This window comes from Glycine soja, chromosome 16 (genome assembly GCF_004193775.1).
Source record: "Glycine soja cultivar W05 chromosome 16, ASM419377v2, whole genome shotgun sequence".
NCBI lineage: Eukaryota > Viridiplantae > Streptophyta > Magnoliopsida > Fabales > Fabaceae > Glycine > Glycine soja.
In genome coordinates this window covers 14,614,132-14,686,220 of record NC_041017.1, presented here as the reverse complement: position 1 = coordinate 14,686,220, position 72,089 = coordinate 14,614,132, and the positions used below count along the sequence as shown (strand labels likewise).

The 72,089-nt window shown below is 35.8% G+C and overlaps 4 protein-coding genes and 1 pseudogene across 7 annotated transcripts; 3 read left to right on the top strand and 2 right to left on the bottom strand.

The window, feature by feature from the left end:
• Positions 1-12,374: 12,374 nt before the first annotated feature.
• On the bottom strand, positions 12,375-19,047 carry LOC114389091 (annotated as a pseudogene).
• A 2,585-nt stretch (positions 19,048-21,632) lies between these two features.
• On the bottom strand, positions 21,633-22,600 carry LOC114389014 (phosphoacetylglucosamine mutase-like). 2 transcript variants are annotated; one of them, XR_003661673.1, is made up of 2 exons: positions 22,322-22,600; positions 21,633-22,222 (listed from the first exon to the last, which is right to left on the bottom strand). XR_003661673.1 is itself a non-coding variant. In XM_028349594.1 (2 exons), exons 1-2 carry the CDS (start codon positions 22,474-22,476, stop codon positions 22,110-22,112), a joined length of 246 nt encoding a protein of 81 aa, XP_028205395.1. In that variant the 5' UTR covers positions 22,477-22,600; the 3' UTR covers positions 21,633-22,109. The 2 variants fall into 2 exon arrangements, 1 of the variants encoding a protein (XP_028205395.1); XM_028349594.1 differs by having other exon boundaries at positions 21,633-22,200.
• Positions 22,601-25,193: 2,593 nt separating this feature from the next.
• On the top strand, positions 25,194-49,440 carry LOC114391030 (protein ENHANCED DISEASE RESISTANCE 2-like). 3 transcript variants are annotated; one of them, XM_028352023.1, is made up of 15 exons: positions 25,194-25,627; positions 27,366-27,461; positions 33,923-33,979; positions 34,262-34,333; positions 35,131-35,289; positions 35,520-35,752; positions 35,832-35,871; positions 36,005-36,159; positions 36,251-36,355; positions 37,695-37,739; positions 46,335-46,432; positions 47,145-47,443; positions 47,559-48,512; positions 48,699-48,904; positions 48,990-49,440. In XM_028352023.1, the coding sequence occupies exons 3-12, from the start codon at positions 33,949-33,951 to the stop codon at positions 47,149-47,151; spliced, it is 945 nt and encodes a 314-aa protein (XP_028207824.1). In that variant the 5' UTR covers positions 25,194-25,627; positions 27,366-27,461; positions 33,923-33,948; the 3' UTR covers positions 47,152-47,443; positions 47,559-48,512; positions 48,699-48,904; positions 48,990-49,440. The 3 variants fall into 3 exon arrangements, with proteins under 3 accessions (XP_028207824.1, XP_028207826.1, XP_028207827.1); XM_028352025.1 differs by lacking the exons at positions 46,335-46,432; positions 47,145-47,443; positions 47,559-48,512; positions 48,699-48,904; positions 48,990-49,440 and adding an exon at positions 45,126-45,417 and having other exon boundaries at positions 25,197-27,461; XM_028352026.1 differs by lacking the exons at positions 46,335-46,432; positions 47,145-47,443; positions 47,559-48,512; positions 48,699-48,904; positions 48,990-49,440 and adding an exon at positions 37,477-37,591 and having other exon boundaries at positions 25,197-27,461; positions 37,695-37,820.
• LOC114389791 lies at positions 30,899-31,546 on the top strand. Its single transcript, XM_028350521.1, has one exon. It carries the CDS (start codon positions 30,899-30,901, stop codon positions 31,544-31,546), a length of 648 nt encoding a protein of 215 aa, XP_028206322.1.
• A 5,593-nt stretch (positions 49,441-55,033) lies between the features above and the next one.
• Positions 55,034-57,684, top strand: LOC114391270 (60S ribosomal protein L13a-4). The gene is made up of 4 exons (XM_028352347.1): positions 55,034-55,404; positions 56,458-56,574; positions 56,700-56,787; positions 57,135-57,684. The coding sequence occupies exons 1-4, from the start codon at positions 55,133-55,135 to the stop codon at positions 57,276-57,278; spliced, it is 621 nt and encodes a 206-aa protein (XP_028208148.1). The 5' UTR covers positions 55,034-55,132; the 3' UTR covers positions 57,279-57,684.
• The last annotated feature ends 14,405 nt before the right edge of the window (positions 57,685-72,089 follow it).

Sequence of the window (72,089 nt, the reverse complement as noted above, 5' to 3'; positions counted from 1 at the left end):
ATAACTCTAGTACTTTATTGATATATGCTTTTTGAGACAAGCCTAACAATCCTTGTGATCTATTTTGGAATATTTCTATTCGTATCACATAGCTTGCCTCACCCATATCCTTCATTTCAAAGTTACTAGAAAGAAACTTTTTAGTCTCATGAAGAAGACCAAGATCATTAGTTGCATGCAATATATCATCAACATATAGGATTAGAAAAATAACCTTACTCCCATTGACCTTCAGATATATACACCGATCAACAGTATTTTCCTTAAATCCAAAGGAAACAATGGTATCATTAAACTTCAAATACCATAGGCGGGAAGCTTGCTTAAGATCGTATATTGATTTCTTTAATTTGCACACAATGTGGTTCTTTCCTTCAACTGAGAACCCCATTGGTTGATCCATATAAACATTCTCCTCTAAATCTCCATTAAGAAAGGAAGTTTTCACATCCATCTGATGTAGCTCCAAGTCATAATGGGCTACCAATGTCATGACAATCTTGAAAGAATCCTTTCATGAGACCGGTGAAAACGTCTCTTTATAATCAATGTCATTTTTCTGAGTAAATCCCTTAGCAACAAGTCTAGCCTTGTAACATTCAAGGTTACCATAAGAGTCATGTTTAGTCTTGAAGACCCACTTACAACCATCTCTTTTACAACCCTTTGGTAATTCTACAAGGTCCCAAATACCATTATGTTCCATGGAATCTATCTCTTCTTTCATGGCATTTAACCAATTCTCAGAATTATCACAGCTTACAGCTTATGAAAACGAAACCGGATCATTATCATTAATGCTTAAGTCTATTTCTGTTTCATATAGGTATACCATATAGTCATTCGAAATAGCTGGTCTCTTTTCTCTTTGAGACCACCTTAATGCTACTTCTTGCGGTTCTTCCATAATAGATTCATTATGTATCATGGGCTCATTATTGTGTTGTGCTTCTTCATTATTTTTTGTAACAATAACTAAAGGAGCAATCACCTTACTACTAGAGGCACAAGCTAAAGGGACTTGCACTCTAACTTCTTTAATTTCCACTTCTCGTGAAACTGTACTCCTATTGATTTCATCATTTTCAATGAACCTTGCATTTCTAGTTTTGACAATTCTCATACTACGATTAGGACAATAAAACATATACCCATTTGACTTTTTTGGATAACCAATGAAATATCCACTGATTGTTCTTGCGTCCAATTTTCTTTCTTGCAGATTATAAATCCTTATTTCTGTCTAGCAACCCCAAACATGCAGGTGCCTTATACTAGGTGTCCTATTTGTCCACAATTCAAAAGGTGTCTTTGGAACTACCTTACTAGGAACCCTATTCAACAAATACATGACAGTTTTCAAGGCATGCATCCACAAAGATATGGGTAAATTTGAATTGATTAACATACTCCTAACCATATCCAATAAAGTTCTATTATGCCTTTCTGATACGCCATTTTGTTGTGGTGTACCAGGCAGTGTGTATTGCGCACAAATGTCATATTTCTGAAGAAGCTTAGCAAATGAACCTGGGTGTTGCCCAGTTTCATCGTATCTTCCGTAATACTCACCAACTCTATCTGATCTAATAATTGTCACTTTTCTGTCTAATTGCATTTCTACTTCATTCAAGTAAATTTCTAAGGCATCCACTGCCTGAGATTTCTCATGCAGCAAGTAGACATAACCGTAACGTGAATAGTCATCAATAAAGGTGATAAAGTATCTTTACTTTTCGAAAGAACTAACATCAAAAGGTCCACAAATATCAGTAGGTACAATTTCAAGAAGCTGAGTGCTTCTTGTAGCTCCTTTCTTTGTATGTTTTGTTTGTTTTCCTTTGATACAATCCACACAAATATTTAGATTCGTAAAATCTAGATCAGGAAGAATTTTATTCTTTATTAATCTTTTCATCCTTTCTCTAGAAATGTGACCTAAATGTTTGATGCAATCCTACCTCGCAAGGGCATTGGATAGAAGACTCCAAATAGATTGAGCCAGAGATGCAAGAGAAGGCCCTAGGATTCTCATGAGTCATAAGGCAGATTTCGGGCCCATGGGCTAAGTGAGAGCCCACTTATCTTTGTACATATTAGATTAAGGTTTCATTGCTTTTGAGCCTTGTATTTAGGGCACCATAATGTAGGTAGGGTACCCTAGAAATGTAGGATTTTTCTGTCCTTGTATTTTAGGATGCCTAGACTAGTTTTTGTATTAGGGGTAGTTTTGTAATTTCACATGTATTAAGTGAATATTTGATGTGTGTGTTGGAAAATAAATTTAATTGAATTGGGAGAAGCCCAATCCAGTTAAATTTTAGAGGGGGGTGAGCATTTGCTTGTTACACCTCATTGCCACATCATATAATCACACTTTGTGCATGTCTTTCATGCTTTACATGCCTCATGATACCGAAGCACACTTAGTGGAGAATCATGGACTTGATCTTGGATTTGTGGGCTGAACCATAGCTAAAATTCACTGATCATAATTAGTGAAATTTTGGCTCCACAAATTCAATTTCAAATCCAAGTGAAATTTGAATAGAAATTCAAATTTTCCTCCAATTTTTTGTGACACTTAGGCTATAAATAGAGGTCATGTGTGTGCATTTTTTTCAACTTTGATCATTTGAGAATTAAACTTCAAAGTTCAGACTTCTTAAGAGACACTAAATTTCGTGCTCTTCTCTTCCTCTCCCTTCATTCATCTTCTTCTACCTTCAAGCTCTTGAAGATCTACAAGCTCCAATGGAGCTACATCAACGTTTATGCCACAATAAAGCAGATCGTTCATTCACTAAACTACATTTAGTGCCAACATTATGATGCAGAGTTAAAACGGTTTCAACATACAAACCATCTAATTTAAATTTATATAAACCATCACAAAGAACACTAGTACCAATGAGATGATTATGCTTAAATAAACTGAAACATCCATTACCAAAATTAAAAGAGTATCCAGTAACATCAAGTTTAGATAATGAAACTAAATTCCTAGATAAAATAGGTAGATAAAGAGTTTCCAATAAATCTAAATGATATCTAGTGTCGAATTTTAAACGATAAGTCCCGACTGCTTCCACTAGAGCTTTCACTCTATTCCCTATGAAGATGAACTTCTCATTTGAGCTTATGGTCTGGATTGTAAGGAATCCCTACAAAGTGTTAGAAACATGAGTCGTACATCCAGAATCAATCCTCCATATATTATGGGAAACTTCAATTAAGTTTGACTCAAAACATACAAGAGCATTAAGCTCACCTTTCTTTTTAAACCAACACTTACGCTTTGGGCAATCCTTCTGGAAATGTCCAGATTTTTAACAAAAATAACAATTATTGCTCTTTGATGCCTTCTTTTGGATTTGCACAAGACTGTCATTGATATTTAATGGCCCTTTGCCTTTATCATGCTTCTTCACAAATCTTTTTCCAGCTCCTTGATTCCCTTGGTGGCTTACATAGTGGATTGAGTGACTTCCTTGATTCTTAAGCCTCATTTCTTCCTTAACTAACATATTGTGCAATTCATGCACATTCCATTTATCTTTCATGGTATTATAACTCATTTGGAACGGTCCATACTCAAACGGTACGAGTTTAGAATTAACTAAACAAGAAAGTTCTCATTCCCAGTCATTCCCAAGGTCTTAAGTCTTGCTGCAATGTTTGTCATCTCAATGACATGTTCATGCATAGTATGTGTCACAACCTACCCTTTGGCGGGAGGGCGAGGTGATGTAGAAAAGTGCATTTTCCAAAAAGGAGAATGCGCGAGAGTCGCCACCAACGTTTATTCAAGGAAAATGTTAGAAAAACCAAAAAAGAGGTCTGCAAATTTTAAAGAAAAGGGGTCAAGAGTTGTTTACGCGCGGGGAAGCTATTAGCACTCCACGCATCCATCACAAGGGACGATAGCCTTTAATCGAGTGTGAAAAAATGTGACTTCAATATTATTTATTTTTCCTTTTTATGTTCCTTTATTTTTTGGGGTCAACAAGGGTGTTGCCTTTGCTCCTACATATCCTCAGGTGCGATGAGGAATTCAGACTTATGTAGTTCTTTAAAACGTGAAAGTTGTGTGTTGAGTTGATTTTAGGCTTTTGAAAGATTCATTTTAGCTAACAAGAACCAAAAGGCCGATAAGTCATTGGACCTTGAATGATCTTGAGTGACTTTGATGGAGAAAAAAATAAATTCAGTTATATGTCAATTTTATCTTGGTTTCATTCATTAATTTTCAATCTCTTTAAAAAGATGATTTAGAGCACAAATGATCGGTTGGAATTTATTTTACAAGAAGAAAATGAGATTACTGATGATAGAAGAATGAGATGAAGATGCACAAAGCAACAAAGAGGACCCCTAAGGGTGCATAGACCGTATCCAAATCCTTAAAATAAATACTAACTGATGTGAACCTGAGTAGGAGCGAATCGTTTGATACAGGCTACGGAGGTTTGGATGATGCCACTTCCAGTGAAGGAAGATAAGTCAGGGTAGACGCCACTTCTGATGAAGGAAGATAAGTCCGGGTAGACGCCACTTCCGGTGAAGGAAGATAAGTCAGGGTAGACGCCACTTCCGGTGAAGGAATATAAGTCAGGGTAGACGCCACAAGGAATACCTTGATAATTCTAATATTGGTTCAACAAGGAACCCAGAGAGAATCTCTCACCCAATTTTATCAAATGTCAAAAGTTTTCTTTATTCAAAACAAAAACCAATACTTATAGTGTATCTGAACAAAAAGATAAAAATAGACATGGGTCTTCTAAATAGTTTGGGCCAAAATTACAATAAATAAAAATTATAACTAAAAAACATATTTAACTTTGGCCTTCAAATTAATCTGGGCCTTCAGCAACAATTAATAGTCTTGATAGTGTCTCTGCCTCTGGGCCTTCATCCTTCTCCACTTGGGCCTTCATCCTTCTCCACTCGGGGGCTTTATCCTTCTCCACTTAGGCCTTCGCCTTTCTCCACTTGGGCCTTTAGCCTGTATTTGGCCAATTTCAGGATTCTCATCATTCCCTCCTTCTTGGAAAACATTTGCCCTCAAATGTCCAGGATCATCACCAGGTTCAAGTACCACTTCCTTCCTTTTCTTGTTGGCTTTCTTAGTATAACTTTCATTCTTCTTTGCAATTTGCACCTTCACTTGGTCATACAATCTTTTCACATACTCAACTTTGACCTGCGCATGCTTATGCTGAGTCTCTTGGGGCCTGCTATTGTAAGTTGGCTTGTTAGGCAATGAAGATTCTAGAAGGAGATCAACTTGATGTTCTATGCTTCTTGAAGGTGGCAGTCCATGAGGAATCTCCTTGGGAAAGACATCTTTAAATTCCTGCAATAAGGGTTGAACACTAGGAGAAACATAAATAGTTAACTGATTAGAATTATCACTCTCTCTCTCTCTCTCTCTCTCTTGTGTATCACTCCATCTCTCAGGTGTATCACTCTTCCTTTTTCTATTCCTCTGTGATGCCTCACTATTGTCTCTCTCTTGTTCTCTCTTTTCTCTCCTTCTGATTTGGTTATCACACACTTCTCTAAGGGATAGAGGTTTATGAATAATTTTCTGGTCATGGTGCTGGAAAGAAATCTTGTTGGTGAAGCCATCATGCACTGCTTTGGTGTCCTCTTCAATGTTGGCCCTCACTAGTGCCATCTCCATCTCCTTGTCCTTAACAGTCAAACTTCCTTGGGATAACCTCTGGAGTTTCTGTCGCATGGTTCTACTGTAGCTAGTTGGAACATACCTCTTTCGCATAACCCTTCTCATCTCAGTCCATGTATCTATCTCCCGCCCTTCTTCTCTCTTCATCTCTCTTTGATTTTTCTTCCACCAAACAAGGGCATAGTCTAAGAATGTAGTTGCTGCTAACTTCACCTTCTGCTCTTCAGGATAATCATTGTATGAGAATGCATGCTGAATCTTCATCTCCCAGTCAACGTAGGCGTCTGGGTCACTCATGCCTTTAAAAGAGGATACATTGAGTTTTACTCCCTCAATTCTGTCTTGCCCCTCTATTCGGTTCGATCCATCATTGACCCTTATGTTGCCACCATAAGGTCTCCCAGCATTTGGATTCATTTGGTGCTCTAGTCGTTCTATTCGCCTGTAGAGCACTTCATTATTACGGTTCAACAAACGTTGCATTTGTGTAGTCATCGCGTCCAGTAACAAGCACTGAAATCCGTCCAGTTGATGATATACACCACCATTGTCACCAGCTCCTGTCGTGATTAAGGAACAAAGAAGTGTTTGATGTTCTCAACCTCACCACACTCTACTCACGTGTTTCTCTCTTTGATGGTAGCTCACTCGTGTTTGATGTTCTCAATATAGGCTTTTGTGTGATGTTTTCACTCTTGCCTTTTACCACTCGTGTTCCTCTTAAGTTCCTGGATGGACCAAATTAGACACACAAGGTAATATAAAATAAAAGGAAAGACAATATAATGATCACAGACATATTTGATTTGGGATAACAACTTGGACTTGATTTGGATAATAATATATTAGATTGGATTTGGATAATAGATTAGCTTTAATTTGGGTAACAAATATGATAACAAATAAGATATTAGATAGAATATTAGCTAGGATAACAAATAAGATATTAGATAGGATAATAGATAAGATATTAGATAGGATAACAGATAAGATATTAGATAGGATAACAGATATGACCAGTAAACTCCAAATGCTCATAACTTTTGCTACGGTTGTCCGTTTGAGGCCCACTATATATCAAAACGCTCAAAATTCAAAGGAGAATTTAGATAAGGGGATTTGGTACACGATTTTCTGCCAAAAAAAAGCCTCTAACTGCCTTAATTTCGTGTTCAAAGATCAAATACCCCACTTTCTTTTCTTTTCTTTTCTTTTCTTTTTTCTTGTTTTCTTCTCTTTTTTCTTTTTCAAATTTCTGCAACTTTTTTTTTTAACTTGAAATAAAACTCAAATAGATTTTTTTTTACACAAAGTCTGAAAGACACAAGAAACAAGAACAAGAACAAAAACGTGACAAGAACAAGAACAAGAACAAAACAAAGACACAAACAAGAACGCAACAAGACGCGAAAACAAATAATAGAACAAGGACAAAACATGAACCTGGACAAATTACAAAGAAAAATAATAGGATAGGATAGAACCTATATCAAGAGCCGAAGCTTTGATACCAGATGATGTGATCCTAACTAGGAGCGGATCGCTTGATACAGGCTGTAGAGTTTTTTGGATGACGCCACTTCCAATGAAGGAAGATAAGTCAGGGTAGACGCCACTTCCGATGAAGGAAGATAAGTCCGGGTAGATGCCACTTCCGGTGAAGGAAGATAAGTCAGGGTAGACGCCACTTCCGGTGAAGAAAGATAAGTCAGGGTAGACGCCACAAGGAATACCTTGATAAGTCTGATATTGGTTCAACAAGGAACCCAGAGAGAAACTCTCACCCAATTTTATCAAATGCCAAAAGTTTTCTTTATTCAAAACAAAAACCAATACTTATAGTGTATCTGAACAAAAAGATAAAAATAGACATGGGTCTTCTAAATAGTTTGGGCCAAAATTACAATAAATAAAAATTATAACTAAAAAACATATTTAACTTGGGCCTTCAAATTAATCTTGGCCTTCAGCAACAATTAATAGTCTTGATAGTGTCTCTGCCTCTTGGTCTTCATCCTTCTCCACTTGGGCCTTCATCCTTCTCCACTCGGGGGCTTTATCCTTCTCCACTTGGGCCTTTAGCCTGTATTTGGCCACAGTCTACGGAGGTTTGGATGATGCCACTTCCAGTGAAGGAAAATAAGTTAGGGTAGACGCCACAAGGAATACCTTGATAAGTCTGATATTGGTTCAACAAGGAACCCAGAGAGAAACTCTCACCCAATTTTATCAAATGCCAAAAGTTTTCTTTATTCAAAACAAAAACCAATACTTGTAGTGTATCTGAACAAAAAGATAAAAATAGACATGGGCCTTCTAAATAGTTTGGGCCAAAATTACAATAAATAAAAATTATAACTAAAAAACATATTTAACTTGAGCCTTCAAATTAATCTGGGCCTTCAGCAACAATTAATAGTCTTGATAGTGTCTCTGCCTCTGGGCCTTCATCCTTCTCTACTTGGGCCTTCATCCTTCTCCCCTCGGGGGCTTTATCCTTCTCCACTTGGGCCTTCGCCCTTCTCCACTTGAGCCTTTAGCCTGTATTTGGCCAATTTCAGCATTCTCATCACTAACCGGATGACGAACAAAGAATATCGAACGAAGAACAATGTAGAAGTTGATTACGGTCGCAATTCGGTAGCGCCTCGGCCTCATTTTTCTCTTCTTTCTTCTTTCTGATTTCTCTCCAATTTCTCTTAACACTGAAGGTCGAACCCCTTCCTCAGCCCCCCTCATGATTATTTATAGGAAATAAGGGCACTTGGTGGTCTTGCAGCTCACCCAAGTGAGTTGTTGCTTCACTCTGAAGTAACTTGGCTCACCCAGGCGAGCTGGTTACTTCAGCCCTAAGCTATTTGGGGGCCCAAGCGAGCCAAAGTCTAGCCTGGGCGAGCCAGGGCCCAGAAAAATGCCTAAAATGACCCTTTTGCCCCTCCCCTTGGGTATTTTCCGCATCATTGACCAAAACATCGAATGATCTTTCGTCTTGCGCGGTAATTGGTGTCAAATAACTCAATTTGGCTAGCAAGAATCAAAATATCCATGAACGATAGTCCCCGAACGAAATTAGGGTCTGACAATACGTGAACCATCAAACTTCATGGTGGTCAGTGTACTCATTAATGTCCCAGCAAGAGACTTATTAGCTGTTTGAGAGTGCTCTCCCACTAACTCCATAAACTCTTTAGCATTATCGGTCTTAGGGAGAGTTGTCTTAATACTGTCTGCAGCCGTCATTCTCATGAACATTAGGCTGAGTCTATTAGATCTTTCCCAAGCTTTATAATGGGCTTTCTCTTCATTGCTACTAGCATTAGTAATAGTAGCAGGCTTCTCTTCCAATATAGCAAGATCAAGATCCAAAACACCGAGATGAAATTGGACTTGCTCATTCCAGTCAGAGAAGTTAAGCCCATTAAAAATTGGCACAGATGATACATGAGAGTTCAATGAGTTAGGAATAGGTACTTCATAATAAAACTTCATATAAGCATTTTGGAACATAAAACACAAGTCATACATATAATTTATTCAGATAACATTCAATGTATATTGATGTTCTCCTTTGGGTGACACACCAACACACAACATACAAACATTATAATGCTAATAAAATTCTTAATATTATTTGAGAATTAAATATGCACCAATTAGTAATATCTATTTCCTTTGGGTATATAAATAAAACTAATGATACACACAAATCACCTACAATTATATTCATTAATTATAAGAACTAATCAACCTTTGGGCGATCCATAAATGCCTAATAATAATGAATTTCAATGTACTCATAAACCAATAATCATATAATTTAGCATCCATTATTCTATGAGTAATTGAAATAATCATTAATTTGGAATTAAATAACTTTATAGACTTGGCCACTTTGGTGACTAACAAATCTATCATACACTTAATTCCAACCAAATATATATGGCATGCACATACTTATTGCTATTAACAATTCATAGTCATTTTATTAATTTCATTCTAGACCATAAAATAATATTAACATTTATTTGTGTTTTGCATTCAAACACGTTCAAGCAAATATGTAGCATATACATATTTAAAATTCAAAAATAATAAAATATTATGAATAATAAAATATTATAAAAAAAAAAACAATGCATGCAACAGAAAATAAAATCTATAAATTTCATAATTAGGGTTCATAAAATTTGGAGAAAAACATCATTACTGAAAAATCATATAATTTCATAACCATGCTCTAATATCACATGTAAAATCATTAAGGAATTTCCAAGATTATCAAGTATAGAAAACTAACAGAATCTTGAATCCTATAATTCTCAAAAATAATAAATAAACAAATAATGCATAATTTTTTGCATAACAATGCTTCTCTCCGGTGTACTTTGATTCCTTTGGAAGAGGAGAGAAACAAGATTTCACTCCCTTAACTATTATTTTTGCCTCTCTACGTTGTTATACTATAGATGAGAGACAACACTTTCCTATCAGGAAGAGGACCTTATATCAGGTTAGTGGGTTTTCTCACATGCAGTGGTGGTTGGAGAAAGAAAGAATAGCAATGGAAATGCAACATTGAAAATTGGCTCTAATCCAATTAAATGGCATAACTACTGTGACCCAAGCAGTCCACGTTAATATAGAACTTAAAAGAGAATGGAATGGAAAAAAGGATAAATAATTAATGGGAGAATAAACGATGATGTTATTACCTCGGGAAAGATTTCTAAGATCAACAATATATATTTACTGGGAGCATAATTACAAATGAAAAACAAAATTTTCAATAGAGTTTTAACAAGACAAATTTTCAAGGATTATTCGACAATTAACGCAATGAAAAGCACACAAAAGCAAGCTAGGACTCAAAGAGAAACCTAGAATGGCTCTAGAGTAGAGTAAAAAAAACTAAAACAATAAGACTCAAGAAACCTCAAGGTTTGGCACTTGTTTTCACACTAATTTTCAATTGAAATTTTAGAACTAAGATTGGTATAAAATAGGCACCAATTATAGAAAAAAATTCAAGCCAAAACAACAAGCACGCTTCCTTTTCACTTTTTTTTTCCTGGACACTAATTTTCCTACCAACTTGTGTAATTTTTCGTATTTTTTCCTTTTATCCAAATCACTTGTTTATTTTTTTCTAATTTTTTTCCATATGTCTAGAAATTTGGTAAAAATTTCAGCACAAGAAGATTATGACTGAAAAAATGATAATTCCTAAAATCAACACAAAAATATGATTCAAGAGTATATCTATAAAATTTGAATCATATAAATGCAAGAACAAGTGTAGATCTAAGATTTAATCGATTTATTTTTTTGAATCTACTCTAAACAGCACCAAACCACAAGACAATGGAGGACATACATGGAGAAGAAGATGAAGAACAAGGAATTAAAGTGAATTGATCGAACAAAAAGATAGAGGAAGCAAAAGAACATCACCTACATGAAGATGCTCTGATACCACATGATGTAGCTCCATGTAGAGCTTGTAGGCCTTGGATCTTCTCCATCAATGGAGTCCTTTGCTTCTTGTAGATCATGGCAGCGGAATGAAGATGGAAGAAAGAATATTGGAGACGCCACTTCAAGGAGAAGATGAGCCAAGAAGAAGTTCACCACCATAGGAAGCCGTGGATAAGAGCTTCAAGGTAGGAGAATATGAGTGGAGGGAGAGGGATAGAAAGAGCACGAAATTTTGTGTCTCAAATGAGGTTTGAACTTTGAAGTGTAATTCTCAAATGATCAAAGTTGAAAAAATGCACACACATGGCCTCTATTTATAGCCTAAGTGTCACACAAAATTGGAGGGAAATTTGAATTTCACTTGAATTTGAAATTGAATTTATGGAGCCAAATTTTGGAGCCAAAATTTCACTAAATATGATCAGTGAATTTTAGCTATGGTTCAACCTACTAATCCAAGATCAAGTCCAAGATTCTCCACTAACTGTGCTTAGGTGTCATGAGGCATGTAAAGCATGAAGGACATGCACAAAGTGTGACTATATGATGTGGCAATGGAGTGTAGCAAGCAAATGCTCACCTCCCCCTCTAAAATTTAATTGGATTAGGCTTCTCCCAATTCAATTAAATTTATTTCCCAACACACACATCAAATACCCACTTAATGCATGTGAAATTACAAAACTACCCCTAATACAAAAACTAGTCTAGGTGCCCTAAAATACAAGGGCTGAAAAATACTACATTTCTAGGGTACCCTACCTATATTATGGATCTCTAAATACAAGGCCCAAAAATAATGAAATTTTAATCTAATATGTACAAAGATAAGTGGGCTCATACTTAGCCCATGGGTCTGAAATCTACCCTAAGACTCATGAGAATCCTAGGGCCTTCTCTTACATCTCTGGCCCAATATTCTTGGAGTCTTCTATCCAATGCCCTTGGGAGGTAGGATTGCATCACTAGATGTGTGCTTGAATGCATGGGCATAAAGTTATCATCCTATGTCTAGCAATGATTTCATTATGATATCTTTTCTTTTTGTTTTATTAGAAGTTATCCTATGTCGAGCGTCTAACCCCTAAAACTAATACATGCATATCTTCTTTATATTTTTTATTAAGAGTTACCCTTTGTCGAGCACCTAACCCGTAATATAATGCAAAGATGAATAATGCATGAAATATAAATAGAAAAGATAATAGGATAGAAAACACCTGTTGCATTGATAAATATGAAGTACATCATACATCTCTTTGGCTTTTTAGGCCTGCCAGGACATAACTAGGGGTTTAGCCTCTCATGGTCATTGAAGACCTTACACTGAAATGGGGGTATAAGAATTGGTGGAGGAGAAGGGATGGAAGAAGGGAATAGAAAAAATGATGAGAGAGAGATAAGAGAATTCCCTAAGGAAGAGTTCTTAGGCTTTGGTATGTATGAGAGTGCTCTGAGACTTCGTGTGTTGTTTCTTCTTGGCTTGACTCTCTTTTTATAATTTTTTAAGTGGACTTGGGCCTTCATACTCGTGCTTAGCATGCTCTGCTTGATCAGCGCAGATGCATGTTTTCGCGCTTAACGCCAGTGCTAGTTTGCGCGCTAAGCACGCCTTTGGACTGGACCTGATGTTGAATCCTCAATTTTTCTTCATAATTCTTGTAGCTTTTTGCTTTTAGTCCCTCCAATTTTTATATCTGTAGCCAAAATTTGGAAAAACATCAATTCTTAAAGCTTTTCATCCAGAAACATATTCCAGGGGCACAAAGAAGAACAATTCTTTAAATCAAGAAGATTACTATTCTTGTTCGTGTGGCTTTCTCTGAACTAATGAAGCGGTCACAAAATTCACGAATCAATTGCATGCTCTCAGTCATTTCAATTCCACCTTCCCCATCACCTGTGATGTAATGAGTGAGATGAATCAATTTCCATTTAGATTGAAACAATGATAAAACAGGGCTCAAACCAAAAAAATGAAACTGAAACATGTAGAACCTGGCACAGACCCGAGTCCAGCTGTGGGAAACTCAATCTCCTGTTTTTTTTTTTTATCAGCAAAAGTATTATATATATATAAATGGGAGTACCAGAGGTACTAATGTTACAGAATAGGTTTATAGGAAACCTACTGGATCCAGTAGGGATTTCGACCTTATAGGATCCAAGCTAGTTACCATATGTACCAATATACAATCCATCAACTAATGAGCTGTCCTATTTACCAAAACCTACATTTAGATTACTAGACCATTGGTTGTGGTGCATTACAAAATCTGTCTCCCTTGCTCTAAGCCATGACCATACTAGGAACACTGCATCTTCCAACAACTTGCTTCCATTGAAAGAATCATTTGAAAAGATGATTCTGTTTCTGTGCTGCCAAATGGTCCAGGTTAAGATGGTTTCATTACAGGCTCTATAATAGATTAGCTCCTCACTTTAGTGTGTGCAACTTTAGTTATGGATTCCTAATTCCTAATAAAACTACTATCATATGTTACTCACCATTAGCTGTCTGTTATCCTTTATAGCCAAATCTGCAGCTACTCTGGCCTGTTGGTTGATTCAATAACAAAGACACCAATCTTAGTGTTCAATTAGCATGTGTCTGAGTGTACATGATACACAACTATAAGTCCAACCATTTTTTCTTATATTGTTTAGGGTGGTTTAAATACCTTTTCCATTCTTGTAAATATACTACTTGTTTTCACTTTTAATCTTTGTAATTTTCTTTCTTTTGTTTATAATCCCAATAATGTTGAAACTTTCTGTTTTTATTCTTCTATTACAAAAAAATGCTTATGCGACTCCTTCGAAGTGTTGCCACATAGGAATGCCACGTTACAAATTGCTTACATAGCAACATTAGATGGAACCAAATAAATGTTTATCTAAAGGAGACTGATGAAATATTTGAATATTTCCTGGATTATGACTACAAAAATTGCATATTTGTAGGTTCGAAAAGGTGTTGAAACCTTTTTTATTGAGTAAAATTTACCTGCTCTGTCGATCAACACAGGATTGACATATAGCAAATTAACAAAACCACCACTACATCGGTCCATCAATATCAAAGTTGAATGTTGCAATGAACAAAAGATTGGTGCAAAGGGAGGACAATGAAACACTTACTTGTTCCAGAAGCTCAGAGTAATCAGCAGGGAAAGGTACATCAGTCTCAACAGAGGCATTACCATCTTTCGATACAGAACATGTTGCTGTTTTTCGGATTCTGGGTGCCACTGAAGAAGCAGTAGCTGCTCTAATTCTGATAACCCCATCATTTTTCAGGGAAAAAGTTTCCAACTTGGCACCCTACAGGTTCAGATTAGCATTCTGGTACAGTGGAAGGGAATTTTGGAGCAAAATTTTAAGAAAATTAAGCCTTCTTTATTTCTGCTATTTTTGTAATTTTTCTGGCAATTGGGTAAGAGTGTTCAAGAAGATTTTCAAATACTCTCGGATAAGCTTAGTAAAATGCAGGAGAAAATTTATTGGAAAATCACGATGGCTAGCTAAGTTTCAAAGCCAAGTACATTCTGTTGTAATGTCAAATGGAAATTAAAAAGACACGGAAGGAGGAGCTGTTGTGATGTCACGAGCTATTGAACCCTAAGAATTGATCCACAAGCTTAGCCACACAGTTGGCAAGTGTATCAGCTGCTTCCTGTGTGGATGCCTCAGCATACACACGAACAACATCTTCAGTGCCAGATGGTCGCACAAAGCATCGACCTTGGGGGTTCTTAGCTGTAAATGCAGAAGAGGAAAGAGTATCAAGCTGCAATATTAGTAAACTGAAATTCTGCACTTTAATCTTTCACACTAAAAGGCTTTCATGGATGGATGAAACTGACAAATATCTCGCAGTCAGTGCAATTTTGCCAAGCCACTTGGACTTGATAACAGTAATAGTATAATCCCATAAACAACAAGACACCAACTTTTCAGAAATATAACATTCAATTTTGGTATTATTTAGGCCTCCTTGCCTCCCTCACTCTGCCCATTCTTGGTGGTTTCACAAATAAAAGCAAACAAGCAATGATAAAACCAAAAAACAATGTTGTCTTTGAACAAAACAATGCAATATATACACATTACAAAAACAAGCCTCCAACAAATCTTGCAAAATTGGTGTGGAGAAATGTCACTAGCCTCCCTCTCCCTTCGGCCTCCTTCAATCAGTGGGGAGAAGTGCAACTGGTCTCAATGTCAGAAGGAGTGGTGCCATACTATGTTACTACATTTTTCTTTTCATTAATCTTAGACACTTGTTGAATCAATGTGAAAGTTGGTAAAACACATTGGTAATTCAAACAAACATGTCGCACAAATTGAAAAGAAGGAATTGAAAAAAGATACCAGTTTCTTCATTTATGGCTTCTTGTAGACCCGGAGGGCTCACAACCACAGTTTCTGCATTTGTTGTAACAACAGCCGTTCTGTCAGCAACTTTGACCTGACAGTTGAGAAAAGCCAAACCAAGCATTAATTTCTGAATTTCCATGAATTAATTAGTAAAAACAAATAAATTGACACTAGAATGATAATCACATATATTACATTGGCACATGCATGCTAAGGGAGGGAAGATTAAAATATTTAAATTGAATAGTAACTTCAATCCATATGCTAAGGGAGGGACCACACTATATTTTCTTATAAATAAGTTTCTGACAGCAGTGCAAAAAATTCTAGTTACAGAAAAGATAAAAGATAATAATGATTGACCTTGAGCTGCTTGCTGGGTAAATCATGATAAAGTTCATTCCATTTATTTATTGACCATCCCATATGCTGTAATATGACTTCCACCAAGAGAAATCCACTCAAAGCATCTCCAACAGCTTGATTGATCAACTTACTAAGAGCCAATAATCTCAGAGCAGCTTTTTCCCCTTCTGAACCTAAAACTAACAATCACACATTTATGTTTAGTTGAATCTTGTAAGTGAAGTGAAAATAGTCAGAAACCTCAGAACAAACCTTTGGATCCTAAAGAAATCTCATTAGTTCTAGCCTCCAACGACTCTATGAAAGATTCTGAAAATAAGACAGTTCCATGGCCATTTCCCTCAAAGTAGATACCAATATCAAATTCGGTGGCTTTTTCATGCAGATATTTCACTCCAGTTGGAGTAAAATTGACTTCAAGTCCCAACAGTTTAAGGTAATTAGTAGATGCCCCATTTGCATAAGCAGTCTGTATGACACCAACATGGGCTTGGTGGCAATTTTTCATGTCTTCTTTCTCATTAAGAAAGCTTAGTTGCTCCCTAATAAATAAGGCAAACAGGGATAGTATCTTGTCCCCATCAACAAGGTCAATCCTACCACTGCTTTTAGGTGGCACAATAAAATAAACAAGCCGATCAGCATCTCCATCCAAACTAACACACCTACAAACTAGAACTAGCTCCATTAGTAAAGACCATAATAAAGAACACCAATATAACAACACTAAAAGAATACATATACTAAAATGGTAGGGCTAACTTATCCAGCTTTCAGTAAGACCTCCTCCTACTTCCCCTAACCTGCACATATCACAGACACCCTCCCCCCTACCAATTAAAAATGGAAAAAAAAATTACTTACAAGCCAGAAGCCTAGTCCTTTTAAGTCGAATGTTTTTGTTTATTATTTTTTTTAAGTGAAATTATTTCAAGGATTATGTTAACAACTATCAATTCATGGTTACAAATTTGTAAGTTTCAATGAACAACAAGCCTTCCATTTCTACAATTGTGGTTGGAAATACTTGCGGTAAGGTCACCATGCAGAATTGCAGACTGATTAAATTGTTAGAAAGAAAATCTAAACATATTTATTGAATATTACTGGGATGCAGATATACACTTCATAATTTCATATTAGTATAGAAATGTCAAGCAGCATGCCTTGCCTGCATGAACTTCACTTCTAACACAAGATTATCAGCAGACTAACCTTATCCCAGTGTCTTTAGAACCAAAGTTGTTTGGAAGAACCTTCTCTTTTTGCACATAATCAGCACCAACTCCATCATTCAGTACTCCTCCATCTTCACTGCTGTTTCGAACCTCAATAATAAAATCATTCAACAATTTCCCTAAATCTTTAAGTTTCACTCAACTAACCCCATTAGATCCATCCACGACCACTTTGTCGTTCACCCCATCAAACTTACATTTTTCAGCTGGGATCAAATCCACTAAGCACCTGATCCAATCACACAATGACCCTAAAAGGATGTGCTCATTGATGGTTTAAAAATCAATAAAAGAAAGGAACAACATGAAGCAATGTTCATCTACCACAAGAATATCAGGATTGGACTAACCTGAATGAGCTTGAAAGCTGTTCAAAGTAATCCTGCTCTGAAGCTTTCATACCCTTATTTCTAGCACGAACCATCCAATGCAATTGTGGAGTTGTCAAGATTCCCATATCCGTCGCAACAGCTCCAACAATTGAAGTGACACCCTTCATTTTCATTCAATTATATGTAATTAAAATCCACTCATTAAAATAAAAGATGGTAGAATTTCCCAATCATATATGATTCTCAAGGTTTTAAATTGAGGTTTTAGTTTCATCGAGTTTATTGACATTGAGGGAATAGCAGACAAATGCAGCTTATGCAACCACAATTGCGGTCGCAAATACTCCAAATACCTTGACATTGCTGCTGAAATCATAGTAGCAGGCCATTTTCTAAAATTATGATGACTCTTATACCCTCAAGGTTATAAAAAAGGGTCTGCAACAGTGATTTCAGCCACAACGTCACGATTTTTGGGGTGTTTGGTTGTCTTCAACCCAACTGTGACCAACTTGACCGCATTTGTCCACACAATGTCAAGGAGCGCAAAGAAACTGTGATTGTAATTTAAAACCTTGCTCATGCCTGTTTAGCTGCTTGAAGCAAAGCATCTCCACTTGGTCTCGTGTCTCTCCCCAAAAGCACTTCGACTTGCCAGTCCCCATCCACCGAGATTCCTTCTTTCTCCACGAATTCATTTATCAACTGTACATAACCACATTCGCCAAACACGGTTTCAACAAAAAAGATAGTGTGGGAAGAAATTATTAGTGTTAAGCTAACTAACCAGGAGGAGGTGTTGGGGAGAAGGGGCGTTGGCGAGGGCGTCGACGAAGGGTTCCCAATGCTGAGAGAGCATGCCGCCACTTGCGTAAGCGATTTTGACTCCATTATCGGAGACTTTGTTGTGTGAGGCGGTGATCATGAGACCAATGACGGAGCGAGTCTTGAGCGATCTAAGGGCTGCAAGGATTCCCACTCTGTACACCGTCGATTGGAGAAGTGATGCATCGGCTCTGAAGCCCCCAGTGCCGTACGATAGCTTCACTCCTTTGGGGGGCCAAAAGTGAGAAGCTGAGCTGAGAAGCAAACACTGTTGTTCTTCGTTCATGGCGGAGCACACATAGATTGCTTGTTTAGATCTTCACTCCTTTTGGTGTGTTTTGTGCAAATGTTAGTTTGTTAGAATGACTTGGGGGAATTCGAATTTGCAATCTCTTCCCCTCCCTTCTTTCTTTCCCAGCCGAGGGCTAACTTTAAATCTCCCCGTTTTGTTTTGTTTTTCAGCACCGCGATCTGGATTAGCATGGAAGCACTCGATCGATGTGGGAGCGGGCGTGATCGACGCGGATTGCAGGGGTCCCGTAGGGGTGATACTGTTCAACCATTAAGACACTGATTTTGAAGTAAAAGTTGGTGACAGGGTTGCACAGATGATAATCCAGCAGATCGTGATGCCGGAGGTTGTTGAGGTTCAGGATTTGGATTCTACACTCAGAGCTGAAGGTGGCTTCGGATCCACTGGAGTTTAGGAATAGATATAGTTTTAACAAAAAAGGGAATAAACCGCAGCCGGAAACTATTATAAGTTAATAATTTTTATTCGTTGATTTAGTTTTAATTCTTATTAATTGTTTTTTATTAGAGAAAATAAATTATGCATTCTAGTATAAATTATACACAATTTATTAATTTTATTAATTAAATAAAATAATTTAAATAATAATTTATGTTTAATAAATTTATTATTTTTTAAAATAATTCAAAAAATAACTTATAATAATTAGATGACGATACACACATTTTTAATCATGACATTTTCTTTTGAGAATGACATCTCAAGGTAACTAATTATTCATTATTTTTTCATTGCTATATCGAGAGAAATTTTTTAAATTTTCAAGGACATGATGTTGTGTGTTTCCTTTACACGTTTGTGTGCGATGATGATTGCTAAAAGTTCCCCATTTTCTATGTTCTTGTATGCCAACCGCATGTGTTTGAGAAACCTCGCTTGGTATTTCTTTGTTGAATCACTCATCATTCTGTCATGAGTAATTGTGATTCATAGTTATACTTTCCATATTCTTCATGTTTGTTCTGTGGTGATAGCATTTCACATGATACATAGATCAATCCTTTCTTACGAATATAAATATTTGGTGAATGGATGGATCTGCGATTCACTTTTTTCTAGCTGAGACCAAGAAGGATTTTGCACCCAAAATTATATATCCTGTTTGAGTTGCATTTTCTTGTCTTGGATATTAAAACAAGAGCCCTTATTTGCGATTGTTCATAATTTTGAACCTCTGGAAAAACCTAAAAAAAATCAAGAAAAAAAGCACGAATCTTGGAGTCATATACATATACTGTAAGCGAAAAAGGCCAATTACTATTAGCCAAGCTTCTCCTATAATATTAAGTTGTGTTAAGGTACTTCACTGCCCCAATTCCCTACATGGTAGGTGCAAAAAGTCCATCGATGTTTGGATCTGACAAAGTCTATTGGAAACATTAGAAGGGTAATCCCAGAGCAAGTTTGTCGGGTTGCACCCCTATCTGAATCCATTTTGTGACCCCTTGGTCTGCAATGAATTGACCTCTTGAGCTATTCAAAGGAGAAGGTGGGTGTGTGGATGTTGGATACCCATCTTAGGTGAAGAGGTCATAGGTCATTACATTGACAAAAGTCCAAATTGGTTGCTATGTATTGGTCTGGGAGGTTTTGCAATGGGGTGATCTGGTCAGAGCCAGCCACGGCAGCAGTCATAACAGTAATGGTGGTTTGTCAGAATACTAGTAGTCATCTTTGATGCATATGATATTGTATCTAAGTTTTGTTCTCTGAGAAATATCCAAGAGGCAATAATCAGTTACTGGGTATTGGTTTACATGCCTTTACTGTTACAGCTATGTGAATTAACTCTCAATGCCCAAACTAGGGAATAATGCATGTGTGTGACATGCCAAATTCTTTATTATAATTCTCACATTACTGGCTTCTTGTTTAACTGATCAACCGTAGAGGGGCTGGCATACTTATAGATGAGATATGATTTGCATTGTTAGACATAAAAACTGCTATGTCCTTCACGTTCACCCAACAGTTTATGATTTTGAAACAGTTAGCTTATGGCAAGGTATGAAATCCTCTACAATTACATCTTAGTCCAGAACTCGATCCTTGATATATTCATTCTTCTAAATAGAAGTTAAATTTCAGGATAAGGGAAGGTACTTCTGTTTATTATCTATGTTTTAAATAAAAAGGACTCTTGTGGGGACACTTCACTTAGACATATAAACCATTTATGTGTCTTACGCTATGGCTTATGCTTTTGGTATAGTTGGCTACTGGGTTCTTGACATGCTTCGTGAAGAAATTTTAGCATATAGGCATATCCTACTTTATCATTCACAGTACACCTTGTACTTGTCACTCATTACTTTCTTGTTGTGTCAGCGGCCAGAGTTCTCTCACCAGTCTTGCTCCACTTGAAGCTGTGCTCTTTGATATAGATGGAACTCTTTGTGATTCTGATCCGCTCCACTATTATGCCTTCTGTGAGATGCTTCTAGAGGTAGTGTGTCTTTTCTTAGTAGAAAACTTTTAACGCAACATATGGAAAAATAAATATATTTTTTTGTTGCAATATTCCTTTTACAGTATTTATAAATCACCATAACTAGGAACATAATCAGTAGCTATTAAAAAACTAAAGTTTCTGTGATTGTCAGATTGGTTTTAATGGAGGTGTTCCTATATCAGAGGAATTCTTTATTGAGACTGTTGCTGGCAAACACAATGATGATATAGCCTTGGTTCTCTTTCCTGGTGATCTGGAATGAGTTTTAAAGCTTGTGAATGATAAGGAAGCCATGTTCTGAAGGTAAACAATGCTTACTTTCGTGCACTTTCTCTTTCTCGACCCTTCCCCCATGTAGTCCATTTGAAGCTTTAGCCATTTCCCTGATGGATTGCCCAGATTGGCCGTAGAGCAACTGAAGCCTTTGAATGGTCTTGATAAAGTGAGGAAATGGATTGAAAATCATGGGCTGAAGAGAGCTGCAGTTACCAAAGCTCCAAGAGCAAATGCAGAACTCATGATCTCAATACTCGTTCTCTCATATTTCTTCGATGTTGTCATTATTGGTGGTGAATGTGAACATGTCAAGCCTCATCCAGACCCTTACCTGAAAGGTCTCGAAGCTCTGAAGGCATCAAAGGACCACACATTTGTTGGAAAGAAAATTGCTAGAAAATCTCAGCATTGTTAGAAAAAAAATCTCGAATTGTTAGAATTGCAGACTGATTAAATTGTTAGAAAGAAAATCTCAAATTATTTATTGGAATATTACTGCGATGCAGATATACACTTCATAATTTCATATTAGTATAGAAATGTCAAGCAGCATGCCTGCATGAACTTCACTTCTAACACAAGATTATCTGTAGACTAACCTTATCCCAATGTCTTCAGAACCAAAGCTGATTGGAAGAACCTTCTCTTTCTGCACATAATTAGCACCAACTCCATCATTCAGTACTCCTCCATCTTCACTGCTATTTCGAACCTCAATAATAAAACCATTCAACAATTTCCCTAAATCTTTAAGTTTCACTCAACTAACCCCATTAGATCCATCCACGACCACTTTGTCGTTCACCCCATCAAACTTACATTTTTCAGCTGGGATCAAATCCACTAAGCACCTGATCCAATCACACAATGACCCTAAAAGGATGTGCTCAGTGATGATTTAAAAATCAAAAAAAGAAAGGAACAACATGAAGCAATGTTCATCTACCACAAGAATATCAGGATTGGACTAACCTGAATGAGCTTGAAAGTTGTTCAAAGTAATCCTGCTCTGAAGCTTTCATATCCTTATTTCTAGCACGAACCATCCAATGCAATTGTGGAGTTGTCAAGATTCCCATATCCGTCGCAACAACTCCAACAATTGAAGTGACGCCCTTCATTTCCATCCAATTATATGTAATTAAAATCCACTCAATAAAATAAAAGATGGTAGAATTTCCCAATCATTTATGATTCTCAAGGTTTTAAATTGTGGTTGTAGTTTCATCGAGTTTATTGACATTGCAGGGAATAGCAAACAAATGCAACTCATGTAACCACAATTGTGGTCGCAAATACTCCAAATACCTTGACATTGCTACTGAAATCACAGTAGTGAACCATTTTCTAAAATTATGATGACTCTTATACCCTCAAGCTGATAAAAAAGGGTTTGCAGCAGTGATTTCAGCCACAACGTCACGATTTTTGCGGTGTCTGGTTGTCTGCAACCCAACTGTGACCACATTAGCCACATTTGTCCACGCAATGTCAAGGAATGCGAAGAAACTATGACTGTAATTTAAAACCTTGCTCATGCCGGTTTAGCTGCTTGAAGCAAAGCATCTCCACTTGGTCTCATGTCTCTCCCCAAAAGCACTTCAACTTGCCAGTCCCCATCCACCGAGATCCCTTCTTTGTCGACGAATTCATTTATCAACTGTACATAACCACATTCGCCAAACACGGTTTCAACAAAAAGGGTAGTGTGGGATGAAATTATTGGTGCTAAGCTAACTAACCAGGAGGATGTGTTGGGGAGAAGAGGCGTTGGCGAGGGCATTGGCGAAGGGTTCCCATTGCTGAGAGAGCATGTCGCCGCTTGGGTCAACGATTTTGACTCCGTTATCAGAGACTTTGTTGTGTGAGCTGGTGATCATGAGGCCGATGACGAAGCGGGTCTTGAGCGATCTAAGGGCTGCAAGGATTCCCACTCTTTACACCGTCGATTGGAGAAGTGATGCATCGGCCCTGAAGCCCGCAGTGTCGTATGATAACTTCACTCCCTTGGGGGGCCAGAAGCGAGAAGCTGAGCTGAGAAGCAGACACTGTTGTTCTTCGTTCATGGCGGACCACACACAAATTGCTTGTTTAGATCTTCTCAATGTCTCGTTCTCTCTAGTTTATGTCCAGAGTAACAACTTACTGGAAATAAATAAATTAAAAAAAAACAAATACCCATTTTTTTTTTCTAAAACATAGATAACTTTAAATTTATTTTTTGAATGTACTTTTTGCGATAAAACATTCGAGATTACGAGAAATTCACATTTGTCTTATTGTTAATGTTATGTTTCTCTTTTCTTTTCGCCTGTTCAGTTTCTTACTCCCAATATAACATATTGTCACTGTTATGTTGCGTTATGTTCCATTAATTCGTAGTAACTATTTTTCAGGTTGAGGAATTATTATAAATCGTTCCTTCTCATTTGGGTTAGACATTTTTTTACCACAGTCCCAATGGAGTTAGGATCCCAAAATACCTATCACTTAGGTCCAAACTACTTTGGAAATACACACACATAATAATAATACTATGTATGTATCGGTTTACTTGGGAATGTTGTGTTAAGTTGCATCGTTTTCCCAGTTTTGGCATAAGAATCTATGATACTACTAATAGTTTGGCTGTGTATAAAACAACTGATTCTACTTTTAAGGAAGAACAAATTGGATGGGTTAGTTGGAAAGAAAAGATTTTTTATGCCAAATGCTTTTGGCCCCAAAAACTCTAATTTTCCAGTTCATTCTCTAATTTTTGGTTTAGTAACCTACTGCTTCAATATTTGTTGAAAAGCCAAGCAGTGTAGGTTAACATAAAATAGAATAGAAGCTCTTGACATTCATTTGATGCAATAGTGGATGTCTACATTTAGGGTCATCCTTCCTGTTAGAGTATAATTTCTCTGTTTTGTTGCGTATGTCGTTTACTTCTGAATCCTTGAAAACAAAAAATTAAGTAATACTACAATAAAGTGTAGTGTATCTTTTTTATAGATATCAATAAAATTAATAAAATATGAAATACAAATAGAAAATGTTTATTTTTTCAAACCAATGATGTCCTTAGATTTTAGGAACGTCTAAAAGAACTTTATAGTTTGTGGAACTTATTTATAAGTTACAAAGTTTAGTTAAGTTTATGAAGTACTAGCATGATTGATTAAGTTCCTTTTAAGAAAAACATGGTTTGTTAAATTTGGCACACAAATATTTGGCCAAAATGGAAGCAAAGCAAGAAAAATGGATGTGCGTCCCACTCCTAACTATCCTTCCTCAAGATTAGAAATTTTTCACTTGCAGAGTGTATGCTGTCCACACTCCACAAATTATTTCAATTCCTAATCCCACTACACTGTATAAATGTGAATTAGTAACCAAGGACAACCGGACAATGACCACAACCCCAATACAAACAAATGTGCATGTCCCTCTCACCGAGGGCATATCCATTATCTCAAAAAGTAAGGGACCCACTCCTTTTTAATCACGTACTCCTCAAATACAACACGTAGTTAACTAGTAACAATCATAACAAAGTTTAATTTATTTTAATGATTTTTACTAATTCAAATTAGTCTTGTAACTTTTGACATACTTTGTTTCTAAAAAAAAACGACAACACATAATTAACTATAATTAAACATTAAACTGGTCCGGTAGTAACTAGAAAGGAAGAGAAGGAGAAGATGCCACCTCCATTCAAAAAGAGGGAAAATGTCACGGCGCCAACACGCATTTAACCCAAACGGCCCAATCCAACATCGCCACGTGGCAAGTGCTCCTTGCGGTCACAGCCTTTTCTAACTTACGTGGGATCTCTCACTTGCGCTACTTAGAATAGAATCTCTTCTTCAAAATTCTCTCTCTCTCATCACCGTTCCTCACTTGTACGTCGTCGTTTCCCGATCCCGGCGAATCGAACTCCAACGAGGAAGCGGAGCATTCCAGTAATCGGCGAAGAGCAACCAATGCGGAATTCGAATTCCAAATCCAAAGACGGAAAAAGGAATCGCCGGTTCCGCGATCCTCCGTCTCCGGCGCCGGTGATGACTCCTCAACTCTCGTTGTAGCTCGCGACTGATCTCGCCCAAGCAGAGATTCGCCGTTCCAGCTTCCGGCCGGAATCGCGTCCCCTAATTGTTTCGTTTTTTTTGTGGTTTTCGAGAGTTGAAATTCGCGTTCCGGCGGCGAAACGATGTCGTCGAAGGTGGTGTTCGAAGGGTGGAGTCGCGGCTGCTCGCGTATTACAAGAGGAAACCGCAGGATAATCATGTGGTTGTATCATTTTTTTATCGAATTTTGCTTCTTCGTTTCCATTTTTTGGGGAATTCAGTTATTATTACTATTGTTATTCTTTTTTTCTTCAATTTTTATTGTCTGTTGAAGTTTCCACTCCCCCCCGGAAACACTTCAAATTTTGAAGAGGATCCCTCATTTAACTTCTACATAAGCACCTATAAACTTAACAAGGCTTGACACCCTTGTCTAAGAGAAGTCTCAGTAGGTTTTACCATTGAAAAACACCCATAAATTAGAAATAATCCAAGTTGGGTCATATTCTACTATGTCCTGGACAGTGTTGTCAAAGGAACCCAACCATATGCCCAGGGTACTAAGGCAAGGTTCCTGCAAGGGTGATCTATTCTTGGCACCTTAGGAATGCCTTTCTTGATAAGGCTAGGAATGGCCCTACCCTAGTATCCTATAAAAACAGTAAAGAACTCTGAAAGGACAACCATCTAATTTAATAACTTGGATGCTAAAGGGGGTAAAGTGGTCAGAATGTTGAGAAAAATACTAGGGGAGACTGGTCAAGGAGAGAAATGAAGCATTGCTATGTTATAAATGGTGATGAATAGGGTATTGTTGGTGGTGAAAGCTTCTTACATATTTTTTTGCTATTTCTATGACTAGCATTGAGGGTGAGCCTTGAGACAATGGTAAAGTTGTGCTTTGGTGACCGGTGGGTCATAGGCTTGAATCTGGAAATAGCCTATTTGCAAATGCAAGGGAAAGATTGCGTACAATGACCCTCCCCCATACTTTCGCGTAGCGAGGAGCCTTCTGACACCAGGGTATGTTAGTTTTCTATGACTAGGAATGATTTTTTTAGGTGGATGCTGGAGTAGTGGGAGATGAGAATGTTGAGGTGGATAAGTTGAATATTTAGATAAGAATATAAGATTATGAATGGAAGTATTTGGGAATATGTTGGAGTATCACCTATTGAGAAGATGATAGAAACTTGCCTATGATGGGTTTGGTCATGTGAGGAAAAGAGCTAAGAACCAACAGAGGCCGTGATGCGAAAGGTGGGCCAAATGGAAGAGGATTACATTAAAAAGGGTGGAGGAAGACCAAAGAAAAAAATAGGCAAAAAATTATTGAAAAATAAATTAATTTTGAATGAATTAATTGAAAGTTTGGTTTCCTAATAGCTCAATATTTTTATATGATCCATATAGCTGACCTGACCTAGTGGGTTAACACTTGGTTGTTATTGTAGATGGTAAACTGATGAGTCTTATTAAGATCTTTCTGATTGATGAGGGGATTGAGGACTGTGAGGTACAAATTGTTTAATTTTGACTGCAAGGTCAGAGGAGTAATTAGTTAGGAACCTCTATTATCTTCTTCATAATTGTGATAACGATGAGTTGATTACTGTTGATGCACTGAGTCTGAGTATGATAACATAAACTGGGCTATAGAAAAGATTTGGAAAATTTAGCAAGATTCTGGCATCACCCAGTTTGTTTCAGAAATTGTTCCAGTTATCACTTGAGTTAAATTAAAAATATTCACCGTAACACAAAAGTTAAACTTAATGAAAACTTTCCAGATGGCATGCTCCTGCAGATCTACAACAGGTCAAGGATGCTTTAATCTGTAGTGATAAGGGAAATACAGAAAACAAGTTTTTCTTTCTTTTAGATATTTGATGTTCCATAAATCTGCAAATATTTATTTGGTGGATAAATTTGTTTGCTTCTTATTATTCACATGTCTGCAGATGGGATTGCAGTTTCCTACATGGTAGTTTAGTTGAGGAGATGGATGGGCATACGACAGTTCTTTATCACCGACTTCAGCTAGACTGGTTCTCAAAGTAAAGATAATCTATCTTCTCTATCGTTTATAATAGTTTGTAGTTTATATTAGAGTTAACCTATTTATTATTTTTGCATAAATGAATGGAGATGTCTTTTCTTGGAGAACCAAATTTATTTGTATCTTGTGTCATAAGTTTTCTGAATAAATTGTTTTATTTCTTGACATGTAAGCCTATATTTGGGTCTCCCACTTAAATCTGTTATTTTTTTTTGTATATATGAAAGCATAATATGGGACTGGCTAAATGATTTAAGAAATGGTTGCACATCCCCGAAGTAAAGTGGTTAACTGTGTAATTTAATCCCCCTAACACAAGAATATTTGGAAGTGAGTGAGAGATGAGAGAGAGAGAGAGGGAGCGTGAGAGAGATAGAGAGTCTAGGCGAGATGAGAGAGACACGGGGAGGATAACGAGAGCCTATGAGAGGGAAGAAGAAGAGGGATGGACTAGGGTCACATCCAGGAAAATAGGGGAGAGATATGTGAGAGCTAGGGAGGAACCCCGGCGAAGCTACACCGGATATAGCCCTGAGAGTATTTACAAGCCTACCCCCTCAAACTGGAGGGATCGTTCAGGTATCTCGAGCTTTTACTTCACGAGGTTCCCTGAAGAGATGACTGAGAAAGACCTCTGGGGCCATTTTAGAGAGTGGGGACATGTACAGGAGGTCTTCATTTCTAAGCACCGGAACAAAGGGGGAAGGAAGTATGGCTTTGTGAGGTTCAGCGGAGTGACGGATGTCAGAAGGCTAGAAAGACAACTGGACAATCTCATTATAAGTGGGATGAAGTTGTATGTCAACGTACCGAAATATGAACGAAGGAAAAGCTCATCTGAGGAGTCTAAAACAGCTCCCAAGCTACGGAGCGCCGGCGGGCAACAGGCAAATGTCGCAAATAGAGCACCTCGACAACAACCAATGCAGCACGGGACTCTTCAATCAGGGTTATCGTACAAAAAGGCTTTGATCCCAACAGCAAAGACACCTGAGCAGAGACAAGGCCCGCAAAATGTGAGCGTCAATCCAAGAGGTGTACAAACATCGATCCACCTAGGCATTCTAGAAGGAGCCAAACGGTGGCTCTCAGATGCATGGGTGGCTAGTTTGAAGGATATGAAGACTCTCCATGAAGCAGAAGATGACATTGCATGGGAGCTTGGGACAGATATTACGCCAAAGTACACAAGGGAAAATATGTTCCTGCTTCTTGGCCTATCGGACATCAGAGTGGAGGAGCTTGTAGTGGAGGAATCGAGGTATGGGTCGACGCCATTCCACATGTTACAGAAGTGGAATCCCAGCATGAAAACAGGGCAACGCCTCATTTGGGTTCAAGTCTAGGGTATTCCCTTGATAGCGTGGGACTTGGAACACATCAAAAGGATTGTCGCAGTCGTCGGGGAACCAGTGGAGGTTGATGATGATGTAGAAGACCTAAGTAGATTAGATAGAGCAAGAGTCCTAATCAAAACCTCTTGGAGACTTGCTCTGCAACATGTAGTCAATCTTCACATTGCGAAGGAGATTCATCAAGTGTTTATTGTAGAAGAAACAGGGCATGACAAATATCCATGCAGATGTCAACCTCGTCAGAACGCTAGCTCGTCGGAGGAAGTAGAATCGGAAGAAAGTGAAGCTGGTGACGACCTCCAAACCAACTTAGAAGCTAACGACGCCGACCTAGCAACGGTTGGCCCCGACGGCGACACTAACGAAGGGGGTACGGGCTCGGGGCCTCAGCAACTTCAGTTTTTACCCAAAGGTCACTATGGTGACCCTCGGGATATTAACCAGGGGGTGCGGGAAGGGAGTGCAAACCCCAATGACCTTGTCGCGTCTGACCTAGAGGCCAAAAATGGAAAGGAGTCAGCGCTGCAGACCTTTGAGGAGACAGAGCCAGGTTACGTGAATGTGGAAAGAAGAAAAGCCCCTTCTGAAGCCAGGCTGGTCACCGTTGACCACCCGTTCTGTCCCCCACCTCTAGCTGCGGTGGACCTTGGTGGGGTAGATCAGCGTTTATCCAGTGGGTCTAGCATAATGCTCACTGGTACAAAGCATTCAAATTTTGTTCCTGCAGGTGTTGACACGGCTTGTGACAAGGGTATTTGTGAGGACCATTTTGGACAACACATGGATACTGGGCCACCTCTATTGGGCCTTACTAACCCCACCTCACCCGCAGCTTCTCAAAAAACGTATATGAGCCCTCTTCATCATAATGGTGTGTCCACTTCAACGCTGAAGGTGTACTAAAAAAGGCAGTGGCGCAAAAAGAAACAACATCTCCTTAGCCCAAATGCTATCCCAAACAGCTCTGCTCAGAAACAATTCAATACGGACCTGGGTTGTTCTAACATGTGCAATGAAGAAAAGCCCAACAGCGAAAGTACACCCCCTCTTGATGAACCCCATACAGACTTACAACAGGCCCGATATCATTGGCAGGTGGCGCAACATCTGGGTCTGTCGGTTGATTCTACTCATGATATTTTCATTGACAAGATCCGGGATATGGAAACCAGAGATAGAAAAGAGGCAGAAAAGATGGGAAGCAAAAGTGTATCTCATGAATATTCTATCCTTTAATGTTAGAGGGCTGGGGAGGGGGGTTAAGTGGTATGCTATTAGAAGGCTCGTGAGGAAGCATAGAGTGGACCTTTTGTGCCTTTAGGAAACGAAGAAGCAGCACATTGACAACAAAATGTGTCAGTCCATGTGGGGCGATACTGCTGTTAGTTGGGAAGCGCAGTCGGCAGTGAACACGGCAGTGGGCTTACTTTGTTTATGGAATGACTCAACTTTCAAAGTGGATAGGAGGATTTGTGGTAGAGGTTTTATTTTCCTGGAAGGAACATGGTGTAATGAGGACCAGAAGATTTATATCATCAACATTTATGCTCCTTGTGACCCTCAAAACAAAAGGGATCTCTGGGAATCCCTGAAACAAATTAAGAATCAGAATCCATGCAACCTGTGGTGCATGGTGGGTGATTTCAACAGCGTCAGAAATGCAGCGAAAATAGTGGGATTATCTCAGAGGCAAATGGATTATGCACCCATCAATGCTTTTAATGAGTGGATAGATGACCTTGAAATGGTTGAACCTCCTTGTATAGGGAAGAAGTTCACTTGGTTTAGACCAAATGGGTCAGCTAAAAGTAAACTTGACAAGGTGCTTGTATCCTCTGAATGGCTAACCAAATGGTCGGATAGTTCGCAATCTATTCTAGATCGCAATTTTTCTGATCATTGCCCGGTGCTTTTCAGATAAAAAATTGTTGATTGGGGGCCCAAACCCTTTAGAATTCTTGATTGCTGGCTCAAAGATAAATACTTTGTTAATACAATTAAGGACTGCTGGACTCAGACTCAGTTTTCTGGTTGGGGCGGTTTTGTTCTCAAAGAAAAGATTAAGTGTATTAAAGAAAGGATGAAAATTTGGAACAAGGAGCAGTTTGGGGACACCTTTAAAAGGGTCCAGAAGATAGAATCTGAGCTTAACAAGCTCGAATCTGAATCTGAGCACAGGCAGATGACTTTCCAAGAAAATATGACAAGGAAGAAGTTGCAGCAAGATCTCTGGTCAGCAGCCCAAGCTCACGAGTCTTTAATGAGGCAGAAGGCGAGATCGCGTTGGATTAAGGAGGGGGACTGTAATTCTCGGTATTTCCACCTGTTGATTAATTCGCATCGAAGGTTTAATGTTCTAAATGGTGTAAATATTAACGGATCCTGGGTTGATAATCCATCTAGAGTAAAAGAGGAAGTTCGTAGCTTCTTCCAACAGAGATTTCAAGAAACTATGAGCAACAGACCAGTTTTGAATGGCACCACTTTTCACACCATCGGGGATCAGGATAACCAGCTGTTGGTGGGTAGATTTAGTGAGGAAGAAGTCAGGAAAGCAGTTTGGGATTGCAATGGTGATAAGAGCCTGGGACCCGATGGTCTCAATTTAAAATTTATCAAGCTTTTTTGGCAGACTATAAAACCTGATGTCCTCCGCTTTCTGGACGAATTCCATGCTAATGGTATCATCCCAAGGGGAGCTAATGCTTCTTTCATTGCCTTAATTTAGAAAGTGCCCGACCCTCATTGCCTAAATGATTACAGACCTATCTCGCTCATAGGCTGTATTTATAAAATAGTGGCTAAGTTACTAGCCAATAGATTGAAAAGGGTAATGCCGAATATTATAGATGATCGTCAATCTGCTTTTATATCTGGAAGGCACCTCTTGCACAGTGTAGTCATCGCTAATGAAGTTGTTGAGGAAGCTAAGAGGGGTAGAAAATCTTGCCTGTTTTTCAAAGTGGATTTTGAAAGAGCTTATGACTCCGTGTCCTAGAATTTCCTTTCTTACATGCTTCGTCGGATGGGCTTTTGTAGTAAATGGATTCTCTGGATTGAGGGATGTCTCAAATCAGCCTCAGTGTTGGTGTTGGTAAATGGTAGTCCCACAGCTCAATTTGCCCCTCAAAAAGGCCTTAGACAGGGTGACCCCCTAGCCCCCCTGCTGTTTAATATTGTAGCTAAGGGGTTAACTGGTCTTATGAGGGAAGCTATTAAGAAGCAGCTTTATGATGAGTTTTTAGTGGGGGAGAAATCAGTCCCTGTTAGCATTCTTCAATATGCCGACAACACTATTTTCTTTGGAGAGGCTACTATGCAAAATGTCAAGACAATCAAATCGATTTTGAGGGCTTTTGAATTGTCATCAGGACTTAAAATAAATTATGGGAAGAGTAGCTTTGGGGTATTGGGCCATTCTAAACAATGGAAACTGCAGGCTGCCAGCTATTTGAATTGCAGAATCATGTCTCTGCCTTTCTCTTATTTGGGAATACCAATCGGGGCTAATCCAAGGCGCTGTGGGTTATGGGATCCAATACTTAGAAAGAGTGAAACAAAATTATCTAGGTGGAAGCAGAGACACCTATCTTTTGGGGGAAGAGTGACTCTCATAAAAGAAACTCTAACTTCTATTCCTATTTGTTATCTCTCTTTTTTCAGAATTCCTAACAGGGTAGTGGAAAAGCTGACCCAAATCCAGAGGAGGTTCCTATGGGGTGGTGGCCTTGATCAGAAGAAAATTGGGTGGGTTAAATGGGATACAATCTGCCTCCCAAAGGATAAGGGTGGTCTGGGAATAAAGGATATCAAAACTTTTAATAGAGCTTTGCTGGGAAAATGGAGATGGAATTTGATGCAGCAACATGATGATCTTTGGGTTAAGATTCTGAATTCAAAGTATGGAGGATGGAGGCCTCTAGATGAAGGAACATCAGCCACCAATGAATCCTTATGGTGGCAGGATTTAAGGTCAGTCATCCATGAACAAGATGTGCATGTCTTACTTCAATCTGCAATAGATTGGAAAGTGGGATGTGGGGATAAAATCAGGTTTTGGGAGGACCGTTGGCTCACAGAACAGGAACCTCTAAGGTCGAAATACCCCAGGTTGTATCAAATATCCTGTCAACAGCAGAAAGTTATCCAGGATATGGGATGTCACTCTGAAACTGCTTGGGAATGGAAGCTTGAATGGAGAAGACAACTTTTAGATAATGAAGTACAAGCGGCAGTCAGTTTCTTGGAAGACATATCGCGGGGTCATATTGATTGTCGGACATCAGATTGCTGGGTTTGGAAACCAGAACCTAGTGGCCAGTATTCTACAAGGAGCGCATATCTTATGCTACTAGAAGGAGCAGCAGATCAGACTGTGGATGAGGCATTAGAGGACCTATGGCACCTTAAAATCCCTTTAAAAGCAACAATTTTTGCTTGGCGATTGATCAAAGACAGAATTCCAACTAAAGGGAATCTGAGGAGAAGACAGGTTTAGCTGAACGATTCGTTGTGTCCTTTTTGCATCAGAAAGAAGGAGGAAGCCTCTCACCTGTTTTTTAATTGTCCAAGGATTCTTCCCTTATGGTGGGAATCCCTATCTTGGACCAAAACTGTGGGAGTTTTCTCCCCCATCCCTAGGCATCATTACATGCAGCACCCGCTTATCCTAAAAGGAAAGAATCTGCAGTCTAGGTGGAAGTGTTGGTGGGTGGCGCTTACCTGGTCAATTTGGCAGCATCGAAACCGGATTGTTTTCCTAAACGAGGCTTTTAATGGATCCAAGTTAATGGATGATGCTATTTTCCTAGTTTGGTCTTGGTTTAGTCAGCTGGAGAAAGGCTTTGCCCCGCCCTACAACTACTGGTCTACTAATCTATCAATAGCATTTTCTGTCTAGGGTAACAGTGCAGGGTTTCTATGTTCTTTTTAGACTGGCACCTGGTTCTCAGGACCTTATGGTTTTGCCAGTCTGCTTGTTTATACCTTGTAATTTTAGTACCCCTGGTACTCTCCGTTATTAATAATATTTATACTTTTGCCGATCAAAAAAAAAAAGTGGTTAATTGTGTTGACCCAAACTGCTATGCATTTATTATTGCAGGTTTGTGTGGCCTCGTGATCTTTGTTATGTGGCGCCGAAATGATGATGGAAGTTATGGTAGGGATTTTCTGTTTTTGTTCAAAGATTTTGGTATATTTTCATAGGAATTGCTAACAATGACACTTGTTAAGGAAACAAAAGCAGAGAGTATTAAATAAATAATTTATTATTTATTATATTGGGAACTCAAACATGTAATACGTTTCTTTAGGTGATCATAAACATTTTATGGATGGCATTGGATGCTCCTTAATTGATGCGCTTAAAGCACTCGTTATCAAGATCCTACCTTGTGTTTATTACTTTGGAAGTTTGCATTGATGTTTCTTCTTCTTGCAGTTGTTTTATTTCGCTCTAGGGAACATGAAAACTTTGGTCCACAGCTTGGGTGTGTTCGGGCACATATTGAAAGTAAGATTAAATTCTTTATAGATCTGACTCTGTCCTTCAAAGTTCAAGAGAGTAGGATTGATATACATTTCAATGGGTCTTGATGTTCTCAATTTATTATGGAATAGGTTATGCATATGGCCTCTCTGGTGTTTTGTTAATAGTTTATTTTAAGAGCCTTGCCTCTTCTAATTTGAGTATTTTTTTCTTTATTAAACATTGTACTATTTTCTTTTTTCCGCTAAAGGAGAGTCATTCCTTTAGCTCCTTTTCCTCTTAGTATTAGTATTTATTTCTTTTCTAATAAAAAAGAGGTTTAATTACTATTTTGGTCCTCTAATTTATTTTTTAGGATGTTGCACTCATATGAACACACCCAATTTTAAATCCTAAAACTAATGGATCTATGTTTGGCAGTTTGTTAATTTCATTAGAATATTTATTCTGACAAACAATTACCTTACCTTAGTTACCTCCAATTGAATGGATATAATAATGATCTTTGGTTAGGGACAGCTAATGAGTTGGAAAATATCATGGAAATGCTACTACATCTAGGATGCCTGTTGTTTATCATATTGAGGTTGTTGGTTGCCTAGGATTGAAGTTTCCCTCTTTTAATCAATTGAAACATGTGAAATGTTTTCTTGATCTAAGAGATAAAAATGGAACCTTGCAATGTGTTATCTGTCAGCTTAAAATGAAGATTGAACTTTATGATAAACTGATTTTATGTGATTTTTTATCATTATCATTAGTATGCACTAGTTTTCAAGAATTAATTTTTGTTTCTACTGATTGATGCATCTCATGTATAGTTTTCTTTATGGTTCTGTTTTTCTTAAAACCTCGAAATGGGAGGCCCAGGACACAAGTCCAGCATCTTATGCAGATTGATCTGAAGGAGGGATGGGGTGTGGGTTACTTGTCATCTTTTCAGCAGTATTGTGTCCGTCAAATGTTAAATAGTGTAGCTGGTGAGTTCATTTTCTTTTACAGTTTTATGCGACAATTTTCTTATAGATTGGTAACACTCTTCCTTCTATCATCATGGCTCCTTTTATATACCTTTCTCTTTCTATCAATTTGACAATTAAAAGTTGAGGAGTGGAGGCTTCCCCATTTTGGATTTCTCTTTTCTTTTGTGGGAGAGCCTGATATGTAATGTGTTTCAAAATGCCTGTATTTTTTCCTTCTATTTCTACAGGTTTACGTGAATGGTTTGCCCAATCAGATGAAAGAAATGCTCATCCAAGAATTCCTGTCATGGTTAATTTGTCCTCAACAGCTGTTTCTTCAAAGAAGAATCAGAAGCCAAATGATTTTTCTATCAATCCTACTTCTCTTGATCAAATGAATGCTACAAGCAGAAGTTCTGCCTTGATAGATGAATATTTTGATGATGAAGAAGATTTTCAAATAGCAGAACCTGAACAAGAGGTTGTATTTGCATTCCCTCATCTATACTTCTGAGGTTTGCTTCATAAGTTCTAAGTGTTAATATTTTAATACTTTTTAGGCATACCAAATTGGTCTTGAGAATGATGTGAGAAAAACAGGTATTGCTTGCTATACCTTAATGAAGTTAATAATATTACAATTACAAACATGTGCGTGAAGCACCTGCATACAAAGATGCATGCACATTAGAAGCTCAATTAAATCTTATCATAACATTTTCCTAAACTGAAGCCTTGGAAGAAGAACCGGCACATGAAATTGACTTTTCTTCCTTTTCGGGCAATTTGCGCCGAGATGACCGTGATAATGCTCGTGACTGCTGGAAAATTTCTGATGGAAACAACTTCAAAGTCAGAAGCAAGCATTATTGCTATGAAAAAACAAAGGTCTTCTCTTGTTATTTCTTTATATGCACGCTTCCTGAATCAAAATTGATCATTGTTTGGTTGTATTCATATTCCTTCGTGGTTAACATAGAAGGTTCCTGCTGGAAAACATATGCTGGACCTTGTTGCTGTTGATTGGTTTATAGACTCAAAAAGAATGGACCATGTGGCTAGGCGTCATGGTTGTGCGGCGCAAGTGAGTTATTTAACTTAGCCTTGTTTTTTTTTGTTACCTGATGAAGATTATTGGTAGGTGATTTGAACTAGCTATTTTGTTACAGAAAATAGGGGTAAACTCAATTACAGAGATCACAAGTCCATCACAAACACGCATAGCACAAAAGAAAACAAAAGATAGGCATTGTAATTATTGTAGAACTTCAAGGATCTGCAAATTTTCCTATCCAAAGGCCCCAAAACTCAATCAGTTACTGAATCCCCTATCCCACTGCCACCCCTCCCTTTTATCTTTGCTTCTAATCCTTCCTTCTTCCTTCCCACCCTCCTAGCCAGGTGTGCCAGGTTGTTAAGATCCAAATCCCTCTTCTGCCCCTTACTCAATTCCCCTGTGGTTAAGAGCAGTTGCTAACATTACTTTCTCCCAAAAGATCCACCTTGTCCTCTAGGTGGTCTGGGAGGTCATTATAAGTATCCTGTAGCAACTGAAAGTTTACCAGGTTCCCTTTGTTTGAAGCACAATAATGAAGTGATAATTGAAGCCTAATAATAATTTGATTATTTTTCATTATTCTATGTCCGCTTCTTGTCACTTGTATACATGATTGTATTTTGTTGCATAAATATTTAATGAGTTAATCGTTATGGGAAAATTAAATTCTCCTTCCTCATGGTTGGTGCTCATTGTTTACACCAAATAGCCATCCTATTTGGGACATAAAAACACCAACCCCTGTTAACTGAAATGGGGCATGATGATGCTTAAGAATTTAATGAAATTCCATGTTAACTCTTTAGCTAAAAATGTTATACAAAGATGGAGCAGAACCACCCCCCTCTCTTTTCTAAACTATTGTTGACACCATCTTTGATTTTTGATAATGAACTTATCCATTAAAGTTGAATGTTTAAACTCAAAATCCCTCATTCAATTGGAATTTTTTTTATACCCTACCAACCCCAGATTAAAATACAGTATACAGTATGCTCCATGGCTTATCCTTGTCATCCTTGTAAGGTTGTTGTGGGTGGTGATTGCAAAATGGAATGAATGTATACAACACACTGCTACTGTTGTAATTTTTTTTTTAAAATGCTCTCACCCCACACCTGCACTATTTTTTAAACACCTTACTGCAGACCAAGATAGCCCCCAAACCTGCAAACCCACACACCTGCAATTGAAACACATAAATTATGGGAGGATAATATCTTTGCTTAAACGGGATGGTTATCAGTTATAATATACAATGAGGTGAATTTGATTTCCATTTTTATTATTTATTGAAGTTGTAGAGTGGGTTGTATGTTTTATTAAGGCTTTTGCTGACAATAGTCCTAATTTTGTGTCTATGTAGGTTGCTTCAGAAAAAGGATTTTTCTCCATTGTTCTTAATCTTCAAGTGAGTTCGTTTCTTCATGTGACTGACTCAACTACTCAACTTTAAACTTCAAAGGTTTAGAATTAGAAGTTAACAAATGCATTATTTACAAAATTTGATAATTAAATAAATTTGATATTTAATTGAATGATGTATTTAGATGTTTATTATAATGATTAAAAATTAAATAAATATGATATTTAATTGAATGATGTATTTAGATGTTTTTTATAGCAATTGATAATTAAATAAATTTGATATTGTTTTACATCTAGAAATACTTATTAAACCTATCATTTTTATTTATAATTTATATATGTAAACAAATTAATTATTATATAAAAAATAATCATCACAAAATTTATTGCATATACATTAAATATAAATTAGAAATTTTAGTGTTATATATAGCGACACTATTTATTTATAACATAATGTGTCTATTAGTTCAGTTGATTTGACTATTTATTTATAATCCTCACAAATGCACGTACGATCAAGTATGCTTCCAAAATTAAATACAGACACCGAAGGATTTCATCCTTAATTGGTTATTTTTTCAAAGCAATTATCATACTTAAAAAAGAATACGGTGACTATATAACATAATTGCAATTAGCCTCCACTTGGAATGTAAAAAATTAAATATAAAAAAGCAAAAGAAATCGTTGGTATGAACAGTGCAGAAAAGTAAGAGAAACAATCTTTGTTGATGACTTGCGTCAGCATTTTGGCTTTGACATGGAACATCCAAGCAGTGGTTCAGTCGAAGTAGAAGTTGGAGAGGACATACTGAGCAAAGGAACAGTGAAGAGACAAAGCATAGGATTTGTGTTACGAGTAATGGAGAAGGGTTGCAGGAAGTAAATGGGCAGCAACATGAAGAGAGGCCCAAGAGGAAAACGAAAGCTCCAACGTACATGGAGGATTACGTGCGAATCGGGTAGAGCTTTGCATGGAGTGGGAAGCAGATAACCACTTCTGTTAGAGAGTGTAGAATATTCTAGAATCAGTTAGAATATGTTTATACACAACTAATTCTGTTAGATCTCACTCTCAAGAGGTATAAAAGCTTGTAAAGAATCATACATGGAATAATAAGCAAAATACAATTTCCTCTTTTTCTCTTCTTCTTCTCTCTATTACGGAGGCATCTTGGTCCTCGAAGTCCATGTCATAACATTGGTGCTTTCATTGAGCATCAATGGCGGAGGCAACACGTTCTAGGGTTTCCGTAGACCGGTTGGAAGATGCAATTGCAAAACTCTCGGCATCTCAGCTAGCAATGAACACGAAGATAAATGATCTCCTGCAAAGGATGACACAGCTTGAAGCAAACCAACAACCACCGCAAACGCCACCGTCTTCTTCGGCAAGACAAACGCCAACGGCGACTGGTTCGACACACCGTCTGAAACTTGACATCCTGAGGTTCGATGGCTCGGATCCTACGGGTTGGACCTTCAAAATAACCCAATTTTTTAAGTATCACTCCACGCATGATCATGAGAGGCTGACGATCACATCATTCTACATGGAAAGGCCTGCGTTGGCGTGGTTCCAGTGGATGCACTATAACGCTCAGTTATCATCATGGTCAGCATTCTTACACGCGTTACACACTCGTTTTGCTTCATCCACCTACGAGGATCCTACATGATTATTATGCAAACTTCAGCAGCGATCATCGGTGAATGCTTATTTGATAGAATTCAAGTCATTAGCAAACCGTATAGTCAGAATACCAGCTCAATTCGTGTTAAGCTGCTTTATCTCGGGATTAACGCCGGCCATCTGCCGAGAGGTACAGGTTCTGCAACCAATCTCTTTGGTTCAAGCAGTCGCGTATGCGAGATTACAAGAAGAAAAACTACTAGATGCTCGCAGATCATCAACACACCATTTCCAAGCATCCACATTAGCAACACGTTCACCATCAACCAATTCCACACTGCCATTATTGCCTACACCGCAGAGAACGTCAAGTCCTTCTATTCCGTTCAAACGTCTTTCGTCGGAGGAGCTAGCACGGCGTCGCGAGAAGGGATTATGTTTCCACTACGATGGGAAATTCTCGCGTGGTCACAAATGTTCCCCATCCCTATTTCTATTGATAGCAGATGACGAATAACTTGTACCAGACGCAAGGAATAGCCCGGAGTTGCCCTCGGAACCACCAGAGTTGCTCTCAGAATTGCCTCTGGCGCAGCTGAGCTTACATGCCTTGTCAGGACACTCAGCCCCCGAGACACTACGCATGAAGGGAACCATTAATGATCTCCATGTTAGCATCTTGATTGATGGAGGAAGTATGCATAATTTCCTCCATCATCGGGTAGTCATAGCATTAAAGCTCCCAACGCAAGAGATAGTACCACTACGAGTCACGGTGGGTAACGGTGAAGAAATTAGATGCCAACAGCGCTGTAGTAGTGTCACGGTGCATATTCAACGTCACTCCTTCACGATAGATTTCCATATTCTACCATTGTGTGGTGCTGATGTGGTATTAGGAGTACAATGGCTGAAGACCCTAGGCCAAGTACTCACTGATTACACTTCATTAAACATGAAGTTCATCACGAGAGGCATGTTAATAGAACTGAAGGGAGATCACGAGAAGGACCTTGAGCAGGTAACACCTTCCCAACTTCGTCGTTTACTTCACACGAATCCAGCAAGCACGTTCTTTCACGTTCGTGTGGAAAATAACACTCCATCTCAACCTACGACACACATGCTCCCGAAAATTGCATCCTTGGTCACCAGGTACTCCTCATTATTCCAACCTCTAGCAACCCTACCACCGTCACGACCCACGGACCATTCTATAACTCTACTACCAAACACAGCCCCTGTGAATGTCAAACCCTACAGATACCCCTATTATCAGAAACAGGAAATAAAGGACCAGGTGAACGCCATGCTTGAAAAAAGGTTCATTCAACCAAGCTCAAGTCCATTTTCGTCACCTGTTCTACTGGTAAAGAAAAAGGATGGAGGGTGGAGATTTTGTGTAGATTATAGAGCCCTTAACGCAGTTACTGTAAGAGACCGCATTCCAATCCCCACGGTGAATGAGCTTTTAGATGAACTCAGAGGAGCTAGGTGGTTCTCAAAGCTTGATTTGATGCAAGGATATCATCAAATCCTGATGCGAGTGGATGATATTAGCAAAACGGTGTTTCGAACGCATCAAGGGCATTACGAGTTTCAAGTAATGCCCTTTGGCCTTTGTAATGCACCTTCTTCTTTCCAATCCACAATGAATCAACTGTTCCGGCCATGTTTGCGAAAATATATCATCGTTTTTTCGATGATATCTTGATCTATAGCAAAACTATAACAGATTACCTCTTTCACTTGGAGAACACCTTTCAGATTCTAGTAACAGGTAAGTTTTCATTGAAACTCTCCAAATGCATGTTTGCCCAGAAACAATTGGAGTATCTGGGTCACGTGGTGGCGGGTGACGGAGTGCGACCAGTACCGGAGAAGGTTCAGGCCATTCAGGGATGGCCAACACTGCGGTCCCCAAGAGCATTGTGAGGGTTCTTGGGTCTCGCCAGATTCTATAGGCGATTTATAAAGGGGTATGCAACTCTTGCAGCACCCCTTACTAAGCTTCTATGCCACACGCAGTTTCAGTGGTCCACAACAACCAATGAGGCCTTTCAGAAGCTTAAGGAAACGATCATGGCAGCTCCTGTTTTGGCCTTACCCAACTTCAAAAGTCCATTTGTTGTCGAGACATACGCGTCGGGGTCAGGCATGGGAGCAGTTCTTATGCAAGAAGGTCACCCATCTCCTTCTTCAGTAAGCAATTCTGCCCGAAACTGATGAATGCGTCAACATATGTCCGTGAGCTCGCAGCTATAACCTCTGCCGTCAAGAAGTGGAGGCAGTACATGTTAGGTCACATGTTCATTATCGTAACCGACCATCGGAGCCTGAGGGAACTCATGAACCAAACGATTCAGACGCCTAAGCAACACCGTTACTTAGCACAGTTGTTGGGTTACGACTTCACGATTCAATATTGTGCGGGACGAGCTAACGTAGTGGCGGATGCTTTGTCACGAATCAAGGAAGAGTCACCTGCATCATTCTCCTTGCTCTCTATGCCTCCATTTGATTTCCTAGAGGACCTTCGCAAGGAGATGGCGTCCCACCCAGCTTTTATGGAACTGTATAACAAGATTCAAATGGAACCTGAAGCACACCCAGAATATACACTAACTTCCTGTCTGATCTTACACAGAGGTCGTATTTGGATTCCCTCGGATTCCTCCTTCACCAAATTGTTACTCGAAGAATTCCATCAATCACCTACAGGTGGTCATATGGGGGAATTCAGAAAACGCTGCATCATTTACAAGAAAGCTTTACGTGGGATTCCATTCGAGCAGATACCTGCGCCTTCATCACAAGTTGCTTAACTTGCCAGTGTACCAAATACGACAATAGAAAGCCAGCAGGGCTGTTGTGTCCTCTCCCGGTACCGGTACAACTATGGGAAGATTTATCCATGGACTTTATCGTCGGGTTACCCGCTTACAAAGGAAATACTTGCATCTTCGTAATCGTAGATAGGTTCTCGAAGGGGTTGCGTCTGGGTATGCTACCCACTCATCATAATGCACGCACCGTGGCCAGCTTATTCATGGATATAGTGGGACGTCTGCATGGTATGCCGAGAAGCATTGTCTCAGATCGTGATCCATTATTCGTGAGTAACTTCTGGAGAGAACTCTTCTCTCTCAGTGGGACGAAGCTTCGCCTCAGTTCAGCATACCACCCACAATCAGATGGGCAAACTGAGGTTGCGAACCACATCATAGAACAGTACCTGAGAGCATTTGTTCATCGGAAACCATCGCCATGGGGTCGTTATTTGTTGTGGGTCGAATGGTCCTATAATACTTCATGCCATTCAGCTACCGGCGTCACTCCATTTGAAGTAACTTTCGAAAAAAAACCTCCTAATTTTCCTCACTACGTCACAAGGACCGCCAAGGTTGACGCGGTAGACGATATGCTCCGTCAAAAAGAAGCAATGTTCCCGTTGCTACGTCAGAAGCTAACCAAAGCTCAAACGCGAATGAAGGAAATGGCAAATAAGCATCGCCGGGAGCAGGAATTCAAAATAGGGGACTGGGTCTTAGTTAAATTGAGACCACGATGACAAACTTCAGTCACAGATACCACTTTCTCTAAGTTGACCAAGAGGTACTGCGGGCCTTTTCGAATCACAGCACGAATGGGGAAGGTAGCTTACCAGTTGCAGCTACCAGTTCAATCACGCATCCACAATGTTTTTCATATATCTCTCCTCAAACCCTACGTGGCTACTGACCAACCACAAGATTCTGTTGATCTTCCTCCGGTAGCTATGGATAATGAACCAGTCGTTACTCCCTTAGCCATCATCGCGTCCAAGCTGATTCCTTCAGAGATGGGACCTAAGCGCATGGTGTTAGTTCAATGGAAAGACCTGCCAATCGAGGAAGCTTCGTGGGAAGAATGGTCCAACTTCAAAAAGCTTCACCACCTTGAGGACAAGGTGCTATTTGAAGGGGAGGGGAGTGTTACGAGTAATGGAGAAGGGTTGCAGGAAGTAAATGGGCAGCAACGTGAAGAGAGGCCCAAGAGGAAAACAAAAGCTCCAACGTACATGGAGGATTACGTGCAAATCGGGTAGAGCTTTGCATGGAGTGGGAAGCAGATAATCACTTCTGTTAGAGAGTGTAGAATATTCTAGAATCAGTTAGAATATGCTTGTACACAACTAATTCCGTTAGATCTCACTCTCAGGAGGTATAAAAGCTTGTAAAGAATAAGCAAAATATAATTTCCTCTTTTTCTCTCCTTCTTCTCTCTATTACGGAGGCATCATGGTCCTCGAAGTCCAAGTCATAACAATTTGTCATCCAGTCCGAGAAGAACAAAGGCACCTTTTCCTTCCTCTTATATATTAGCCACTGCCATGAAAAAGATCCGATAGTCTCAAAGATTGCAGCACCATCAAAAGTTTGTTCTCTAAATAGGAAGTCATTTCTAGCATTCCATAATGACCATACCGTTGCATGCAAAATCATCAGCTTCCACTTCAAGTTGAGCTGACCTGAAAAAAGGTTTTCAAACTGATTGTAGTGCTGGGCAATATCCGTGTTGTTAATTGTTGTACACCCAAAGATTGCCTTCGAAATGTCTTTCGTTCTTTCGCAAGAATTAAACAAATGCTCTGCTATCTCTGGGTGAGATCGGCAGAAATGACACAAGTTATGAGGGACAGCTATCTGGATGTTTCTTCTTTGTAAGTGATCACATGTCGGAAGTCTGTTCAGTATGTGCCTCCAAGAAAAAACCAGAACCTTTGAGGGGACCTCTGAGTGCCAAAACTTTTTGACGATTGTGTGACTGGTTACTTGTTGCTGCTCTAGGATGGTTGTTTGTAAATGCTTGTATGTGGAAGCCACCGAAAATGGATTTGAAGGTTTCCATATCCAAGCATCGGCTGAATCATTTAACGTAGCTGCATTTAGGACTAAGATGGACAGCTGTTGCAACAATTCCTCCTCCCAGACAAATAATTGACGCCTCCATGACCATCTACATCGTATTGTGTTGTCTGCAACCCTGATAACCTCCGCAACTTAGGATAATAATAATAATAATAATTTATGAAGTCAAGCAAAAGTTTTAGGATTTCATATGTTTCAAATTTAATGTCTGTAATGTTTGTAAGATCATAATAATGATTAACACAGTAAAATCCCGGCACAATCATGTAGTATTTAACTATTTTCCACTCCATTTTATGGACACTTTGATCTTGTACATTATGGCATCTGCTAACCTCGAGTCATATCTTTGTCTTTTTTTGTCTTCTCAAATCATAACCTCCCAATCCTAGAGGTACCCACTTGATCAATTTAAATGAGGCATAATGTAACTTTATTAACATCCTCATGTTCCTAGATTTTTCTTGTTTTGAATTTTGATGAATCACAGATTCCTAGATTTAATTAATTAACCATATCATGCTCAAAAGTCCTAAAACTGTTGCAAAAATTTCAAGAAAAACAATAGATATCAAAATAAACATCAGTCCAAGTATAAGCAAGAGTAAGAGGTCATACAATCCAGATGATTCGGGAGAAGCTACATAGTATAGTTAAGGAGCCGGACAGAAAATATCTATATATAGGAACGTGGTGGAAAACAATTCCAATTTTTAAATTGAAATTTCTAAGAAAATATTTAGATTTAAAAGAATATTTATGCTATCTTTATGTTAGTATGTATATTTAAAAATATTATATATATACATTTTGTTTTCTCTTTTTAAGATTATAATGCTAAGTTTTTTAAAATAAATTATAATACTAAGTTTATAAATGGAAGTTATTGAGATGAGAAGAAAAGAAGGGGTCATGTGAAGGGGAAGATGTAAGAGTGAAGGCATTAAACAAAGTTGTGTTGGGGGAGTAGATATGAGGTGCTCAGATCGAGATGAACAGATTCAGGTGCCCAGAGAACTTGTAGGCATCGAAGGCGACAATCAAGTCCATGTCAACGACTGAGATTGACAAAACTCACATTGAAACCGACAAGCATTGCACCATTTGCAAAGAAGCATTTGAGCTACACGCGGAGGCTTGTGAGTTGCCATGCAAGCACATCTATCACTCAGATAGTTCAATTACATCCTAAATAATATGTGGCTTACTAATTTTAATTTAGTACATTTAAGAAAAAATTAGAATGTCTCGTAGAAATGTTCTAATTCCCAAAAAAACTTGTAAAATTTTATTGTTTTGGAATCACAATAAAAATTATTATTTTAATCGATAATAACAAAATAAAAAAAAATTATAATGACTAAGTACATGTTTGATTTGTAATTGAAAATATTACCGCAACTTTCAATGCAAATCTAACGTATAAAAAGCAAAATCAGTGTAAAAGCATGAATCCTAATCCGTTGATAAAATTACTTTCACCTCAAGCATAATTTTACAACGGATTCTCAAACATGTTCTAAATTATAATTATTAGAGAATAATTATAATTAAATTCTTCATCATTGCCGTCTCACTTTTAGATGTTCCTACACTATTAGTGTGAAATGAAGTCCGGGTTTCAATAATGAATTCTATTGAAACTTACATCGAAAATGACACATATTTATTAATTATTTTTTCAAAAAATAAAGTTTTCCTCTTGTGATTATTTTCAATCAATTTTATTAGCCACAAAGTAAAATAAAAGGCAAGTGTACAATATGCATTTCTGTTGTAAATTAGTCACAATGAAGACGTGCTTTCGTGTGTGTGTAAGATACATGATGAAAGCAAATTTTTGTAGTGTAAGATTTTACATTACACTACATAAACACTAGTGCCATCTTAGAGATACAAGGCATAGGGTGTTGCTAGGTGCATCTTGTTGGTGCACCCAACATTTTAAATGAATGAGCAAAAATGTCCTCCACTTAAAATACAAAATCTGTACATCCAATAATTCACTGTTCACACGTTCCATATGTTCCTCTTCTCATATTGCGTTGTTTGCTTGTTTTCGCGACGATGTTCGAGCTTTTTCTCCTCCTAGTGTTGTTTGCTTTCCTTGGAGGTTTGTTTGCCGCGCATTGGGTGGTTCGTTGTCAGCAATGAGGATCTGCAACTCCGTTTTGCTTTTCCACCGTCGAGGTAAGTTTCGCGTCTCCGTTAATAGCTATATTTTCGTATTTTGTTTTGTGCATTCGTAAGGATCAACATGATCCGTAAGTGTTATATGATTCATATAACGATGACTCATACAGATGATGTTGATCTGTATGACTCATACGGATCAACTTGATCCGTATGACCCTTTTTAATTAAAAATAAAAATAAAAAATAGGTATTTATGTTTTGAAAAATATTTTTAAATAGGTATTTTATTTGTTAGTTTTGTTTTAAAAATAGATAATGTTTGTGTTTTAAAAAATAATATGTATGATTGCATGGTGTTATGAAATAGTTTTAAATTGTAATAGTAAATATAAGAATTTTGTAGTTGTTTATGTTTATTTTATTTCAATGAAAATAGTCATATATTATTTAATTATGTAGTTGTTATTTTATTTATGAATTTTGTGTTTTAATTATGTAGTCATATATGGTGTTATGAAATAGTTTTAAATGATGTTATTTTATTTCAATGAAAAATAGTCATACATTATTTAATTATGTAGTTGTTATTTTATTTATGAATTTTGTGTTTTAATTATGTAGTCATATATGTTGTTATGAAATAGTTATAAATGGTATTATTTTATTTCATTGAAAAATAGTCATATATTTTTTGTAGTTGTTTATGTTTATTTTAATAGTAAATATTGAATTTGACCAAAAAATGCATGTGTGTCAAAATTTGCAGATTATGATTAGAACTAAAGGATAAGGTCGTGTCTTAGGTAAGATTATAGGTAGAGCCCTGGGAGAGAGGATCATCATGATTTAGATGATGTTCCCCAGCGGTGAAGGCCTACAGCATCTGCACGTAGGCAATGGGAAGTTGTCCCTGTTGTTGAGGATGATCCTGGGGTGACTGAAGACATACATGCACATGCTGAAGAAGTTGTTGATGATGCTAAGGGATTCCCACGTGGGCCGCGTGACCCATCAGTGCTGACTGACTATGGTGACCATGTTGCAGTCATCGTATGGAATGGAGAGGTATTTAAAATTTTTAATTAAACTTATTTATTAAGTATTTGTTATTATTTAAATTCGTCATAATTTTAATTATTATTTTTATAAGTTGTCGAATCATTTAATTTTTTTTTGCAAGAATGTCCTGAATTGAAGTTATCCTCCCATGGAAGGAAGATTTAGAAATTTGGGAGGCTTGCTCCAAAAATTGAAGGGCTAGTCGTTGCCACAAGATTAAGTCCTTTGATCGCATGTTCAGTAGACACTAAAGATCAAGGACTTATAACCGCTTTTGTAGAGAGGTGGCATAAGGAAACTAGCAGTTTCCATGTTCCTGTTGGAGAGCTGACCATCACCCTGGATGATGTGGTGTCTCTGCTTCATCTTCCAATTATAGGCGCATTCCACAGCCTCGAGCCTCTGCATGTCGATGAAGCGGTCTTTATGTTGGTGGAGTTACTTGAAGTCTCCAGAGAGGAAGCTAGAGCTGAGACAACGCAATGTCATGGGGCATACGTACGCCTATCGTGGCTACGAGATATTTATCAGAGTAAATGTGAGGCCAGACATTGGACTGTTGCAGCTCGTGCCTATTTGCTGCATTTGTTAGGTTGCACTCTTTTTGCTAACAAGAGTGCAACACATGTTCATGTTGTTTTTTTAAACACTTTCCGAGACTTGAGTCAGAGTGGAAGCTATGCATGGAGAGCTGCCGCCCTAGGTTATATGTATGATCATTTGAATGATGCTTGTAAAAGCATCGACTGACAGCTTGTTGGTTACATCACCCTATTACAAGTAATTAATATGTTTTTAATATGTTAATTTGACATTTGTTTTATTTTGATCTAATCTTTGTAGTGTTGGATATATGAGCATTTTCCCTCTGTTGCTGAGTGTTTGACTAATCCAGACTATGATCAGATCTCACCACGTGTCTACCGGTGAATTGCTACGAAGGCTTCCTCGAAATCATTACCAGCATCGACGTACCAGAAACGTCTAGATGGACTGATGATTGCTAATGTTTGCTGGATGCCTTACGGTTAGCACCATGGAGTGCGGGAGTTTGATTTGATTTCATGCTTTTCAGGTAATCTACGGTAGGGTCCCGTTGTCGTCAAACACCGACCAAAGAGGGTGGTGCGGCAATTTGGATATGTTCAAACCATTCCTCCATAGACTATGACTTCAATGTTATCATTTGAAGATATTGACGATAGGTGGATGCATTACTCTGACTATCTTACAGTAGTGGGGCTGATTTGTGTTGTGCCAGGACAATGTGCATCAGATTACATGCAATGGTTCTTCATGATTTCTCATCCGTTTATGACACCAGCACAGCCTATTGATCCGGCCAGACATCCACCTGTGACGCAGGATGACACATATGTGGAGCCACATATCCCTGAGGTCCCAGTGGCACCATCAGCAACACCGGCACATGCCCCTTCTGATGTGGAGCAGCCTAGACATGCAGTGGTAAATAATGTTGCTTTAATGTTTTTATCAAATGTCATTTAGTTCACTTAATGTAATACTTTATGGGTTGTTTTCAATGTCATAGGAGGCTTTCCAAACAATCATAGAAAGGTTGGAGCGTTTGCTCAACCTAAGGATAGTCATTGCATGCACAAAAATACATGAGGTCATGGAAGACTACTTAAGGATCGCTAGGGGTGTCACACCAGATGACAATGTTTATGTCAGGTCGCAATGAAGGTCATAGACGTCATCCATTTTATGTTTTAATATTTCAACTATGTTTATAATTTTCTTGTATTTGACAACATTTTGGTTTTCCCAAACATTTTGTAAATGTTAACTTATTTTGGTTTATAATTTTTAGTCTATGTTTATGCCTCTAGATATTAGGGTTAGCGTTAACAAATTATTTTAAATTATGTAACCGTTAAACATACCAGGTAACCCTAGTAATGATGTAACAGTATATCCATAAGTTCCACACCTTTGCCAATTAAATTTAACATAACAAAGCTACTGACAATTAAATTTAACAGTATATCCATTAGAAGCTACATGTTCAGTCTTCAGTTATGTCAACACAATCTCTTTTCAACATCATCAAGTTTCTGTACTGATGCATTCTACTAATATATGGAGTTGGTCACTGTTTTGCTTGAGAATGACTCTTCCTAGACCATAACAATGCTAGAGGCGGTAAAGGACAACGGTTTTTTTAAATAAACCTGTTGTACATGCACAAACAATTTTACGTTATTATAACACAAATGATTGCATAAATTTAAAATATGACTATATTGAGTCTACTTGAACAAAATGATTACCATAGACGTGACTAATACATATTATGCGATGCACAGAAAAATCTGTTGGTGGTTGACTTCTAAGAGGAAAGAACGTCATGCTTTGTTGTAGCGACAACGATACAAAGATTATATTATACCTTGATACAATGACATATCTCATCTCGATTATATTCATCCACTTATTCATAATAACCTGAATCAAACAAAAATAGATATCACATTTATTTAAAGTTAATTCTTAAAAGGAAAAACATAAATTACATACCATGGATAGCCCATCAACAAGTAAGGACCTCCTTAATTCCTTGAATCTGTCTGTACCACCAAAGAGCTTGATATAGTCATCTGACCATTTTCCAAGTTCTTTAAGCAAATGGTTGCGCACCAAGGACCAAGAATTTTCTCCCATACCTAATAAAGTGGAAATCGCACGATATCCACAGTTATCGTCAGCTTTGACATCCACAATGTTGTCAATGAAATCGTGTATAAACGGTTGAAATTGATCCAACATCGGCATGGTCTTTTTGAAATCGGCTGGTCAGAAGATGATGCACTACATTTCATTGAAGAATTACTATTTTGCACAGAATGTAAAGCATCAACATACTCCTAGTAAGACGAATCGCGTTTTGTTGATCTTTGGTTTCTATTCATGGGTTTCTTTTGTGCACCTTTAGTGTTGACCTTTTCTGGAGGAGGACACATAGAGTTTTGATCATGGTATGCAATTTCCTGAAGTTTACTCTTTAGAGTTACTTTACCACAAACATCAAGTTCCTCAAATCGCTTAGATATGATTTTCATCTCTTCCTTTATGGTCACTTGGGGCTCAGATAACCCTTGGTCTAAAAAACTTAGTCTCCTCCAAAACATATGGATTTAATCTAGTGGGATGCTACCAAGAACATATTTAGATAGCTCACATGCACAAGGAAGACTGTGCGTAGTTCTCATGACACAACCACAACAAGAAAGATTCTTGCCAACATAATGTACATGCTCAAACTCAGCATCAATATGATTTAAAGCATACCTTGAAACCATGGCAAGAAGCCTCTTGTATAAGGCAACTTTAAAAACATGTCCAACCACATGTGTACTTGTTTCAAAGGATGCTTTAATTTCAGTATGTTGCAGCGTGATCATGTTGTTCATGGCATCTCAAACACTACATAAGTCTCCAAGGCTATCCTGTAATAATCTTTTTAAAGCCCAATGAGCAGATTCAACCCTACATTTGAAATACACAAAAAACAATAAACAAATACAATAATTAAAATCCATCTATTCATCAAATTTGAATAGAAAAACTTGAACATTTTCATACTTGTTTGTTGTTGTGTTTCCTAAGTGCATCACCTTATTCGTCTAGGTTGTAACAATTTTTTCCTTGTGGGGGATTATCCATATTTCATTAGCCTTGCAACAAACATTGGCCAAGGTGAACAAGCAATTTCAAACTTCTTAAGGTAATCATCGAACTGATTTTCTGAAGGACAATCAATCAAACTTCCCCAAGCATCCATCACATATTCCCAAGCATTTTTTTGACCAATTAAGGATTTACATTTTACCTTGACATTCTTGTCAATGTGAAACTTGCACAACAAGTTTGTACACTCAGGGAATACAGTTTTCACTGCATTCATCAATGCTAGGTCTCTATCAGTCACAATAACTCCAGGAAGGGCATCACGTCTTATAAAAAAAAACCTCAAAATCGTTCTAAAGCCCATACCACATTATTAACACGCTCACCCTTCAGATATGCAAAACCAGCAGAAAATGTCATCCCCGTTGGTGTCACACCAACAAAGTCAAGTAGTGAGAGTTTGTACCTATTTATTTTGTAGGTGCTATCTATAAAAACACCAAATTACATGCATTGCATAACTTCACTGCATCAGGGTGACACCAAAAGATATCACGTACCACATCTTCATTCTTTAATATATGCCAATGAATATATTGATCCCGTTCAAGAAGCTTCATTAGATGTTGCATTTCAGTATCACTTCCTCTAATGGAAGAACGGTATGCACTTCTTGCATTGTATATTTGCTTGATTGTTGTACAACTATTGGCATTGTGCTCCTTCAACATTAGCAGAATGTTTCTTGGTTTGACCATTGACTTTGTCATATCAGTAATAATTGTCTTTTCATCCTTAGTCAATCGCCCAACATATGGATGTCCAACTAATGACTTCGCTAATTCTAGATTATGACTCCCACACATCAACTTCAGCATCCAACCTTGTCCTTCAACTACTGGTTTCCCATGAAGCTTGAAGAGACACCCACATTTCCTACTCCCAGTATCTCTTCTAACAAAATCTTTCTTCCTAGACCTATACTGACCACTCATGTCACAACCAATTAACACAAATGAGGTCCTTCCTCTAATACCAATGTTTGTGTCTTACCTCATAATCACCGTCACAAATCCGTTTTCATGAGCAACTAATCGAGCCCACTACAAAACATCATCTCGGATAACAAACACCTACAACGCAACCCAAACAATTTTAGTCTTCAAAGGGACATTCATTTTATCAATTTAATAACAATAATAAAGATTATTACCTAAGAAGTATTGAACGCATCCGAACAATCAACATGTTGTTCATTCACACCACATTCTTATTCATTTTCATCATCCATATCAACTTTTTCAAACATTATTCTGTCATACATCCATTGATCTTCATCCATCTTAACAACAAATCAAAAATTTCCACATGACAAACATACAATACCTAACCGCACTATTCATATAATATCATACAAAACTATACATAATCTCTTACTACATACCATTTTATAAACACTACAATTCATAATCATATATATTAAAAACGAAAACCCTATATGAATCTACATACGAATTATTTCAAATCCACATATGACAAATAATTTTTTTTTACAAATTTACATACAAACATATTAATAATTAAACAAAAAATTAAACTTTAAACAATTTTTACAAAATTCAAAATCTGTAAACCATACGAATCAACTTGATCCATATGGTTTATACAGATCAACTTGATCCATATGTTGAAATTACACATACGGATCAACTCACTCACCCAGCAACAGCGCGTACTTGGTGTACCTCCAACGACGAACCAACCCCTGCAACAATTACCATTGACCCATAACAGTTCCATCTCCACCAAAGTAGCACCTCTCTCAACAATGAAAAACCAACATCAAAAGGAGAAAGCAAACGAGAAAGCGAACCAAGTGAACCGTAAATGAAAAAAAAAAGCTTAAACAATAACTTTAAAACGAAGAAGAAGACGCAGGGGCATTTACAGAATTAGAAAATATTGCTGGGTGCACAAGCAATAATGTTGGTGCACCAACTCCCAAGACATGGGTATAAGAAGGCCCATTCATGTATCAAGTCTCAAATAAAACCGAATAACATAATCAACATGAGGCTTTTATTTCCTGCAATTTCTTTTTTGCTTCCTGCACTCCCCAAATTTAAAATATCCCCAGATTATCCTTCACATATTATAACTTTTTTTTTTCTCAGCATATTTCTCCTAAATCAGTTGACACACCCTTTTTCTGAGTCCCAACTTCATTAATGTTTGGAGGAAGGTTGTGTCCTCTCCGTTAGAGTTGTTTTGTCGTAGTCCTCTCCAACACCTTCTAATAGCTAAAATCTCTTGATGAATGTTGCTTTAATATTATGTTAGGGGGGTACAAGTAGAAAAGAGGACATGCAAGAAGTAAAATCCTCAACATGAACCGCTGAAGTCTAAACAAAAGAGTGTAAATATATAAAAATAAAGACAAATAGTCACTTTTGTCCCTGAATGTGTAATTCACTGACAAATATATTCTTGAAAGATGAAAATACAAAATTTAGTCCATAAAAGTGTAAAAAGTGCAACAAATATATCCGGCCGTTAACTTTCGTCTGTCACCGTTAATAAAATAGCCTACGTGACACAGAGGGACAAATTTGTCACTAAAATGATTGTCAACGTGACTATCTCTAATTATCAACATAGGAACATATTTGTCATAATATTTTTTTGACTTTTCATCTTCTCACACCACAGACAAATACGCCCCTAAAAGATGAAAATGCAAAATTTAGTCCTCAAAAGTATAAAAAGTGGAACAAATATATCCGAACGTTAATAATAGATCGTGACTAATTATTATAATTTTGAAAAATTTATAATGACTGTGACAAAATTTTGGGAGAGCTATCTCGCATTAGTAAGTGTCTGTTTCCGTTATATAATTTTTAAGCTCAACGGTTGAGACATGCATAAAATATTACCACTAGAAGTGAATTTTTATTGCTTTGGCGAATTCTTCTTACTTTTCTTTAACTAAAAAAATCAATCATTTGGTTGTTAACTCTTGAATAAATGCTATCAATATAGAAAAAAAAAGAAATTTTACTGTAAAATGATAAGAAAATCATTGTTTTTGTTTAATCAAATACTATTCATTTAATTTTTTTTATAAATTTTTCATAATAAAATATGAATGTCTATTAGTATTTGCAATGACATCAAATTACAAATTATAATAAAAGTTTGTGGATTTTTAATTTCTTTTAAATCATACACAATTATTTTTTATATGATTGATCATTTAAAAAATCATAACCTTAAAAAAATCATTCCAAAGGAGATGAGTGTTTTTTACAAATTAAAAGTGTCATTGTAATTGCATTTTTTCCTAAAAATTATTCATGGACCTAATTTAACTATAATACTTTACAATAAGTATTTTTTTTTTTTACTTGAACCTTTCACCAGCATGAGAGTGTGAAAAAATTATTTATAATTCATAAAAAGAGTATTTTTTTTCTTCTAAACTCGATTTAATTTGAGTTTGTTAAAAAAAATATCACAATCATTATATTTTTTTTTCAAATTATAATAATTAGTCACAATCTACTATTAACATTTAAATATATTTGTCACTTTTTATACTTTTGGTGACTAAATTTTATATTTTCATCTTTTATGGACACATTTATCTGACAAATATGCCCTTATGCGTACGTTGACTATGATTTCAGTGACAAATTTATCTTTATTTTTCACGTAGACTATTTTATTAGCGGTGACGGACGAAATTTAATGAAGAATATATTTATCATATTTTTTACACTTTTAAAATTTAAATTTTATATTTTCATACACATTAAAAATAAAAATAATTATTTATCCTAAAAATAAAATAAAATAAAATAAAAGGCACGGGTTGGGTAAGTTGGACTTGTCCCAAATAGCCCAACCCATGTCCCAAAAACCATACTTCTCATATCCCAACCCACGATCCAAAATATCATACTTCTCGTATCCCCAACCCTCAACCCCAACAAAGCAAGAGAAGTAGGGTTTTTGTGCTTGGCAAAAGAAAGAGAAGAGAAGATGGTGTCAGGTTCGGGGATCTGCGCGAAGCGCGTGGTGGTGGACGCCCGGCACCACATGCTGGGTCGGCTCGCCTCGATTGTGGCAAAGGAGCTGCTGAACGGACAAAAAGTGGTGGTCGTGCGATGCGAAGAGATTTGCATCTCCGGTGGTCTGGTGAGGCAGAAAATGAAGTACTTGAGGTTCCTCCGCAAACGCATGAACACCAAGCCTTCCCACGGCCCCATCCACTTCCGCGCACCCTCCAAGATCTTCTGGCGCACCGTTCGTGGGTCTGTTTTTCTTTTCTTTGTTCTTTTTTTCCTTTCTCACAATACTTATATATAACAATGTTGTTGTTTTTTTTCGTTGTTGTTCTCGTTCGTAATTTAGACAATTAATGTTTACGTCGAAAGTGAGTTTAGGTTGTTAATTATTGGGTAAGGGACTAGTTTCTGACTACTTGCGTAACAGAATTTGAATTCCTTTTAGGGGACGTGTTTAAACTTAGGTTCTTGCTAACGAATATCCTTATGACACTGGTCAAGGAACTAAAATGAGAATTATTTAGTGTGAAAATCACATCAGAGCATAAAAAAAATCATGACATTACAATTTTACGCATCCCAATAAAAAAATTTCTTAAATTTTATTCTTTTAGTTCCTTTAACTGATGCCTTAAGGGCATTGGTTAGCATTTATCTTAAATTTGATGTCCTACAAATAGAATAGAATTGGGTCTCGGGTAAGGGGCTAGTTTCCTAAAGCTTGGCAAATTAAGTTTCACGTTTGAAATCTTGCTGAAAGAAATGCCCACTTTTAATATCTTGTCTCAAGTAGGATTGAGTCTGGGTAAGGAGCTAGTTTCTTATAACTAGGCAAATTAAGTTTTGAATTCTCGATGAGAAAGGTGCCCCAAATTTAATGTCTGACAGAAAAGGTTACAATGTTTTGAATATAGGTTTGGGAACCAAAAAAAGGATTTTTTTTTTCATTTGTTCTCGATACATAAGATATATAAGAGGACACCTGTCTTGTTTTACTGTGAGTTTCAATTTTTTTTTCTTTGAAATGTTGAGTTTCAAGATGTTGTGATTGCGGTTGGTGAATGGTTTAGGCTATTAGAGTGTGAAATGGAGTTTACTGTTATGATTTGTTTAATGTTGAGTTTCATTTTGAAACCTGGTTGCGATTGTGGTTGGTAATTGGTTTAGGGGTTTTTAGTATGAAATGTGTTCTTTGTGGTGAGATTGATTGAAGAATTTTTGTATACTATATCTATCTGAAGGTAGGATGGATTTAATTTGTTGTGGGAAGGGAAGGTTCTGAAATTTCTGTTTCTGTAGAATGATACCACACAAGACAAAGCGTGGGGAAGCCGCTCTCGCTCGTTTGAAGGTTTATGAGGGAATTCCTCCTCCATATGACAAGATAAAGAGAATGGTTGTTCCAGATGCTCTGAAGTAAGTGTTCTTTTATCTTTTCCTGAACTGTTTTTAATGGTAATATTTAATGTTTAATCTATAAATTATTTGAGTTGTTTTTTCCTCTTGTGAATATTGAACTAATCAATGAAAAATGAAATCAGGGTGTTGAGACTTCAGAAAGGACACAAGTACTGCATACTGGGCAGGTTGTCATCTGAAGTTGGATGGAGCTACTATGATACCATCAGGGTAAGTTCTTACTTTTCGAGCTTCTGCTAGCTGTTCACATGGTACTACTAATATTTCAAATGTGCAATTTCTATAAGTAGTCATCATATTTCTAATATGATCTCGTCTAATTTCTTTCCGTCAATTGTGAAGACTGTATGCATATTTTTGTTTTGTATATTAGTATTTATTATTTAGTATCATTATGTTTGTGCAAACCTGAAAAATTGTTTTTCCCTTGTTCAATCTTCAAGGGAAAATTAGATTGTTGGAAAATTTTGGATTTTTTTTTTTTTTTTTGCTTTCCAAATGGAAAGGGAATAAATAGATGTGTTTGCTGATGTGAGTAATTGTTTTATTGCTAACAGGAGCTAGAAAAGAAGAGAAAGGAAAAGGCACAATTGGTTTATGAGAGAAAGAAGCAGCTCAACAAATTAAGGGTGAAAGCCGAGAAGGTTGCTGAAGACAAGCTCGGTTCCCAACTTGATATTCTTGCTCCAGTCAAGTACTGAGTAGTCTATGTTTTAAAATTTTTTTATGCAACTTATACCCAATTGAAACTACCTTTCAGTTTTGCTTGTTATTGGCTATGAAGTATTGACACCGATACGGACACCGGACACGGACACGTTGACACCTGTAATGTCCAAAATATTGAACGTAGTATGGGTGTTGTGTCCGTGTTGGACACTGACACGGACGTGGGTCGGACATCGGACACGACAAAGGGCTGAGGTGTCCGTGCTTCATAGGTTATTGGATCATCATATCATAGATTTGATATCTGATAACTTTGGAAGCTGTTTTTATTTAACTGGGCTTTGTAGAAATTTTATTTATGTCATCTCATCAAGAAAACTTCCATTGCCTTGAATCAATGATGTTCACAATCACAGTTGACGTCTTTCTACTGAGTAATTATTTTCCAAATTTTGTTTCAGTTGTTTCTGATAATAACAATCGTATCTTAATAGAAACTAGTTTTTTGACCAACAAAGGATTTGGGTGTTTTTATTTAGATTTAATTTTTCATTTAATTGTAAAAATAGACATAGATGTCTCGTAAAAATATGATAAATTTTACTTGATTTGTTTTTACATAATTAAATGGTCCAAATTTATAAGTAAAATCTCATGAAGTAAACTTTATAATTTATAACTATTATAAACGGAACGAGCCATTATATTATTTTATCTTAACTTTTAATAACAAGTTATATCTTTTTCAAATAAGTTACACCCAATTATATATAATTAACTTTTAAGTCAACCACGAAGTGCTTTATTTGCACTAGTATGTTATAAAGTTATTTGAGTATACTTGTTTTATAGCTACTCATACAACTATTATTTTTATAAAAAAATCTTGTAGTTACTCTTACAATTATTATTTTTATAAAAAAAATAATACTCAGTCTGGTATTTATTATATGTAACAAAAATCACGTGTTTGGTATCAAATATGAATATGTTTGTTTAAGCTTTGCTTATTAAAATAAGTGTTTTTTTAAACAAAATAAGCAGTTTTCTTATTTTCGGATGTGTTTGTGTAAACTGTTTTAACTTGAAATAAGTAATTTTCTATATTTTTAAGAAGCAAATTTTATCTTCTTCTTTAAAAGTGTTTATTTTAAATTTTTTTTTAATTTAAACAAATTCATTCCTTAAGTAAAAGTAAACTAACTTTTTCTTATTTAATAAGATTATTTTTAAAATATCTTTATTTAATAGGATTAAAGACTTTTTTATGTTTGATAAAAAAACTTATTTTTGTTTTAAAATACACAATTTAATAAAATTAACTAATAGAATATATAATAGTTTGAAAGAATATAATCTTAAAAAAAGAATATAATTTATAGAGTCTCTTAACATAAAAAAAAAAACCATCTCAATATATTTATCCTAATATGGTTATACGCATGATAGGTGGACACAATAGGAATTAGCATAATATATATATATATATATATATATATATATATATATATATATATATAAAAGTCATATGTAAATTGTATACATTAAAATTATACTAAGTCTATTGATATAAAAAATAATGATTAAATAAAAATCACTCAAATGGTTAGTCTAACATGAATATCCGTACAATGGAAAAATATAAATATAGATTAGTACAACATAAATAAAATATATAATAGTTTAAAAAAATATAATTTTTTATATTTTTAAATTAAAAAATAAAGGATATTTTTATATAAAAGAAATTTAAACATTGTTCATATAAAAGTTTAACTAAGAGTCTTTTAACATAAAAGATCAATGATTATAAAAAAATTATCCCGATAGATTTTTTTTAGTATGGTCACCTGTGTGACAAATTGATATAAACATGGATTAATGCAATATATATATATATATATATATATATATATATATATATATATATATATATATATATATATATATATATATATAAAATTGAAAAAAATTAACTTTTTATACTTTTGTAACACTTAGACGAATCACACTAGAAAAAGATGCTTCTGAAGGCTGTATAGCTATGAAATTGTATAGTTGAGAATGACTTAAAAAAATTAATTAGTATTACTTATCCCAACAAAATGCATTTACTTTTTGGTTGTCCATCACATAAGAATTTCATAGTTAAACGTGTTTAGTTTGAAGTAATTATTAGATGAGTAATATTTTAAAGAAAATGTGAGTAAGGACAAAACACGTTGAAAAGTCTCGTGTTGATTTAATTAGTATTATTTATACCAACAAAATGCATTTACTTTTTGGTAGTCTATCATGTAAGAACTTTATAGTTAATCGTGTTTGGCTTGAAATAGTTATGAAATGAGTGATATTTTGAAAAGTTTTCTAGAAAACGTGAGTGGGAACAAAATATGTTGAAAAGTCACCGTGTGAAGTGTCGTGCTGTGTGATCCGTTGACAATTAAGGATGTTACAAATGATTCTAACTAACAAGGATATTAAGTGAAGTGTCACTATATGAAATGCCATATTGTGAAAACCGTCAAGAAATAAAAAATCAGAAAAGTATCAAAGTAAACCTCTCTCTCAATAATACAGTGTGATTCGAGGACTAATCATCGTCAATATCCAAATTGTTCATAATAACAATCTAAAAAAACATGACTTTCTAAAATAAATCTAAGTATACAACCTTTATCACCCTTCCGATAATTTATATATGTTAATACTCATCTAAAATAGGAAATTAAAAATAATTAAGGATCTAACTACAAAAGTATATAACGGTAAATTTAAGAGGATAAAGGTATTATAGATTTTTATATTTATAATGTAAAATTGTTAATATAATATCTCTAATTTAAAAGTTTTTTTTGTGTGTACTATGTAAATGTAATAAATGTATTACATTTTAATATCTCAATATATAAAATCATATGCAAGGATTACATAATAATTTTCACCGTAAAATCTCCATGGTAAAACTTTACTTATTTTATATTGAAAATTAATTGATAATCATTAATATTATATTTTTTGTATATTAATTCTTCTTTAAATCTTAATTTTGCATATTAATTTTCTTTTTAGTCAAATAGCATCATTATTTAATAGATTAAAATGATTAGTTATATTCATGTATACAATGGTAAAAGTAATTAAAGTATTTTTTTTATATTAAAAATAAGATCATGATCTAATTTATTGAAACCAAAATTTCGTCAATGAATGAGATTACTGATCTAAACTTTTCTTTGAGTAATTTATTTATTTATAGTTAAAATCAATTGATAATCATTAATAGTAATTTTTTTAGATATTGTTTTTTTCTTTAAATATTATTTTTTTCACGTTAACATCTTAATAAATATGATATCTTTATCATTTTTTATGACAATTAATTTTTTAATTTTAATCAATCAATTAGATCATTTGATTGATTTGATTTTCTGAATTAATTATTAAAATTATTAAAAAATAATATTTTTTTACAAATTTTTCATCTAATAAAGTATATATTTATTTGTCTCTATTTATTCATAAAAACATTTCCTTATGATTTTTTTAAGAATCAATGCAGGTTTTTATTGAATTGAGAATTAATATAGTTTTTTTATTCACTAAGAACAAATACAGTCATTAAATATATAATGTAATTAAACTTATTTATAAATTTTGTTTTCTTGTATTTTTATGTTATGTGTTTTCTTGTAAAAACATTATGTTATTATTTATTTATTTTAATTTTACATTATTGACTAATCATATATTTCAATAAATATACACTATCTAAAACTTTTAATTCATGTTTTATTTTCTCATAATTAATTTCAAAAATTTGTAAAACAAATATTAAATTAAAAAGTTCAATAGTCACAAATGAAATCTTATTATCTTAAAGAGTTAAATAATTTTGAAAAATAAATGCAAAGAAAGTATTTTTTTTTCAAAGAAAGTTGATTATTCCATTAATAAATACAATTTGATTTTGAAAGAGTAAATATAACTCACGGGTATTGCAATATTAATTCAAATGCTAAGGATAAATCATCAATATTAAGGTAGTTTCTTAATGATATAATATTCAATAAGAATTTAGGACACAAAAATTGAATTGTTCCCAACCCAACTCATATTTTAGATCTTTCAAAAACTCTAGGAATTTTAATTCTTTGTAATGGTCATGACATAAAGATCATACTTTTAAGCATTTCCATTAATCAATTTTTTTTCCCTCACAAACTTGTATCACCCTTGACATAGATATATAGCTCAATGTGTCTTCTTTTAGTCCCCACATATAAGTTTGTAAGCATTATCCCCTTCAAGACGAAGATGTATACGCTTTCAATTTAAAGAAACAAAGTTATCCACAAATTTTGTAGGAATGACCTACAAACATGAAAAATCAAATTCATACATAAAAAATAAGATCAAAACAAATCAGTACAAAATAGAACACTAACATGCAAATGAGAGAAAATACACGGGTTGGAGGTTTATAATGAGAATGAGATTTAGAACAAAAATCATACGAAAGAAATTATAACCAATTCGCAATCAATCAAATTCTTGAAATTCTTTTTATCTGTCTTGAAAAAAAAAACATTTAAGATGATCCTTTTACAAACAACAATTAAAAGACAATTGGACAACTTTAGTAATTAAAAGAGAAAAAACCTACTTTTGATGAAGGACAAATTACTATCTTATTATTGAAGACTAAAATCTTAATCTACACAAGGGTCATTCATGTTTAAATAGAAGAAAAAACAAATTTTCAAAATCCGATTTAATGTCAGTTAATGTATTCCACCAACCGTGCTTCTGGCAAAAATTAAGAATGAGAATACAAATGAATTTAATTGATACAATTTATTAAAATCTTTAATTGAACTTATTATATTATTATACTAAAATCTTTATATTAAAATAATCAATAAACTAATGAATTAACACAATCAATTAAAAACATTTATCGGATAATTAGATGTAATGAATTAATTTTAACATAATTAATATATTTTATTTTGTTAAGTTATATTTATTAAGAACATATAATTTGACAACCGTGAACGAAATTGTAGGATTTTTACAATTATATTTATATCAAATAAAGTATCCGCTTAGGATAAAAGAATACCCGACACGTCCCAATCAATTACTTATTTTGGTTACGTATTCATATATGTCAAATAGTACATCTCAACCTTCAGGATGTGCAAGCAACGAGTACCATTTGGTCATGATTATCATCACCAAATCCTCTTAAGGATAATATCTCAAATTAAAGGTACCTAAGCATGATTAGGAGGAATATTACTCTACTGGTAATTATGATGTGACGACTCATAGACCCCAATTCCAATAAGGTTAGTATAAAAATAAGTAAACCCCCAAGTAAATGATTGATTCATTTTCTCACCTACTCACTATATACCCTTAATAGTTTTGAACCAAATCCTCATTTGAGCGTTGAAGTGTCTTTTGTAGGTATCTCCCTTCACTTTACCAAATATGATGTAGCTCCATGTAGAGCTTGTAGGCCTTAGATATTCTTCATCAATAGAGTCCTTTGCTTCTTGAATATCAATGTCAGCAGAATGGAGAAGGAAGAAAGATGATTGGAGAAGCCACTTCAAGGAGAAGATGAGTCAAGAAGTAGCTCACCACCATAGGAAGCCATGGATAAGAACTTGAAGGAAGGAGAAGATGAGTGGAGGGAGAGGGGGAGAAGGAGTACGAATTTTGTGCCTCAAATGAGGTTCTGAACTTTGAAGTGTAATTCTCAAAAGATCAAAGTTGAAAAAAATGCACACACATGACCTCTATTTATATCCTAAGTGTCACACAAAATTGGAGGGAAATTTGAATTTCTATTCAAATTTTACTTGAATTTGAAATTAAATTTGTGGAACCAAATTTTGGAGCCAAAATTTCACTAATTATGATTAGTGAAGTTTAACTATGGTTCAACCCACTAATTCAAGATCAAGTCCAAGATTATCCACTAAGTGTGCTTAGGGGTCATGAGACATGTAAAACATAGGACATGTACAAAGTGTGACTATATGATGTGACAATGGGGTGTAGCAAATAAATGCTCATCTCCCCCTCTAAAATTTAATTGGATTGGGCTTCTCCCAATTCAATTAAATTTATTTTCCAACACACACATCAAATATTCACTAAATGCATATGAAATTACAAAATTACCCCTGATACAAAAACTAGTCTAGGTGCCCTAAAATACAAGGACTGGAAAAATCCTACACTTCTAGGGTACCTTACCTACATTATGGAGTCCTAAATACAAGGCCCAAAAATAATGAAACCTTAATCTAATATGTACAAAGATAAGTGGGCTCATACTTAGCCCATGGACCCAAAATTTATCCTAAGGCTCATGAGAACCCTAGAGCCTTCTCTTGCATCTCTGGTCCAATCTTCTTGGAGTCTTCTATCCAATGCCCTTGGGGGGTAGGTGATGTGAATCTTACAGGGCGGAACGTTTGATACAGGCTACGGAGTTTTGGATGATGCTACTTCCAGTGGAGAAAGATAAGTCAGGGTAGACGTCACTTCCAATGAAGGAAGATAAGTCCGGGTAGACGCCACAAAGATTACCTTGATAAGTCTAATAATTGGTTCATCAAGGAACCCAGAGAGAAACTCTCACCCAATTTTATGAAAATGCCAAAAGTCTTTTTTTTTTTATTGAAAATAAAAACCAATACTTATAGTGTATCTGAACAAAAAGATAAAAATAGACATGTGCCTTCTAAACAGGTTGGGCCAAAATTACAATAAATAAAAATTATAACTAAAAACATATTTAACTTGGGCCTTCAAATTAGTTTGGGCCTTCAGCAACAATTAATTGTCTTGATAGTGTCTCTGCCTCTGGGCCTTCATCCTTCTCCACTTCGGCCTTCATCCTTCTCCACTCGGGGGCTTTGTCCTTCTCCACTTAGGCCTTCGTCCTTCTCCACTTGGGCATTTAGCCTGTATTTGGCCAGTTTGATGATTCTCATCAGTAGGATTGCATCATTCCCTCCCCCTTGAAAATGATTTGACCTCAAATTCAGAGGTTCTTGAAACTCAGAAATTCTTTCCTCAACACCTGTAAAAAGAATTAAAACATATGTATTAGTGATGTTGGGTATGTTAGAGTAGGGTAAGGACTGAAAACCTCTTTCCTAACCATCTTCCCATGAGAGAACATAGTTCCTCACTAACTCAATGAGTGGTGTTACAAGTGTAGAAAAATATGGGACAAACATTTTGTAAAAGTTTGTTAAGTCATTGAAGCCCCAAATTTCCCTTATACTTGGTGGAGTAGGCCATTCAGGAATGACCTTTATTCTCTTAGGGTCCATGGGAAACCCTTGATCACTATTAAGTAATGGAATAAAACATACCTTTTTCTTTATTTTCATGTTGATTATTCCTACAAAAAAATTACAAAAAACCTAAGGTGTCCCATATGAGCACCTAGGTTTGTATTGAAACAAAAAATGAGAACAAACCTACCTAATGAGTCTCTATGTACACAAATCATGAAGATGTTGGGTGCATGAGTGATTTTACAAAAGAGGGTTGCACCACTTAACATATTCATCATACCACCTATTATAGGGATTTGGTGCCTCATAGTACCTATTTTGGACACCAACAAAGCACAAAAATTTAAGCTCTTACGAACCAAACCCTCATCTAACAACTCTTTTACTTGAGGAATAACCTCAAGCTCAAGAGGTATGGCGGTGCTAAGGGATGTTTCCCTTGATAGGAGAAGGTAGAAAGATTGTTTAAGAAGGAGTGTTATTTTGATATCACATTTTGTTGCAAAATGATTTTCCTTCTTAACAATCTTCTTGGAGGAATTTTTTCCTCTTTTTCCTTCCCCTTGGCCTTTGTAGACAAGGCCTTACTATCCTTCTTTTTCTTTTGGTTTTCTAGTTTTTCTTCCTCATCCCTCTTATCTTTCATAATTAGTTGATCTTTGGCTACCTGTGAAGGTGTTTGAGGATGCAACACAAATTTAGTGCCAAGATGGGTGAGGGTAACCTCATTAGTTAGGCCATTGTAAATGATCTTCCTATCAAATTATCATGGCCTTCCTAATAGAATATGCCTTGCCTCCATGGGAACTATATCACAATTAACTTCATCCTTATATGTCCCAATGGAGAAAGGTACCTTCACTTGTTGGTTAACTATCATTTCCCCTTGTTCGTTGAGCCATTGAAGTTTATAAGGTTTTGGGTGGGGAATGATAGTGAGGTTCAACTTAGAAACTAATCTTGTGCTACAACAATTGAAACAAGATCCACTATCCATAATGAGAGAACAAGTTTTATCTAAAATTTTGCATCTTGTATAAAAGATGTTCTCTCTTTTAGATTGAGATAGATCACAAGATTGACCTCCAAGGAACCTTTTAACCATTAGGAGGTCACCTTCTTCACGGGGGTAGACTTCCTCACTAGACTCTTCACCCCTTACTTCATCTTCACTTCCACTAGAGGAAGGGGGAGAAGTAGTCTCCTCTTGACTACTATAAATGTCTTGACCCCTCATAATCATGGTTTTCTTTGTGGGGCATTGAGAGACAATATGACCTCTCCCAAGACATTTGAAGCATTTAATGTTGCTAATCCTTTCTTGGGAAATAGTCTTAAGGGTGGATTTCTCTATGGTCTTACCCTTATCTTCCTTGGGTTTTGAAGGTGCAACCCCCAAAATTCCTTGAACTTGGTCCTTCCTTGGATAAGAGTGAAATCCTTAAGATTTTGAAGAAGGCTTTCTTTTAAGTTGTTGCTCCACTCTTATACAAAGTTAGACTAGCTCATCTAGGTCCCTATATGGAAGGAGTGCAACCTTATCCCTCACTTCCATATTAAGCCCACTAAGGAACCTAGCTATGCTTGTTCTTTCCTCCTCCCTAAGTCCAACTCTTAAAAGGAGTAGTTCCATTTGTTGTCTATATTCTTCAACACTCATACTCCCTTGTCTAAGCCTTTGGAGCTTGTCCATAAGCTCCTTTTCATAGTAGGAGGGAATGTGCCTCTTCCTAAGGGCACTCTTAAGATCATTCCTATACTCTACTAAAGGATCTCCATGAACCTTCGTTCCCTAACAAGGGAAGTCCACCAATAGAGGGCATACCCTTGAAAGCTAAGGGCAGCCAATGGAACTTTTCTCTCTTTGCTAATGTGATGGCAAGCAAAGAGTTGTTCAATCTTCCTTTCCCAATCTAAGTAGACCTCAACATTATCTTTTCCATGGAAATATGGGAGGCTAATGTTAACCTCTTGAGGCCTTCTATCCTTTCTCTTCTTTGGGAATGATGTTTAGTATGTGAACTATGGTGCCCTCTATAATAGTCACTAAGTTTTTCACTTAAACTCTTGCAAGAGTCATGACTACTGTAGGAGACATGTTTTCCTCTTTTTATTTCTTTCATTATTTTTCTTCTTTCATCTTGACTTATTTCTTCCACTCTTTTTTTTCCTTTTTTCTTTCTCTCTTGTTTTTCTTTCCACAACTTAAGGGATCTAAACTCATCTAATATCTTATAGAAGGGGTACTTAGGAGTAGAACCCTCACCGTTAACACTAGATGAAGAATGAAGACTCATGTTGGTTCCTAAGTTGTGGTTCTTTCTTGTTAGGGGTTTGAAAACAAGAGGTAAAAGAACTATGGTTGAAACTAGCTAAAATAAACACTAAAATAGGTGTGAAAAATAAGGTAAAAACTAATTGGTAAAAAGCAAGCTATCTAGGTAGTTTGACAATGGAAGGTAAAGGAAATAAACTATGAAAGTAAGCAAGAAATTAAAGTGTAAGAAATGCAAACTAGTCGGATCCTAAGAGTGTTTGGATGACCTCATTTAAGGTTCCCAACAAAATACTCACTATCTTAAGGGAAAATTGCCTAAAATTATTACACACAAATAGAAGTAGGGTGACCTATTGGAGGCTCCCAACTTACTTCCAATGAAAGGCCTTTTTGTTACAAAATTTGAAAGCAAAGCAAATTGCCAATTACAAAATTACAAAAAAAAGTCCTCAATTTTGGTGGCTATTCTCTCTTTGGTGTTTCACTCAATTTCGAGTGTTTCTTAGTCCAATAGCTCTTAAGGTGGTTGGCCCCTTGCTTCTTGACTCAAATTCTTCAAGGGATGACATCAATCCTCCTTTCCAGTTCCCTATATGGCAACTCACAAACAAGGAAAACAAGAGACAAACAATAACCTAAGACCAAAAAATTAAATGAAAGCTAAACCAATAGATTTTTAACAAGACAAATTTTCAAGGATTATTCAACAATTAAAGCAATAAAAAGCACAAAAAAGCAAATTAGGACTCAAAGAGAAACCTAGAAGGGCTCTAGAGTAGAGTAAAAAAACTAAAAAAATAAGACTCAAGAAACCTCTAGTTTTGGAACTTGTTTTCACACTAATTTTCAATTTAAATTTCAGAACTAAGATTGACATAAAATAGGCACCAATTATAGAACAAATTTCGAGCCAAAACAACAAACATACTTCCCTTTCACTTTTTTTTCGTGGACACTGATTTTTCTTCCAACTTGTGTGATTTTTAGTATTTTTTCCTTTTATCCAAATCACTTGGTTCTTTTTTTATAATTTGGGTCCAGATGTCTAGAAAATTCAGTAAAATTTTCAGCTCAAAATTCACAGTGACCAATTTCCAGTAATTTTTAAGTTCATATGTTAAAGCTGCCAGCACCAACGATTTCAACCTAGAAATCAAGAGTAGTGTTTATGTTGCTTAAGGCTTGAATAATTACAATTTGTGTTTTCTTATGCTCAAATGTCTTGAATAACACAATTAAAGAGAGCTTAAGACTTATTTTAATTCACAAATTCAGCCACAACTCGGCACCACAACTCAACTTGTTCATAGGCATCATGTAGGAAACTTAGAAAAAAAAAGTTCAACAACAAGACTACTACTAGGAATTGATTTAGAACATGTTATGAACTAAATAACATGCATAAATTAGACTCAAAATTCAAAATATAGGTTAAGAATGACAAGAATACATGAACAAATGTATTTAGAATTCAATCAACAAAATAAAAATTCAACACAAACTTAGAACATAATGTGACAATTATTATGACTAAACATGACTCTAAGACAACATGGATTAAGTGATTTACACTTAGATTTTTGTGTTTTTTTTTTCTAATCAATATTTTGGAAGAAAATTTAGATCTAAAGGTTCAACACAAAAATATTATAACTGAAAAATGATAGAACCTAAAATCACCCCAAAAACATGATTCAAGAGTAGATCTATAAAATTTGAACCATTGAAATGCAAGAACAAGTGTAGATATAAGATTTGATCGATTTATTATTTTGAATCTACTCTAAACAGCATCAAACCACAAGACAATGGAGGATATGCATGGAGAATAAGATGAAGAACAAGGAATTAAAGTGATTTGACCAAACAAAAAGATAGAGAAAGCAAAAGAACATCATCTAGATGAAGATTCTCTTGATACCACATGATGTAGCTCCATGTGGAGCTTGTAGGCCTTGGATCTTCTTAATCAAGGGAGTCATTTGCTTCTTGAATATCAATGGCAGCGAAATGAAGAAGGAAGAAAGATGATTGGAGATGTCACTTCAAGGAGAAGATGAGTCAAGTAGAAGCTTACCACCATAGGAAGTCATGGATAAGAGCTTGAAGAAAGGAGAAGATGAGTGGAGGGAGAGGGAGAGAAGGAGCACGAAATTTTGTGCCTCAAATGAGGTCTAAACTTTGAAGTGTAATTCTCAAAAGATCAAAGTTGAAAAAAATGCACACACATGACCTCTATTTATATCCTAAGTGTCACACAAAATTGGAGGAAAATTTGAATTTCTATTCAAATTTAACTTGAATTTGTGGAGCCAAATTTTGGAGCCAAAATTTCACTAATTATGATTAGTGAAGTTTAGCTATGGTTCAGTCCACTAATCCAAGATCAAGTCCAAGATTATTCACTAAGTGTGCTTAGGTGTCATGAGACATGTAAAGCATGAAGGACATGCACAAAGTGTGACTACATGATGTGACAATGGGATGTAGCAAGCAAATGCTCACCTCCCCCTCTAAAATTTAATTGGATTGGAATTCTCCCAATTCAATTAAATTTATTTCCCAACACACACATCAAATATTCACCTAATGCATGTGAAATTACAAAACTACCTCTAATACCAAAACTAGTCTAGGTGCCATAAAATACAAGAACTGAAAAATCCTACATTTCTAGGGTACCTTGCCTACATTATGGAGCCCTAAATACAAGACCCAAAAATAATGAAACATTAATCTAATATGTACTAAGATAAGTGAGTTCATACTTAGCCTATGGGCTTGAAATCTACCCTAAGGATCATGAGAACCCTAGGATCTTCTCTTGCATTTCTGGCCCAATCTTCTTGGAGTCTTCTATCCAATGGCCTTGGGGGATAGGATTGCATCAAAATACTGGTGCATCTGAGTCCTTAGCAAGAAACAACAAACAAACAAACCTTCGACCCTAGAGACCCCTCAACATGGTAGAAGAAGACTCTTGGGTAGAAGGACGAGTATTTGATCAATTTATGACAAGAACAATATTAAATGTTATAAATTTAGTTATAAGTAGCCTATGTGTAAATTTAACGTTATTTTATTTTTAATACTATATATTTTTAATAATGTATTCTTTTATAGATTTGTAATATATTGAGATATTTTGAATCAATCAAACGATCATCATATATTTTTTAGTTGATTTTTTTGATAGAAAATAAACAAAGGTATACTATTTTTAAATATAAAATAATTTCTACTTTTTTTTTTGTAAATTCTATTTAATTTATAATCAAGCATTAAAATTATTATCTATTTCAGTTATTATATATTTAATTATAAACGGGAAATGAAAAATATAAAAATATTTTTTTTATATATATCATGTTATTTAATTTATTATCTATTTCAATTTAAATATCACATTTTAAATTTAAAATAATTTTTTTAAATATAAAATTATAATAATTATAAAATAAAAATATTTTTACAGTTACACTTTTATCCTTAAAAAGAGCAGAAAGTTAAAATTACTAATATAGCCTAAAAGTATTAGCGGGAAAATATTTCTTTTTTAGGTTGGAAAACTTTATAAAATTACTTTTTTCCCTTAAAAAGAACGAAAAAAATTAAAATTATATATTTATGTTCACTTCTACTTTTATATATATAAAGATTAAACTTGAGTAAAGTTTGTAGGATTTTTACAATTATATTAAATGTTATAAATTTAGTTATATATAGTCAGTATGTGTAAATTTAATGTTATTTTATTTGTAATACTATATATTTTTAATAATGTATTCTTTCATCGATTCATAATATATAGAGATATTTTGAATCAATCAAACGATTATAATATATATATATATATATATATATATATATATATATATATATATTATAGCAAATAAAAAAGGTATACGATTTTTAAATATAAAATAATTTATATTTTTGTATATTTTATTTTATTTTATAATTAAGCATTAAAATTATTATCTATTTCAGCTATTATATATTAATTATAAACTGGAAATATAAAATACAAAATAATTTTTTTATATATCATGTTTATTTGTTTAATTTATTATCTATTTTAATTTAAATATCACATTTTAAATTAAAAATAAAATATTTTTTTAAATATAAAATTATAATATAAAAATACTTTTACAGTTATACTTTTATCCTTAGAGCGTAAAGTTAAAATTACTATTTTAGCTTTTAAGGTTATTAGCGGAAAAATATTTTATTTTTAGAATGAAAAGCTATATAACATTATTTTTCTATCCTTAAAAAAAATTAAAATTACATATTTATCCTCACTTATACTTTTATATATATATATATATATAAAGATTTGATCCTTGGGTCTATAATTAAAGTACTTGAATAGTGTGTGACATCATATGTGAATATCTAGATCATATATTCATGTTACAGGCTTAATGAAATTTGATCGTCTTATTTGTTCATCCCCTTATCTTTTTATAAAGTAAAATTATATTTTTGATCTCCTAGTTTATTTTCAATTTTGGATTTGATCCTCCTATAATTTAATTTACAAATTTGGTCCCCCAGTTTTATAAATTCCTGCAAAATTGGTCTTGTAAGCTCGATTTGGACGTTGACCATTAATCTCAAACTGTGACTGTCACGTGTCAATGTCACATGTGACTGCCACATGTCAATGCCATGTGTCAATGTCTGTGTGGTTCCCTGTAAAGGCTTCATTTTTTGTAGGTAAAATTATACTTTTGATCCCACAGTTTTACTCTAATTTTGATTTTAGTCCCCTTATAATTTAATTTGCACATTTGGTCCCCCGGTTTTATAAATTCCTTTATAGATTGTTCCTTCAAAATTGGTCTTTTGAATGATTTAGTCACTGGTGCTAGAAACATGGTAGGTCTTGATAAATCTCACACTGGTGCTAGAGACATGGTAGGTCTTGATAAATCTCGCAATTCTTTTTCATCGCAAGTTTTTCACTCACTTGGAACCCAAAAAAAAATCACTCTTTGTCTCTCTCCCACTTCCGGGATTCAAAAGACCAAATTTGAAGGAACAATTTATAAAAGGATTTATAAAACTGAGGGACTAAATGTGTGAATTAAAAACTATACGGGAACCAAAATCGAAATTGGAGTAAAACTAGGGGACCAAAAGTGCAATTTTACCTACAAAAAATGAAGCCTTTACAGGGAACCACTCAAACGTTGACACGTGACAGTCAATGTCTGAGATAACGGTCG

Coding starts and splice junctions, on each gene's coding strand:
- LOC114391270 (XM_028352347.1), top strand. CDS start 55,133: ATGGTGTCAGGTTCGGGGATCTGCGCGAAGCGCGTGGTGGTGGACGCC. Junction 55,405..56,457: donor TTCTGGCGCACCGTTCGTGG/GTCTGTTTTTCT, acceptor CTGTTTCTGTAG/AATGATACCACACAAGACAA. Junction 56,788..57,134: donor GCTACTATGATACCATCAGG/GTAAGTTCTTAC, acceptor TATTGCTAACAG/GAGCTAGAAAAGAAGAGAAA.
- LOC114389791 (XM_028350521.1), top strand. CDS start 30,899: ATGAAAATTTGGAACAAGGAGCAGTTTGGGGACACCTTTAAAAGGGTC.
- LOC114389014 (XM_028349594.1), bottom strand. CDS start 22,476: ATGGAAATGAAGGGCGTCACTTCAATTGTTGGAGTTGTTGCGACGGAT. Junction 22,201..22,321: donor CAACTTTCAAGCTCATTCAG/GTTAGTCCAATC, acceptor TGATTGGATCAG/GTGCTTAGTGGATTTGATCC.
- LOC114391030 (XM_028352023.1), top strand. CDS start 33,949: ATGTGGCGCCGAAATGATGATGGAAGTTATG. Junction 35,290..35,519: donor AATGTTAAATAGTGTAGCTG/GTGAGTTCATTT, acceptor CTATTTCTACAG/GTTTACGTGAATGGTTTGCC. Junction 35,753..35,831: donor TAGCAGAACCTGAACAAGAG/GTTGTATTTGCA, acceptor AATACTTTTTAG/GCATACCAAATTGGTCTTGA.